At 49.4% G+C, this 72,089-nt stretch overlaps 7 non-coding genes across 7 annotated transcripts; all 7 read right to left on the bottom strand.

Annotated features, from left to right (window-relative positions):
- Positions 1 to 12,881: 12,881 nt before the first annotated feature.
- Trnaa-ggc (transfer RNA alanine (anticodon GGC)) lies at positions 12,882 to 12,954 on the bottom strand. The gene has a single exon. It is a non-coding gene; the product is annotated as a tRNA-Ala (tRNA).
- Positions 12,955 to 17,606: 4,652 nt separating this feature from the next.
- Positions 17,607 to 17,679, bottom strand: Trnaa-ggc (transfer RNA alanine (anticodon GGC)). Its single transcript has one exon. It is a non-coding gene; the product is annotated as a tRNA-Ala (tRNA).
- A 4,640-nt stretch (positions 17,680 to 22,319) lies between these two features.
- Positions 22,320 to 22,392, bottom strand: Trnaa-ggc (transfer RNA alanine (anticodon GGC)). Its single transcript has one exon. It is a non-coding gene; the product is annotated as a tRNA-Ala (tRNA).
- Positions 22,393 to 31,767: 9,375 nt separating this feature from the next.
- On the bottom strand, positions 31,768 to 31,840 carry Trnaa-ggc (transfer RNA alanine (anticodon GGC)). The gene has a single exon. It is a non-coding gene; the product is annotated as a tRNA-Ala (tRNA).
- Positions 31,841 to 34,918: 3,078 nt separating this feature from the next.
- Trnaa-ggc (transfer RNA alanine (anticodon GGC)) lies at positions 34,919 to 34,991 on the bottom strand. The gene has a single exon. It is a non-coding gene; the product is annotated as a tRNA-Ala (tRNA).
- A 4,177-nt stretch (positions 34,992 to 39,168) lies between these two features.
- On the bottom strand, positions 39,169 to 39,241 carry Trnat-agu (transfer RNA threonine (anticodon AGU)). Its single transcript has one exon. It is a non-coding gene; the product is annotated as a tRNA-Thr (tRNA).
- A 3,116-nt stretch (positions 39,242 to 42,357) lies between these two features.
- Positions 42,358 to 42,430, bottom strand: Trnat-agu (transfer RNA threonine (anticodon AGU)). Its single transcript has one exon. It is a non-coding gene; the product is annotated as a tRNA-Thr (tRNA).
- Positions 42,431 to 72,089: the final 29,659 nt, after the last annotated feature.

Here is a 72,089-nt window from a genome sequence, read left to right as displayed (position 1 = left end):
CGTCGAAAATAGAATTCGGACACCGCTCTGAGTAAGACCAACGTGTTGTCCACCCTCTAGACTTCAATGAGGTTAAGCCGCGATACCTAAGACAGATCTGCACTCGATGACACCTCGATAACAGCCGGTACCCCACACTTACATCTTGCTCTCCTTACGTCAGTATACATCATATCAGTCTGTGACGCTGGCTTTGCAACATCTTGCGTGCCTTTAGGTTCGCCGCGACCAACACTTACCATGCACTGACCACAAAAAATGGAGGCGCCGCGGCTTGAACCCTGGACCTTTCACATGCCAAGCGAACGCTCTACCAACTGAGCTACGCCCCATGCACGAGCAAACTGCGCTATTCCCCATTGTTTGCGACTCAGATGCGCACGGACACGATGGTTGGTTGGTTTGTAGCGGTGAAGGGAGCAGAGTACAAAGGCGCGAACCCGTTCATATACACAAAAGTTCCAAGTAGTTTCGATGCTCTGGTATTACAAATGCAAATTCCGTCTGTTTTAACGTCTTAAATTGAAAGAGCCGTCACAAATTGCTCCGTTTTCACTCATTGTAGACAATTATACAGCACCTGAGGTAACAAACACATCTCGAGAACCATTGTGCACTACATTATTTATGCCAACTCAGTGCCTCGCTCTTTACTACTGTGTACCAATCTTGTCGTCCAACTGCAAAACACTGGGCCACAACAAGTTTCCGTGTCTCCATTGCACTGCGCATACTACGAAACGCTCCCCAAACTTGGCACTCACCCTCGCAGCCGACTTTTCCGACTTTCCACGACGCTCACGCTAGTGACAGCATTATTTATAGTTCGACGTCGCGCCAAAGCGAATGAGTACATTTCGCCTACGGCTTAGGCCGCCCTCCTAGTGTGGCTGCTCGGTGTCTGCAGGCAGCGAGGGTCTGCAAGCTTCCTGTGTTCGCACCTATGTCACCTGTGCTTGCTTGTCAGAGACAGACTATCGCAAAACATACAACTCACTCCATGAATTGATTGCTACGGCATCTGTTATCAGCAGTCACAACTAGCAACACCAGTAGCAGCTGACTGCACGCAAAGAATAGGAATGTGCAGTGGGATTTACGTGAACTCGGCGCAAGGCAGATCTTTCCGACATAGGCTTGAGAATCTTACGGGAACACTTGTACTGTTTCTAAATTAAGTGTAGGCGTGGGAGGAGGGTGCTTCCTGCGCACAAATAACAGCACGCTTGTCAATTGTGGATGCTAATCATTCGCTTGTATCTTCCTAGACACATCTGCTGGTCGTGAATTATTCCATTTGCATATCAAGGTGCGCATGTAGGTGTGTTAAAAATTCTGGAGGCACTGGGTATTGATCCCAGTACCTCTCGCATACTAAGCGAGCGCTCTACCATCAGAGCTACGCCCGCCCCCCCGAAGACTAATGGTGCTACATACAGCCATATAGACGACACAGACCCTTGCACTCCCATTATTCAGCAGACAAACACTACTCTCTATGTATCCGTTAGGGTGTCTTTCAGGTTTCGTGCATTCTGTATCGAATCGTAGTTGGCCACAATGAAAGTGGCACGTATAACGTCGAAAATAGAATTCGGACACCGCTCTGAGTAAGACCAACGTGTTGTCCACCCTCTAGACTTCAATGAGGTTAAGCCGCGATACCTAAGACAGATCTGCACTCGATGACACCTCGATAACAGCCGGCCCCCACACTTACATCTTGCTCTCCTTACGTCAGTATACATCATATCAGTCTGTGACGCTGGCTTTGCAACATCTTGCGTGCCTTTAGGTTCGCCGCGACCAACACTTACCATGCACTGACCACAAAAAATGGAGGCGCCGCGGCTTGAACCCTGGACCTTTCACATGCCAAGCGAACGCTCTACCAACTGAGCTACGCCCCATGCACGAGCAAACTGCGCTATTCCCCATTGTTTGCGACTCAGATGCGCACGGACACGATGGTTGGTTGGTTTGTAGCGGTGAAGGGAGCAGAGTACAAAGGCGCGAACCCGTTCATATACACAAAAGTTCCAAGTAGTTTCGATGCTCTGGTATTACAAATGCAAATTCCGTCTGTTTTTAACGTCTTAAATTGAAAGAGCCGTCACAAATTGCTCCGTTTTCACTCATTGTAGACAATTATACAGCACCTGAGGTAACAAACACATCTCGAGAACCATTGTGCACTACATTATTTATGCCAACTCAGTGCCTCGCTCTTTACTACTGTGTACCAATCTTGTCGTCCAACTGCAAAACACTGGGCCACAACAAGTTTCCGCGTCTCCATTGCACTGCGCATACTACGAAACGCTCCCCAAACTTGGCACTCACCCTCGCAGCCGACTTTTCCGACTTTCCACGACGCTCACGCTAGTGACAGCATTATTTATAGTTCGACGTCGCGCCAAAGCGAATGAGTACATTTCGCCTACGGCTTAGGCCGCCCTCCTAGTGTGGCTGCTCGGTGTCTGCAGGCAGCGAGGGTCTGCAAGCTTCCTGTGTTCGCACCTATGTCACCTGTGCTTGCTTGTCAGAGACAGACTATCGCAAAACATACAACTCACTCCATGAATTGATTGCTACGGCATCTGTTATCAGCAGTCACAACTAGCAACACCAGTAGCAGCTGACTGCACGCAAAGAATAGGAATGTGCAGTGGGATTTACATGAACTCGGCGCAAGGCAGATCTTTCCGACATAGGCTTGAGAATCTTACGGGAACACTTGTACTGTTTCTAAATTAAGTGTAGGCGTGGGAGGAGGGTGCTTCCTGCGCACAAATAACAGCACGCTTGTCAATTGTGGATGCTAATCATTCGCTTGTATCTTCCTAGACACATCTGCTGGTTGTGAATTATTCCATTTGCATATCAAGGTGCGCATGTAGGTGTGTTAAAAATTCTGGAGGCACTGGGTATTGATCCCAGTACCTCTCGCATACTAAGCGAGCGCTCTACCATCTGAGCTACGCCCGCCCCCCCGAAGACTAATGGTGCTACATACAGCCATATAGACGACACAGACCCTTGCACTCCCATTATTCAGCAGACAAACACTACTCTCTATGTATCCGTTAGGGTGTCTTTCAGGTTTCGTGCATTCTGTATCGAATCGTAGTTGGCCACAATGAAAGTGGCACGTATAACGTCGAAAATAGAATTCGGACACCGCTCTGAGTAAGACCAACGTGTTGTCCACCCTCTAGACTTCAATGAGGTTAAGCCGCGATACCTAAGACAGATCTGCACTCGATGACACCTCGATAACAGCCGGTCCCCACACTTACATCTTGCTCTCCTTACGTCAGTATACATCATATCAGTCTGTGACGCTGGCTTTGCAACATCTTGCGTGCCTTTAGCTTCGCCGCGACCAACACTTACCATGCACTGACCACAAAAAATGGAGGCGCCGCGGCTTGAACCCTGGACCTTTCACATGCCAAGCGAACGCTCTACCAACTGAGCTACGCCCCATGCACGAGCAAACTGCGCTATTCCCCATTGTTTGCGACTCAGATGCGCACGGACACGATGGTTGGTTGGTTTGTAGCGGTGAAGGGAGCAGAGTACAAAGGCGCGAACCCGTTCATATACACAAAAGTTCCAAGTAGTTTCGATGCTCTGGTATTACAAATGCAAATTCCGTCTGTTTTTAACGTCTTAAATTGAAAGAGCCGTCACAAATTGCTCCGTTTTCACTCATTGTAGACAATTATACAGCACCTGAGGTAACAAACACATCTCGAGAACCATTGTGCACTACATTATTTATGCCAACTCAGTGCCTCGCTCTTTACTACTGTGTACCAATCTTGTCGTCCAACTGCAAAACACTGGGCCACAACAAGTTTCCGCGTCTCCATTGCACTGCGCATACTACGAAACGCTCCCCAAACTTGGCACTCACCCTCGCAGCCGACTTTTCCGACTTTCCACGACGCTCACGCAACGCTCACGCTAGTGACAGCATTATTTATAGTTCGACGTCGCGCCAAAGCGAATGAGTACATTTCGCCTACGGCTTAGGCCGCCCTCCTAGTGTGGCTGCTCGGTGTCTGCAGGCAGCGAGTGTCTGCAAGCTTCCTGTGTTCGCACCTATGTCACCTGTGCTTGCTTGTCAGAGACAGACTATCGCAAAACATACAACTCACTCCATGAATTGATTGCTACGGCATCTGTTATCAGCAGTCACAACTAGCAACACCAGTAGCAGCTGACTGCACGCAAAGAATAGGAATGTGCAGTGGGATTTACATGAACTCGGCGCAAGGCAGATCTTTCCGACATAGGCTTGAGAATCTTACGGGAACACTTGTACTGTTTCTAAATTAAGTGTAGGCGTGGGAGGAGGGTGCTTCCTGCGCACAAATAACAGCACGCTTGTCAATTGTGGATGCTAATCATTCGCTTGTATCTTCCTAGACACATCTGCTGGTCGTGAATTATTCCATTTGCATATCAAGGTGCGCATGTAGGTGTGTTAAAAATTCTGGAGGCACTGGGTATTGATCCCAGTACCTCTCGCATACTAAGCGAGCGCTCTACCATCTGAGCTACGCCCGCCCCCCCGAAGACTAATGGTGCTACATACAGCCATATAGACGACACAGACCCTTGCACTCCCATTATTCAGCAGACAAACACTACTCTCTATGTATCCGTTAGGGTGTCTTTCAGGTTTCGTGCATTCTGTATCGAATCGTAGTTGGCCACAATGAAAGTGGCACGTATAACGTCGAAAATAGAATTCGGACACCGCTCTGAGTAAGACCAACGTGTTGTCCACCCTCTAGACTTCAATGAGGTTAAGCCGCGATACCTAAGACAGATCTGCACTCGATGACACCTCGATAACAGCCGGTCCCCACACTTACATCTTGCTCTCCTTACGTCAGTATACATCATATCAGTCTGTGACGCTGGCTTTGCAACATCTTGCGTGCCTTTAGCTTCGCCGCGACCAACACTTACCATGCACTGACCACAAAAAATGGAGGCGCCGCGGCTTGAACCCTGGACCTTTCACATGCCAAGCGAACGCTCTACCAACTGAGCTACGCCCCATGCACGAGCAAACTGCGCTATTCCCCATTGTTTGCGACTCAGATGCGCACGGACACGATGGTTGGTTGGTTTGTAGCGGTGAAGGGAGCAGAGTACAAAGCGCGGACCCGTTCATATACACAAAAGTTCCAAGTAGTTTCGATGCTCTGGTATTGCAAATGCAAATTCCGTCTGTTTTTAACGTCTTAAATTGAAAGAGCCGTCACAAATTGCTCCGTTTTCACTCATTGTAGACAATTATACAGCACCTGAGGTAACAAACACATCTCTACATTATTTATGCCAACTCAGTGCCTCGCTCTTTACTACTGTGTACCAATCTTGTCGTCCAACTGCAAAACACTGGGCCACAACAAGTTTCCGCGTCTCCATTGCACTGCGCATACTACGAAACGCTCCCCAAACTTGGCACTCACCCTCGCAGCCGACTTTTCCGACTTTCCACGACGCTCACGCTAGTGACAGCATTATTTATAGTTCGACGTCGCGCCAAAGCGAATGAGTACATTTCGCCTACGGCTTAGGCCGCCCTCCTAGTGTGGCTGCTCGGTGTCTGCAGGCAGCGAGGGTCTGCAAGCTTCCTGTGTTCGCACCTATGTCACCTGTGCTTGCTTGTCAGAGACAGACTATCGCAAAACATACAACTCACTCCATGAATTGATTGCTACGGCATCTGTTATCAGCAGTCACAACTAGCAACACCAGTAGCAGCTGACTGCACGCAAAGAATAGGAATGTGCAGTGGGATTTACATGAACTCGGCGCAAGGCAGATCTTTCCGACATAGGCTTGAGAATCTTACGGGAACACTTGTACTGTTTCTAAATTAAGTGTAGGCGTGGGAGGAGGGTGCTTCCTGCGCACAAATAACAGCACGCTTGTCAATTGTGGATGCTAATCATTCGCTTGTATCTTCCTAGACACATCTGCTGGTCGTGAATTATTCCATTTGCATATCAAGGTGCGCATGTAGGTGTGTTAAAAATTCTGGAGGCACTGGGTATTGATCCCAGTACCTCTCGCATACTAAGCGAGCGCTCTACCATCTGGGCTACGCCCGCCCCCCCGAAGACTAATGGTGCTACATACAGCCATATAGACGACACAGACCCTTGCACTCCCATTATTCAGCAGACAAACACTACTCTCTAAGTATCCGTTAGGGTGTCTTTCAGGTTTCGTGCATTCTGTATCGAATCGTAGTTGGCCACAATGAAAGTGGCACGTATAACGTCGAAAATAGAATTCGGACACCGCTCTGAGTAAGACCAACGTGTTGTCCACCCTCTAGACTTCAATGAGGTTAAGCCGCGATACCTAAGACAGATCTGCACTCGATGACACCTCGATAACAGCCGGTCCCCACACTTACATCTTGCTCTCCTTACGTCAGTATACATCATATCAGTCTGTGACGCTGGCTTTGCAACATCTTGCGTGCCTTTAGGTTCGCCGCGACCAACACTTACCATGCACTGACCACAAAAAATGGAGGCGCCGCGGCTTGAACCCTGGACCTTTCACATGACAAGCGAACGCTCTACCAACTGAGCTACGCCCCATGCACGAGCAAACTGCGCTATTCCCCATTCTTTGCGACTCAGATGCGCACGGACACGATGGTTGGTTGGTTTGTAGCGGTGAAGGGAGCAGAGTACAAAGCGCGGACCCGTTCATATACACAAAAGTTCCAAGTAGTTTCGATGCTCTGGTATTGCAAATGCAAATTCCGTCTGTTTTTAACGTCTTAAATTGAAAGAGCCGTCACAAATTGCTCCGTTTTCACTCATTGTAGACAATTATACAGCACCTGAGGTAACAAACACATCTCTACATTATTTATGCCAACTCAGTGCCTCGCTCTTTACTACTGTGTACCAATCTTGTCGTCCAACTGCAAAACACTGGGCCACAACAAGTTTCCGCGTCTCCATTGCACTGCGCATACTACGAAACGCTCCCCAAACTTGGCACTCACCCTCGCAGCCGACTTTTCCGACTTTCCACGACACTCACGCAACGCTCACGCTAGTGACAGCATTATTTATAGTTCGACGTCGCGCCAAAGCGAATGAGTACATTTCGCCTACGGCTTAGGCCGCCCTCCTAGTGTGGCTGCTCGGTGTCTGCAGGCAGCGAGGGTCTGCAAGCTTCCTGTGTTCGCACCTATGTCACCTGTGCTTGCTTGTCAGAGACAGACTATCGCAAAACATACAACTCACTCCATGAATTGATTGCTACGGCTTCTGTTATCAGCAGTCACAACTAGCAACACCAGTAGCAGCTGACTGCACGCAAAGAATAGGAATGTGCAGTGGGATTTACATGAACTCGGCGCAAGGCAGATCTTTCCGACATAGGCTTGAGAATCTTACGGGAACACGTACTGTTTCACTAGATCGCGTGTTGGAGGAGGGTGCTTCCTGCGCACAAATAACAGCACGCTTGTCAATTGTGGATGCTAATCATTCGCTTGTATCTTCCTAGACACATCTGCTGGTCGTGAATTATTCCATTTGCATATCAAGGTGCGCATGTAGGTGTGTTAAAAATTCTGGAGGGCACTGGGTATTGATCCCAGTACCTCTCGCATACTAAGCGAGCGCTCTACCATCTGAGCTACGCCCGCCCCCCCGAAGACTAATGGTGCTACATACAGCCATATAGACGACACAGACCCTTGCACTCCCCATTATTCAGCAGACAAACACTACTCTCTATGTATCCGTTAGGGTGTCTTTCAGGTTTCGTGCATTCTGTATCGAATCGTAGTTGGCCACAATGAAAGTGGCACGTATAACGTCGAAAATAGGAATTCGGGACACCGCTCTGAGTAAGACCAACGTGTTGTCCACCCTCTAGACTTCAATGAGGTTAAGCCGCGATACCTAAGACAGATCTGCACTCGATGACACCTCGATAACAGCCGGTCCCCACACTTACATCTTGCTCTCCTTACGTCAGTATACATCATATCAGTCTGTGACGCTGGCTTTGCAACATCTTGCGTGCCTTTAGCTTCGCCGCGACCAACACTTACCATGCACTGACCACAAAAAATGGAGGCGCCGCGGCTTGAACCCTGGACCTTTCACATGCCAAGCGAACGCTCTACCAACTGAGCTACGCCCCATGCACGAGCAAACTGCGCTATTCCCCATTGTTTGCGACTCAGATGCGCACGGACACGATGGTTGGTTGGTTTGTAGCGGTGAAGGGAGCAGAGTACAAAGGCGCGAACCCGTTCATATACACAAAAGTTCCAAGTAGTTTCGATGCTCTGGTATTACAAATGCAAATTCCGTCTGTTTTTAACGTCTTAAATTGAAAGAGCCGTCACAAATTGCTCCGTTTTCACTCATTGTAGACAATTATACAGCACCTGAGGTAACAAACACATCTCGAGAACCATTGTGCACTACATTATTTATGCCAACTCAGTGCCTCGCTCTTTACTACTGTGTACCAATCTTGTCGTCCAACTGCAAAACACTGGGCCACAACAAGTTTCCGCGTCTCCATTGCACTGCGCATACTACGAAACGCTCCCCAAACTTGGCACTCACCCTCGCAGCCGACTTTTCCGACTTTCCACGACGCTCACGCAACGCTCACGCTAGTGACAGCATTATTTATAGTTCGACGTCGCGCCAAAGCGAATGAGTACATTTCGCCTACGGCTTAGGCCGCCCTCCTAGTGTGGCTGCTCGGTGTCTGCAGGCAGCGAGGGTCTGCAAGCTTCCTGTGTTCGCACCTATGTCACCTGTGCTTGCTTGTCAGAGACAGACTATCGCAAAACATACAACTCACTCCATGAATTGATTGCTACGGCATCTGTTATCAGCAGTCACAACTAGCAACACCAGTAGCAGCTGACTGCACGCAAAGAATAGGAATGTGCAGTGGGATTTACGTGAACTCGGCGCAAGGCAGATCTTTCCGACATAGGCTTGAGAATCTTACGGGAACACTTGTACTGTTTCTAAATTAAGTGTAGGCGTGGGAGGAGGGTGCTTCCTGCGCACAAATAACAGCACGCTTGTCAATTGTGGATGCTAATCATTCGCTTGTATCTTCCTAGACACATCTGCTGGTCGTGAATTATTTCATTTGCATATCAAGGTGCGCATGTAGGTGTGTTAAAAATTCTGGAGGCACTGGGTATTGATCCCAGTACCTCTCGCATACTAAGCGTGCGCTCTACCATCTGAGCTACGCCCGCCCCCCCGAAGACTAATGGTGCTACATACAGCCATATAGACGACACAGACCCCTGCACTCCCATTATTCAGCAGACAAACACTACTCTCTATGTATCCGTTAGGGTGTCTTTCAGGTTTCGTGCATTCTGTATCGAATCGTAGTTGGCCACAATGAAAGTGGCACGTATAACGTCGAAAATAGAATTCGGACACCGCTCTGAGTAAGACCAACGTGTTGTCCACCCTCTAGACTTCAATGAGGTTAAGCCGCGATACCTAAGACAGATCTGCACTCGATGACACCTCGATAACAGCCGGTCCCCACACTTACATCTTGCTCTCCTTACGTCAGTATACATCATATCAGTCTGTGACGCTGGCTTTGCAACATCTTGCGTGCCTTTAGGTTCGCCGCGACCAACACTTACCATGCACTGACCACAAAAAATGGAGGCGCCGCGGCTTGAACCCTGGACCTTTCACATGCCAAGCGAACGCTCTACCAACTGAGCTACGCCCCATGCACGAGCAAACTGCGCTATTCCCCATTGTTTGCGACTCAGATGCGCACGGACACGATGGTTGGTTGGTTTGTAGCGGTGAAGGGAGCAGAGTACAAAGCGCGGACCCGTTCATATACACAAAAGTTCCAAGTAGTTTCGATGCTCTGGTATTGCAAATGCAAATTCCGTCTGTTTTTAACGTCTTAAATTGAAAGAGCCGTCACAAATTGCTCCGTTTTCACTCATTGTAGACAATTATACAGCACCTGAGGTAACAAACACATCTCTACATTATTTATGCCAACTCAGTGCCTCGCTCTTTACTACTGTGTACCAATCTTGTCGTCCAACTGCAAAACACTGGGCCACAACAAGTTTCCGCGTCTCCATTGCACTGCGCATACTACGAAACGCTCCCCAAACTTGGCACTCACCCTCGCAGCCGACTTTTCCGACTTTCCACGACGCTCACGCAACGCTCACGCTAGTGACAGCATTATTTATAGTTCGACGTCGCGCCAAAGCGAATGAGTACATTTCGCCTACGGCTTAGGCCGCCCTCCTAGTGTGGTTGCTCGGGGTCTGCAGGCAGCGAGGGTCTGCAAGCTTCCTGTGTTCGCACCTATGTCACCTGTGCTTGCTTGTCAGAGACAGACTATCGCAAAACATACAACTCACTCCATGAATTGATTGCTACGGCATCTGTTATCAGCAGTCACAACTAGCAACACCAGTAGCAGCTGACTGCACGCAAAGAATAGGAATGTGCAGTGGGATTTACATGAACTCGGCGCAAGGCAGATCTTTCCGACATAGGCTTGAGAATCTTACGGGAACACTTGTACTGTTTCTAAATTAAGTGTAGGCGTGGGAGGAGGGTGCTTCCTGCGCACAAATAACAGCACGCTTGTCAATTGTGGATGCTAATCATTCGCTTGTATCTTCCTAGACACATCTGCTGGTCGTGAATTATTCCATTTGCATATCAAGGTGCGCATGTAGGTGTGTTAAAAATTCTGGAGGCACTGGGTATTGATCCCAGTACCTCTTGCATACTAAGCGAGCGCTCTACCATCTGAGCTACGCCCGCCCCCCCGAAGACTAATGGTGCTACATACAGCCATATAGACGACACAGACCCTTGCACTCCCATTATTCAGCAGACAAACACTACTCTCTATGTATCCGTTAGGGTGTCTTTCAGGTTTCGTGCATTCTGTATCGAATCGTAGTTGGCCACAATGAAAGTGGCACGTATAACGTCGAAAATAGAATTCGGACACCGCTCTGAGTAAGACCAACGTGTTGTCCACCCTCTAGACTTCAATGAGGTTAAGCCGCGATACCTAAGACAGATCTGCACTCGATGACACCTCGATAACAGCCGGTCCCCACACTTACATCTTGCTCCCCTTACGTCAGTATACATCATATCAGTCTGTGACGCTGGCTTTGCAACATCTTGCGTGCCTTTAGCTTCGCCGCGACCAACACTTACCATGCCCTGACCACAAAAAATGGAGGCGCCGCGGCTTGAACCCTGGACCTTTCACATGCCAAGCGAACGCTCTACCAACTGAGCTAAGCCCCATGCACGAGCAAACTGCGCTATTCCCCATTGTTTGCGACTCAGATGCGCACGGACACGATGGTTGGTTGGTTTGTAGCGGTGAAGGGAGCAGAGTACAAAGGCGCGAACCCGTTCATATACACAAAAGTTCCAAGTAGTTTCGATGCTCTGGTATTACAAATGCAAATTCCGTCTGTTTTTAACGTCTTAAATTGAAAGAGCCGTCACAAATTGCTCCGTTTTCACTCATTGTAGACAATTATACAGCACCTGAGGTAACAAACACATCTCGAGAACCATTGTGCACTACATTATTTATGCCAACTCAGTGCCTCGCTCTTTACTACTGTGTACCAATCTTGTCGTCCAACTGCAAAACACTGGGCCACAACAAGTTTCCGCGTCTCCATTGCACTGCGCATACTACGAAACGCTCCCCAAACTTGGCACTCACCCTCGCAGCCGACTTTTCCGACTTTCCGCAACGCTCACGCTAGTGACAGCATTATTTATAGTTCGACGTCGCGCCAAAGCGAATGAGTACATTTCGCCTACGGCTTAGGCCGCCCTCCTAGTGTGGCTGCTCGGTGTCTGCAGGCAGCGAGGGTCTGCAAGCTTCCTGTGTTCGCACCTATGTCACCTGTGCTTGCTTGTCAGAGACAGACTATCGCAAAACATACAACTCACTCCATGAATTGATTGCTACGGCATCTGTTATCAGCAGTCACAACTAGCAACACCAGTAGCAGCTGACTGCACGCAAAGAATAGGAATGTGCAGTGGGATTTACGTGAACTCGGCGCAAGGCAGATCTTTCCGACATAGGCTTGAGAATCTTACGGGAACACTTGTACTGTTTCTAAATTAAGTGTAGGCGTGGGAGGAGGGTGCTTCCTGCGCACAAATAACAGCACGCTTGTCAATTGTGGATGCTAATCATTCGCTTGTATCTTCCTAGACACATCTGCTGGTCGTGAATTATTCCATTTGCATATCAAGGTGCGCATGTAGGTGTGTTAAAAATTCTGGAGGCACTGGGTATTGATCCCAGTACCTCTCGCATACTAAGCGAGCGCTCTACCATCTGAGCTACGCCCGCCCCCCCGAAGACTAATGGTGCTACATACAGCCATATAGACGACACAGACCCTTGCACTCCCATTATTCAGCAGACAAACACTACTCTCTATGTATCCGTTAGGGTGTCTTTCAGGTTTCGTGCATTCTGTATCGAATCGTAGTTGGCCACAATGAAAGTGGCACGTATAACGTCGAAAATAGAATTCGGACACCGCTCTGAGTAAGACCAACGTGTTGTCCACCCTCTAGACTTCAATGAGGTTAAGCCGCGATACCTAAGACAGATCTGCACTCGATGACACCTCGATAACAGCCGGTCCCCACACTTACATCTTGCTCTCCTTACGTCAGTATACATCATATCAGTCTGTGACGCTGGCTTTGCAACATCTTGCGTGCCTTTAGGTTCGCCGCGACCAACACTTACCATGCACTGACCACAAAAAATTGAGGCGCCGCGGCTTGAACCCTGGACCTTTCACATGCCAAGCGAACGCTCTACCAACTGAGCTACGCCCCATGCACGAGCAAACTGCGCTATTCCCCATTCTTTGCGACTCAGATGCGCACGGACACGATGGTTGGTTGGTTTGTAGCGGTGAAGGGAGCAGAGTACAAAGCGCGGACCCGTTCATATACACAAAAGTTCCAAGTAGTTTCGATGCTCTGGTATTGCAAATGCAAATTCCGTCTGTTTTTAACGTCTTAAATTGAAAGAGCCGTCACAAATTGCTCCGTTTTCACTCATTGTAGACAATTATACAGCACCTGAGGTAACAAACACATCTCTACATTATTTATGCCAACTCAGTGCCTCGCTCTTTACTACTGTGTACCAATCTTGTCGTCCAACTGCAAAACACTGGGCCACAACAAGTTTCCGCGTCTCCATTGCACTGCGCATACTACGAAACGCTCCCCAAACTTGGCACTCACCCTCGCAGCCGACTTTTCCGACTTTCCACGACGCTCACGCAACGCTCACGCTAGTGACAGCATTATTTATAGTTCGACGTCGCGCCAAAGCGAATGAGTACATTTCGCCTACGGCTTAGGCCGCCCTCCTAGTGTGGCTGCTCGGTGTCTGCAGGCAGCGAGTGTCTGCAAGCTTCCTGTGTTCGCACCTATGTCACCTGTGCTTGCTTGTCAGAGACAGACTATCGCAAAACATACAACTCACTCCATGAATTGATTGCTACGGCATCTGTTATCAGCAGTCACAACTAGCAACACCAGTAGCAGCTGACTGCACGCAAAGAATAGGAATGTGCAGTGGGATTTACATGAACTCGGCGCAAGGCAGATCTTTCCGACATAGGCTTGAGAATCTTACGGGAACACTTGTACTGTTTCTAAATTAAGTGTAGGCGTGGGAGGAGGGTGCTTCCTGCGCACAAATAACAGCACGCTTGTCAATTGTGGATGCTAATCATTCGCTTGTATCTTCCTAGACACATCTGCTGGTCGTGAATTATTCCATTTGCATATCAAGGTGCGCATGTAGGTGTGTTAAAAATTCTGGAGGCACTGGGTATTGATCCCAGTACCTCTCGCATACTAAGCGAGCGCTCTACCATCTGAGCTACGCCCGCCCCCCCGAAGACTAATGGTGCTACATACAGCCATATAGACGACACAGACCCTTGCACTCCCATTATTCAGCAGACAAACACTACTCTCTATGTATCCGTTAGGGTGTCTTTCAGGTTTCGTGCATTCTGTATCGAATCGTAGTTGGCCACAATGAAAGTGGCACGTATAACGTCGAAAATAGAATTCGGACACCGCTCTGAGTAAGACCAACGTGTTGTCCACCCTCTAGACTTCAATGAGGTTAAGCCGCGATACCTAAGACAGATCTGCACTCGATGACACCTCGATAACAGCCGGTCCCCACACTTACATCTTGCTCTCCTTACGTCAGTATACATCATATCAGTCTGTGACGCTGGCTTTGCAACATCTTGCGTGCCTTTAGCTTCGCCGCGACCAACACTTACCATGCACTGACCACAAAAAATGGAGGCGCCGCGGCTTGAACCCTGGACCTTTCACATGCCAAGCGAACGCTCTACCAACTGAGCTACGCCCCATGCACGAGCAAACTGCGCTATTCCCCATTGTTTGCGACTCAGATGCGCACGGACACGATGGTTGGTTGGTTTGTAGCGGTGAAGGGAGCAGAGTACAAAGCGCGGACCCGTTCATATACACAAAAGTTCCAAGTAGTTTCGATGCTCTGGTATTGCAAATGCAAATTCCGTCTGTTTTTAACGTCTTAAATTGAAAGAGCCGTCACAAATTGCTCCGTTTTCACTCATTGTAGACAATTATACAGCACCTGAGGTAACAAACACATCTCTACATTATTTATGCCAACTCAGTGCCTCGCTCTTTACTACTGTGTACCAATCTTGTCGTCCAACTGCAAAACACTGGGCCACAACAAGTTTCCGCGTCTCCATTGCACTGCGCATACTACGAAACGCTCCCCAAACTTGGCACTCACCCTCGCAGCCGACTTTTCCGACTTTCCACGACGCTCACGCAACGCTCACGCTAGTGACAGCATTATTTATAGTTCGACGTCGCGCCAAAGCGAATGAGTACATTTCGCCTACGGCTTAGGCCGCCCTCCTAGTGTGGTTGCTCGGGGTCTGCAGGCAGCGAGGGTCTGCAAGCTTCCTGTGTTCGCACCTATGTCACCTGTGCTTGCTTGTCAGAGACAGACTATCGCAAAACATACAACTCACTCCATGAATTGATTGCTACGGCATCTGTTATCAGCAGTCACAACTAGCAACACCAGTAGCAGCTGACTGCACGCAAAGAATAGGAATGTGCAGTGGGATTTACATGAACTCGGCGCAAGGCAGATCTTTCCGACATAGGCTTGAGAATCTTACGGGAACACTTGTACTGTTTCTAAATTAAGTGTAGGCGTGGGAGGAGGGTGCTTCCTGCGCACAAATAACAGCACGCTTGTCAATTGTGGATGCTAATCATTCGCTTGTATCTTCCTAGACACATCTGCTGGTCGTGAATTATTCCATTTGCATATCAAGGTGCGCATGTAGGTGTGTTAAAAATTCTGGAGGCACTGGGTATTGATCCCAGTACCTCTTGCATACTAAGCGAGCGCTCTACCATCTGAGCTACGCCCGCCCCCCCGAAGACTAATGGTGCTACATACAGCCATATAGACGACACAGACCCTTGCACTCCCATTATTCAGCAGACAAACACTACTCTCTATGTATCCGTTAGGGTGTCTTTCAGGTTTCGTGCATTCTGTATCGAATCGTAGTTGGCCACAATGAAAGTGGCACGTATAACGTCGAAAATAGAATTCGGACACCGCTCTGAGTAAGACCAACGTGTTGTCCACCCTCTAGACTTCAATGAGGTTAAGCCGCGATACCTAAGACAGATCTGCACTCGATGACACCTCGATAACAGCCGGTCCCCACACTTACATCTTGCTCCCCTTACGTCAGTATACATCATATCAGTCTGTGACGCTGGCTTTGCAACATCTTGCGTGCCTTTAGCTTCGCCGCGACCAACACTTACCATGCCCTGACCACAAAAAATGGAGGCGCCGCGGCTTGAACCCTGGACCTTTCACATGCCAAGCGAACGCTCTACCAACTGAGCTAAGCCCCATGCACGAGCAAACTGCGCTATTCCCCATTGTTTGCGACTCAGATGCGCACGGACACGATGGTTGGTTGGTTTGTAGCGGTGAAGGGAGCAGAGTACAAAGGCGCGAACCCGTTCATATACACAAAAGTTCCAAGTAGTTTCGATGCTCTGGTATTACAAATGCAAATTCCGTCTGTTTTTAACGTCTTAAATTGAAAGAGCCGTCACAAATTGCTCCGTTTTCACTCATTGTAGACAATTATACAGCACCTGAGGTAACAAACACATCTCGAGAACCATTGTGCACTACATTATTTATGCCAACTCAGTGCCTCGCTCTTTACTACTGTGTACCAATCTTGTCGTCCAACTGCAAAACACTGGGCCACAACAAGTTTCCGCGTCTCCATTGCACTGCGCATACTACGAAACGCTCCCCAAACTTGGCACTCACCCTCGCAGCCGACTTTTCCGACTTTCCGCAACGCTCACGCTAGTGACAGCATTATTTATAGTTCGACGTCGCGCCAAAGCGAATGAGTACATTTCGCCTACGGCTTAGGCCGCCCTCCTAGTGTGGCTGCTCGGTGTCTGCAGGCAGCGAGGGTCTGCAAGCTTCCTGTGTTCGCACCTATGTCACCTGTGCTTGCTTGTCAGAGACAGACTATCGCAAAACATACAACTCACTCCATGAATTGATTGCTACGGCATCTGTTATCAGCAGTCACAACTAGCAACACCAGTAGCAGCTGACTGCACGCAAAGAATAGGAATGTGCAGTGGGATTTACGTGAACTCGGCGCAAGGCAGATCTTTCCGACATAGGCTTGAGAATCTTACGGGAACACTTGTACTGTTTCTAAATTAAGTGTAGGCGTGGGAGGAGGGTGCTTCCTGCGCACAAATAACAGCACGCTTGTCAATTGTGGATGCTAATCATTCGCTTGTATCTTCCTAGACACATCTGCTGGTCGTGAATTATTCCATTTGCATATCAAGGTGCGCATGTAGGTGTGTTAAAAATTCTGGAGGCACTGGGTATTGATCCCAGTACCTCTCGCATACTAAGCGAGCGCTCTACCATCTGAGCTACGCCCGCCCCCCCGAAGACTAATGGTGCTACATACAGCCATATAGACGACACAGACCCTTGCACTCCCATTATTCAGCAGACAAACACTACTCTCTATGTATCCGTTAGGGTGTCTTTCAGGTTTCGTGCATTCTGTATCGAATCGTAGTTGGCCACAATGAAAGTGGCACGTATAACGTCGAAAATAGAATTCGGACACCGCTCTGAGTAAGACCAACGTGTTGTCCACCCTCTAGACTTCAATGAGGTTAAGCCGCGATACCTAAGACAGATCTGCACTCGATGACACCTCGATAACAGCCGGTCCCCACACTTACATCTTGCTCTCCTTACGTCAGTATACATCATATCAGTCTGTGACGCTGGCTTTGCAACATCTTGCGTGCCTTTAGGTTCGCCGCGACCAACACTTACCATGCACTGACCACAAAAAATTGAGGCGCCGCGGCTTGAACCCTGGACCTTTCACATGCCAAGCGAACGCTCTACCAACTGAGCTACGCCCCATGCACGAGCAAACTGCGCTATTCCCCATTCTTTGCGACTCAGATGCGCACGGACACGATGGTTGGTTGGTTTGTAGCGGTGAAGGGAGCAGAGTACAAAGCGCGGACCCGTTCATATACACAAAAGTTCCAAGTAGTTTCGATGCTCTGGTATTGCAAATGCAAATTCCGTCTGTTTTTAACGTCTTAAATTGAAAGAGCCGTCACAAATTGCTCCGTTTTCACTCATTGTAGACAATTATACAGCACCTGAGGTAACAAACACATCTCTACATTATTTATGCCAACTCAGTGCCTCGCTCTTTACTACTGTGTACCAATCTTGTCGTCCAACTGCAAAACACTGGGCCACAACAAGTTTCCGCGTCTCCATTGCACTGCGCATACTACGAAACGCTCCCCAAACTTGGCACTCACCCTCGCAGCCGACTTTTCCGACTTTCCACGACGCTCACGCAACGCTCACGCTAGTGACAGCATTATTTATAGTTCGACGTCGCGCCAAAGCGAATGAGTACATTTCGCCTACGGCTTAGGCCGCCCTCCTAGTGTGGCTGCTCGGTGTCTGCAGGCAGCGAGTGTCTGCAAGCTTCCTGTGTTCGCACCTATGTCACCTGTGCTTGCTTGTCAGAGACAGACTATCGCAAAACATACAACTCACTCCATGAATTGATTGCTACGGCATCTGTTATCAGCAGTCACAACTAGCAACACCAGTAGCAGCTGACTGCACGCAAAGAATAGGAATGTGCAGTGGGATTTACATGAACTCGGCGCAAGGCAGATCTTTCCGACATAGGCTTGAGAATCTTACGGGAACACTTGTACTGTTTCTAAATTAAGTGTAGGCGTGGGAGGAGGGTGCTTCCTGCGCACAAATAACAGCACGCTTGTCAATTGTGGATGCTAATCATTCGCTTGTATCTTCCTAGACACATCTGCTGGTCGTGAATTATTCCATTTGCATATCAAGGTGCGCATGTAGGTGTGTTAAAAATTCTGGAGGCACTGGGTATTGATCCCAGTACCTCTCGCATACTAAGCGAGCGCTCTACCATCTGAGCTACGCCCGCCCCCCCGAAGACTAATGGTGCTACATACAGCCATATAGACGACACAGACCCTTGCACTCCCATTATTCAGCAGACAAACACTACTCTCTATGTATCCGTTAGGGTGTCTTTCAGGTTTCGTGCATTCTGTATCGAATCGTAGTTGGCCACAATGAAAGTGGCACGTATAACGTCGAAAATAGAATTCGGACACCGCTCTGAGTAAGACCAACGTGTTGTCCACCCTCTAGACTTCAATGAGGTTAAGCCGCGATACCTAAGACAGATCTGCACTCGATGACACCTCGATAACAGCCGGTCCCCACACTTACATCTTGCTCTCCTTACGTCAGTATACATCATATCAGTCTGTGACGCTGGCTTTGCAACATCTTGCGTGCCTTTAGCTTCGCCGCGACCAACACTTACCATGCACTGACCACAAAAAATGGAGGCGCCGCGGCTTGAACCCTGGACCTTTCACATGCCAAGCGAACGCTCTACCAACTGAGCTACGCCCCATGCACGAGCAAACTGCGCTATTCCCCATTGTTTGCGACTCAGATGCGCACGGACACGATGGTTGGTTGGTTTGTAGCGGTGAAGGGAGCAGAGTACAAAGCGCGGACCCGTTCATATACACAAAAGTTCCAAGTAGTTTCGATGCTCTGGTATTGCAAATGCAAATTCCGTCTGTTTTTAACGTCTTAAATTGAAAGAGCCGTCACAAATTGCTCCGTTTTCACTCATTGTAGACAATTATACAGCACCTGAGGTAACAAACACATCTCTACATTATTTATGCCAACTCAGTGCCTCGCTCTTTACTACTGTGTACCAATCTTGTCGTCCAACTGCAAAACACTGGGCCACAACAAGTTTCCGCGTCTCCATTGCACTGCGCATACTACGAAACGCTCCCCAAACTTGGCACTCACCCTCGCAGCCGACTTTTCCGACTTTCCACGACGCTCACGCTAGTGACAGCATTATTTATAGTTCGACGTCGCGCCAAAGCGAATGAGTACATTTCGCCTACGGCTTAGGCCGCCCTCCTAGTGTGGCTGCTCGGTGTCTGCAGGCAGCGAGGGTCTGCAAGCTTCCTGTGTTCGCACCTATGTCACCTGTGCTTGCTTGTCAGAGACAGACTATCGCAAAACATACAACTCACTCCATGAATTGATTGCTACGGCATCTGTTATCAGCAGTCACAACTAGCAACACCAGTAGCAGCTGACTGCACGCAAAGAATAGGAATGTGCAGTGGGATTTACATGAACTCGGCGCAAGGCAGATCTTTCCGACATAGGCTTGAGAATCTTACGGGAACACTTGTACTGTTTCTAAATTAAGTGTAGGCGTGGGAGGAGGGTGCTTCCTGCGCACAAATAACAGCACGCTTGTCAATTGTGGATGCTAATCATTCGCTTGTATCTTCCTAGACACATCTGCTGGTCGTGAATTATTCCATTTGCATATCAAGGTGCGCATGTAGGTGTGTTAAAAATTCTGGAGGCACTGGGTATTGATCCCAGTACCTCTCGCATACTAAGCGAGCGCTCTACCATCTGGGCTACGCCCGCCCCCCCGAAGACTAATGGTGCTACATACAGCCATATAGACGACACAGACCCTTGCACTCCCATTATTCAGCAGACAAACACTACTCTCTAAGTATCCGTTAGGGTGTCTTTCAGGTTTCGTGCATTCTGTATCGAATCGTAGTTGGCCACAATGAAAGTGGCACGTATAACGTCGAAAATAGAATTCGGACACCGCTCTGAGTAAGACCAACGTGTTGTCCACCCTCTAGACTTCAATGAGGTTAAGCCGCGATACCTAAGACAGATCTGCACTCGATGACACCTCGATAACAGCCGGTCCCCACACTTACATCTTGCTCTCCTTACGTCAGTATACATCATATCAGTCTGTGACGCTGGCTTTGCAACATCTTGCGTGCCTTTAGGTTCGCCGCGACCAACACTTACCATGCACTGACCACAAAAAATGGAGGCGCCGCGGCTTGAACCCTGGACCTTTCACATGACAAGCGAACGCTCTACCAACTGAGCTACGCCCCATGCACGAGCAAACTGCGCTATTCCCCATTCTTTGCGACTCAGATGCGCACGGACACGATGGTTGGTTGGTTTGTAGCGGTGAAGGGAGCAGAGTACAAAGCGCGGACCCGTTCATATACACAAAAGTTCCAAGTAGTTTCGATGCTCTGGTATTGCAAATGCAAATTCCGTCTGTTTTTAACGTCTTAAATTGAAAGAGCCGTCACAAATTGCTCCGTTTTCACTCATTGTAGACAATTATACAGCACCTGAGGTAACAAACACATCTCGAGAACCATTGTGCACTACATTATTTATGCCAACTCAGTGCCTCGCTCTTTACTACTGTGTACCAATCTTGTCGTCCAACTGCAAAACACTGGGCCACAACAAGTTTCCGCGTCTCCATTGCACTGCGCATACTACGAAACGCTCCCCAAACTTGGCACTCACCCTCGCAGCCGACTTTTCCGACTTTCCGCAACGCTCACGCTAGTGACAGCATTATTTATAGTTCGACGTCGCGCCAAAGCGAATGAGTACATTTCGCCTACGGCTTAGGCCGCCCTCCTAGTGTGGCTGCTCGGTGTCTGCAGGCAGCGAGGGTCTGCAAGCTTCCTGTGTTCGCACCTATGTCACCTGTGCTTGCTTGTCAGAGACAGACTATCGCAAAACATACAACTCACTCCATGAATTGATTGCTACGGCATCTGTTATCAGCAGTCACAACTAGCAACACCAGTAGCAGCTGACTGCACGCAAAGAATAGGAATGTGCAGTGGGATTTACGTGAACTCGGCGCAAGGCAGATCTTTCCGACATAGGCTTGAGAATCTTACGGGAACACTTGTACTGTTTCTAAATTAAGTGTAGGCGTGGGAGGAGGGTGCTTCCTGCGCACAAATAACAGCACGCTTGTCAATTGTGGATGCTAATCATTCGCTTGTATCTTCCTAGACACATCTGCTGGTCGTGAATTATTCCATTTGCATATCAAGGTGCGCATGTAGGTGTGTTAAAAATTCTGGAGGCACTGGGTATTGATCCCAGTACCTCTCGCATACTAAGCGAGCGCTCTACCATCTGAGCTACGCCCGCCCCCCCGAAGACTAATGGTGCTACATACAGCCATATAGACGACACAGACCCTTGCACTCCCATTATTCAGCAGACAAACACTACTCTCTATGTATCCGTTAGGGTGTCTTTCAGGTTTCGTGCATTCTGTATCGAATCGTAGTTGGCCACAATGAAAGTGGCACGTATAACGTCGAAAATAGAATTCGGACACCGCTCTGAGTAAGACCAACGTGTTGTCCACCCTCTAGACTTCAATGAGGTTAAGCCGCGATACCTAAGACAGATCTGCACTCGATGACACCTCGATAACAGCCGGTCCCCACACTTACATCTTGCTCTCCTTACGTCAGTATACATCATATCAGTCTGTGACGCTGGCTTTGCAACATCTTGCGTGCCTTTAGGTTCGCCGCGACCAACACTTACCATGCACTGACCACAAAAAATTGAGGCGCCGCGGCTTGAACCCTGGACCTTTCACATGCCAAGCGAACGCTCTACCAACTGAGCTACGCCCCATGCACGAGCAAACTGCGCTATTCCCCATTCTTTGCGACTCAGATGCGCACGGACACGATGGTTGGTTGGTTTGTAGCGGTGAAGGGAGCAGAGTACAAAGCGCGGACCCGTTCATATACACAAAAGTTCCAAGTAGTTTCGATGCTCTGGTATTGCAAATGCAAATTCCGTCTGTTTTTAACGTCTTAAATTGAAAGAGCCGTCACAAATTGCTCCGTTTTCACTCATTGTAGACAATTATACAGCACCTGAGGTAACAAACACATCTCTACATTATTTATGCCAACTCAGTGCCTCGCTCTTTACTACTGTGTACCAATCTTGTCGTCCAACTGCAAAACACTGGGCCACAACAAGTTTCCGCGTCTCCATTGCACTGCGCATACTACGAAACGCTCCCCAAACTTGGCACTCACCCTCGCAGCCGACTTTTCCGACTTTCCACGACGCTCACGCAACGCTCACGCTAGTGACAGCATTATTTATAGTTCGACGTCGCGCCAAAGCGAATGAGTACATTTCGCCTACGGCTTAGGCCGCCCTCCTAGTGTGGCTGCTCGGTGTCTGCAGGCAGCGAGTGTCTGCAAGCTTCCTGTGTTCGCACCTATGTCACCTGTGCTTGCTTGTCAGAGACAGACTATCGCAAAACATACAACTCACTCCATGAATTGATTGCTACGGCATCTGTTATCAGCAGTCACAACTAGCAACACCAGTAGCAGCTGACTGCACGCAAAGAATAGGAATGTGCAGTGGGATTTACATGAACTCGGCGCAAGGCAGATCTTTCCGACATAGGCTTGAGAATCTTACGGGAACACTTGTACTGTTTCTAAATTAAGTGTAGGCGTGGGAGGAGGGTGCTTCCTGCGCACAAATAACAGCACGCTTGTCAATTGTGGATGCTAATCATTCGCTTGTATCTTCCTAGACACATCTGCTGGTCGTGAATTATTCCATTTGCATATCAAGGTGCGCATGTAGGTGTGTTAAAAATTCTGGAGGCACTGGGTATTGATCCCAGTACCTCTCGCATACTAAGCGAGCGCTCTACCATCTGAGCTACGCCCGCCCCCCCGAAGACTAATGGTGCTACATACAGCCATATAGACGACACAGACCCTTGCACTCCCATTATTCAGCAGACAAACACTACTCTCTATGTATCCGTTAGGGTGTCTTTCAGGTTTCGTGCATTCTGTATCGAATCGTAGTTGGCCACAATGAAAGTGGCACGTATAACGTCGAAAATAGAATTCGGACACCGCTCTGAGTAAGACCAACGTGTTGTCCACCCTCTAGACTTCAATGAGGTTAAGCCGCGATACCTAAGACAGATCTGCACTCGATGACACCTCGATAACAGCCGGTCCCCACACTTACATCTTGCTCTCCTTACGTCAGTATACATCATATCAGTCTGTGACGCTGGCTTTGCAACATCTTGCGTGCCTTTAGCTTCGCCGCGACCAACACTTACCATGCACTGACCACAAAAAATGGAGGCGCCGCGGCTTGAACCCTGGACCTTTCACATGCCAAGCGAACGCTCTACCAACTGAGCTACGCCCCATGCACGAGCAAACTGCGCTATTCCCCATTGTTTGCGACTCAGATGCGCACGGACACGATGGTTGGTTGGTTTGTAGCGGTGAAGGGAGCAGAGTACAAAGCGCGGACCCGTTCATATACACAAAAGTTCCAAGTAGTTTCGATGCTCTGGTATTGCAAATGCAAATTCCGTCTGTTTTTAACGTCTTAAATTGAAAGAGCCGTCACAAATTGCTCCGTTTTCACTCATTGTAGACAATTATACAGCACCTGAGGTAACAAACACATCTCTACATTATTTATGCCAACTCAGTGCCTCGCTCTTTACTACTGTGTACCAATCTTGTCGTCCAACTGCAAAACACTGGGCCACAACAAGTTTCCGCGTCTCCATTGCACTGCGCATACTACGAAACGCTCCCCAAACTTGGCACTCACCCTCGCAGCCGACTTTTCCGACTTTCCACGACGCTCACGCTAGTGACAGCATTATTTATAGTTCGACGTCGCGCCAAAGCGAATGAGTACATTTCGCCTACGGCTTAGGCCGCCCTCCTAGTGTGGCTGCTCGGTGTCTGCAGGCAGCGAGGGTCTGCAAGCTTCCTGTGTTCGCACCTATGTCACCTGTGCTTGCTTGTCAGAGACAGACTATCGCAAAACATACAACTCACTCCATGAATTGATTGCTACGGCATCTGTTATCAGCAGTCACAACTAGCAACACCAGTAGCAGCTGACTGCACGCAAAGAATAGGAATGTGCAGTGGGATTTACATGAACTCGGCGCAAGGCAGATCTTTCCGACATAGGCTTGAGAATCTTACGGGAACACTTGTACTGTTTCTAAATTAAGTGTAGGCGTGGGAGGAGGGTGCTTCCTGCGCACAAATAACAGCACGCTTGTCAATTGTGGATGCTAATCATTCGCTTGTATCTTCCTAGACACATCTGCTGGTCGTGAATTATTCCATTTGCATATCAAGGTGCGCATGTAGGTGTGTTAAAAATTCTGGAGGCACTGGGTATTGATCCCAGTACCTCTCGCATACTAAGCGAGCGCTCTACCATCTGGGCTACGCCCGCCCCCCCGAAGACTAATGGTGCTACATACAGCCATATAGACGACACAGACCCTTGCACTCCCATTATTCAGCAGACAAACACTACTCTCTAAGTATCCGTTAGGGTGTCTTTCAGGTTTCGTGCATTCTGTATCGAATCGTAGTTGGCCACAATGAAAGTGGCACGTATAACGTCGAAAATAGAATTCGGACACCGCTCTGAGTAAGACCAACGTGTTGTCCACCCTCTAGACTTCAATGAGGTTAAGCCGCGATACCTAAGACAGATCTGCACTCGATGACACCTCGATAACAGCCGGTCCCCACACTTACATCTTGCTCTCCTTACGTCAGTATACATCATATCAGTCTGTGACGCTGGCTTTGCAACATCTTGCGTGCCTTTAGGTTCGCCGCGACCAACACTTACCATGCACTGACCACAAAAAATGGAGGCGCCGCGGCTTGAACCCTGGACCTTTCACATGACAAGCGAACGCTCTACCAACTGAGCTACGCCCCATGCACGAGCAAACTGCGCTATTCCCCATTCTTTGCGACTCAGATGCGCACGGACACGATGGTTGGTTGGTTTGTAGCGGTGAAGGGAGCAGAGTACAAAGCGCGGACCCGTTCATATACACAAAAGTTCCAAGTAGTTTCGATGCTCTGGTATTGCAAATGCAAATTCCGTCTGTTTTTAACGTCTTAAATTGAAAGAGCCGTCACAAATTGCTCCGTTTTCACTCATTGTAGACAATTATACAGCACCTGAGGTAACAAACACATCTCTACATTATTTATGCCAACTCAGTGCCTCGCTCTTTACTACTGTGTACCAATCTTGTCGTCCAACTGCAAAACACTGGGCCACAACAAGTTTCCGCGTCTCCATTGCACTGCGCATACTACGAAACGCTCCCCAAACTTGGCACTCACCCTCGCAGCCGACTTTTCCGACTTTCCACGACACTCACGCAACGCTCACGCTAGTGACAGCATTATTTATAGTTCGACGTCGCGCCAAAGCGAATGAGTACATTTCGCCTACGGCTTAGGCCGCCCTCCTAGTGTGGCTGCTCGGTGTCTGCAGGCAGCGAGGGTCTGCAAGCTTCCTGTGTTCGCACCTATGTCACCTGTGCTTGCTTGTCAGAGACAGACTATCGCAAAACATACAACTCACTCCATGAATTGATTGCTACGGCTTCTGTTATCAGCAGTCACAACTAGCAACACCAGTAGCAGCTGACTGCACGCAAAGAATAGGAATGTGCAGTGGGATTTACATGAACTCGGCGCAAGGCAGATCTTTCCGACATAGGCTTGAGAATCTTACGGGAACACGTACTGTTTCTAAATTAAGTGTAGGCGTGGGAGGAGGGTGCTTCCTGCGCACAAATAACAGCACGCTTGTCAATTGTGGATGCTAATCATTCGCTTGTATCTTCCTAGACACATCTGCTGGTCGTGAATTATTCCATTTGCATATCAAGGTGCGCATGTAGGTGTGTTAAAAATTCTGGAGGCACTGGGTATTGATCCCAGTACCTCTCGCATACTAAGCGAGCGCTCTACCATCTGAGCTACGCCCGCCCCCCCGAAGACTAATGGTGCTACATACAGCCATATAGACGACACAGACCCTTGCACTCCCATTATTCAGCAGACAAACACTACTCTCTATGTATCCGTTAGGGTGTCTTTCAGGTTTCGTGCATTCTGTATCGAATCGTAGTTGGCCACAATGAAAGTGGCACGTATAACGTCGAAAATAGAATTCGGACACCGCTCTGAGTAAGACCAACGTGTTGTCCACCCTCTAGACTTCAATGAGGTTAAGCCGCGATACCTAAGACAGATCTGCACTCGATGACACCTCGATAACAGCCGGTCCCCACACTTACATCTTGCTCTCCTTACGTCAGTATACATCATATCAGTCTGTGACGCTGGCTTTGCAACATCTTGCGTGCCTTTAGCTTCGCCGCGACCAACACTTACCATGCACTGACCACAAAAAATGGAGGCGCCGCGGCTTGAACCCTGGACCTTTCACATGCCAAGCGAACGCTCTACCAACTGAGCTACGCCCCATGCACGAGCAAACTGCGCTATTCCCCATTGTTTGCGACTCAGATGCGCACGGACACGATGGTTGGTTGGTTTGTAGCGGTGAAGGGAGCAGAGTACAAAGGCGCGAACCCGTTCATATACACAAAAGTTCCAAGTAGTTTCGATGCTCTGGTATTACAAATGCAAATTCCGTCTGTTTTTAACGTCTTAAATTGAAAGAGCCGTCACAAATTGCTCCGTTTTCACTCATTGTAGACAATTATACAGCACCTGAGGTAACAAACACATCTCGAGAACCATTGTGCACTACATTATTTATGCCAACTCAGTGCCTCGCTCTTTACTACTGTGTACCAATCTTGTCGTCCAACTGCAAAACACTGGGCCACAACAAGTTTCCGCGTCTCCATTGCACTGCGCATACTACGAAACGCTCCCCAAACTTGGCACTCACCCTCGCAGCCGACTTTTCCGACTTTCCACGACGCTCACGCAACGCTCACGCTAGTGACAGCATTATTTATAGTTCGACGTCGCGCCAAAGCGAATGAGTACATTTCGCCTACGGCTTAGGCCGCCCTCCTAGTGTGGCTGCTCGGTGTCTGCAGGCAGCGAGGGTCTGCAAGCTTCCTGTGTTCGCACCTATGTCACCTGTGCTTGCTTGTCAGAGACAGACTATCGCAAAACATACAACTCACTCCATGAATTGATTGCTACGGCATCTGTTATCAGCAGTCACAACTAGCAACACCAGTAGCAGCTGACTGCACGCAAAGAATAGGAATGTGCAGTGGGATTTACGTGAACTCGGCGCAAGGCAGATCTTTCCGACATAGGCTTGAGAATCTTACGGGAACACTTGTACTGTTTCTAAATTAAGTGTAGGCGTGGGAGGAGGGTGCTTCCTGCGCACAAATAACAGCACGCTTGTCAATTGTGGATGCTAATCATTCGCTTGTATCTTCCTAGACACATCTGCTGGTCGTGAATTATTTCATTTGCATATCAAGGTGCGCATGTAGGTGTGTTAAAAATTCTGGAGGCACTGGGTATTGATCCCAGTACCTCTCGCATACTAAGCGTGCGCTCTACCATCTGAGCTACGCCCGCCCCCCCGAAGACTAATGGTGCTACATACAGCCATATAGACGACACAGACCCTTGCACTCCCATTATTCAGCAGACAAACACTACTCTCTATGTATCCGTTAGGGTGTCTTTCAGGTTTCGTGCATTCTGTATCGAATCGTAGTTGGCCACAATGAAAGTGGCACGTATAACGTCGAAAATAGAATTCGGACACCGCTCTGAGTAAGACCAACGTGTTGTCCACCCTCTAGACTTCAATGAGGTTAAGCCGCGATACCTAAGACAGATCTGCACTCGATGACACCTCGATAACAGCCGGTCCCCACACTTACATCTTGCTCTCCTTACGTCAGTATACATCATATCAGTCTGTGACGCTGGCTTTGCAACATCTTGCGTGCCTTTAGGTTCGCCGCGACCAACACTTACCATGCACTGACCACAAAAAATGGAGGCGCCGCGGCTTGAACCCTGGACCTTTCACATGCCAAGCGAACGCTCTACCAACTGAGCTACGCCCCATGCACGAGCAAACTGCGCTATTCCCCATTGTTTGCGACTCAGATGCGCACGGACACGATGGTTGGTTGGTTTGTAGCGGTGAAGGGAGCAGAGTACAAAGCGCGGACCCGTTCATATACACAAAAGTTCCAAGTAGTTTCGATGCTCTGGTATTGCAAATGCAAATTCCGTCTGTTTTTAACGTCTTAAATTGAAAGAGCCGTCACAAATTGCTCCGTTTTCACTCATTGTAGACAATTATACAGCACCTGAGGTAACAAACACATCTCTACATTATTTATGCCAACTCAGTGCCTCGCTCTTTACTACTGTGTACCAATCTTGTCGTCCAACTGCAAAACACTGGGCCACAACAAGTTTCCGCGTCTCCATTGCACTGCGCATACTACGAAACGCTCCCCAAACTTGGCACTCACCCTCGCAGCCGACTTTTCCGACTTTCCACGACGCTCACGCAACGCTCACGCTAGTGACAGCATTATTTATAGTTCGACGTCGCGCCAAAGCGAATGAGTACATTTCGCCTACGGCTTAGGCCGCCCTCCTAGTGTGGTTGCTCGGGGTCTGCAGGCAGCGAGGGTCTGCAAGCTTCCTGTGTTCGCACCTATGTCACCTGTGCTTGCTTGTCAGAGACAGACTATCGCAAAACATACAACTCACTCCATGAATTGATTGCTACGGCATCTGTTATCAGCAGTCACAACTAGCAACACCAGTAGCAGCTGACTGCACGCAAAGAATAGGAATGTGCAGTGGGATTTACATGAACTCGGCGCAAGGCAGATCTTTCCGACATAGGCTTGAGAATCTTACGGGAACACTTGTACTGTTTCTAAATTAAGTGTAGGCGTGGGAGGAGGGTGCTTCCTGCGCACAAATAACAGCACGCTTGTCAATTGTGGATGCTAATCATTCGCTTGTATCTTCCTAGACACATCTGCTGGTCGTGAATTATTCCATTTGCATATCAAGGTGCGCATGTAGGTGTGTTAAAAATTCTGGAGGCACTGGGTATTGATCCCAGTACCTCTTGCATACTAAGCGAGCGCTCTACCATCTGAGCTACGCCCGCCCCCCCGAAGACTAATGGTGCTACATACAGCCATATAGACGACACAGACCCTTGCACTCCCATTATTCAGCAGACAAACACTACTCTCTATGTATCCGTTAGGGTGTCTTTCAGGTTTCGTGCATTCTGTATCGAATCGTAGTTGGCCACAATGAAAGTGGCACGTATAACGTCGAAAATAGAATTCGGACACCGCTCTGAGTAAGACCAACGTGTTGTCCACCCTCTAGACTTCAATGAGGTTAAGCCGCGATACCTAAGACAGATCTGCACTCGATGACACCTCGATAACAGCCGGTCCCCACACTTACATCTTGCTCCCCTTACGTCAGTATACATCATATCAGTCTGTGACGCTGGCTTTGCAACATCTTGCGTGCCTTTAGCTTCGCCGCGACCAACACTTACCATGCCCTGACCACAAAAAATGGAGGCGCCGCGGCTTGAACCCTGGACCTTTCACATGCCAAGCGAACGCTCTACCAACTGAGCTAAGCCCCATGCACGAGCAAACTGCGCTATTCCCCATTGTTTGCGACTCAGATGCGCACGGACACGATGGTTGGTTGGTTTGTAGCGGTGAAGGGAGCAGAGTACAAAGGCGCGAACCCGTTCATATACACAAAAGTTCCAAGTAGTTTCGATGCTCTGGTATTACAAATGCAAATTCCGTCTGTTTTTAACGTCTTAAATTGAAAGAGCCGTCACAAATTGCTCCGTTTTCACTCATTGTAGACAATTATACAGCACCTGAGGTAACAAACACATCTCGAGAACCATTGTGCACTACATTATTTATGCCAACTCAGTGCCTCGCTCTTTACTACTGTGTACCAATCTTGTCGTCCAACTGCAAAACACTGGGCCACAACAAGTTTCCGCGTCTCCATTGCACTGCGCATACTACGAAACGCTCCCCAAACTTGGCACTCACCCTCGCAGCCGACTTTTCCGACTTTCCGCAACGCTCACGCTAGTGACAGCATTATTTATAGTTCGACGTCGCGCCAAAGCGAATGAGTACATTTCGCCTACGGCTTAGGCCGCCCTCCTAGTGTGGCTGCTCGGTGTCTGCAGGCAGCGAGGGTCTGCAAGCTTCCTGTGTTCGCACCTATGTCACCTGTGCTTGCTTGTCAGAGACAGACTATCGCAAAACATACAACTCACTCCATGAATTGATTGCTACGGCATCTGTTATCAGCAGTCACAACTAGCAACACCAGTAGCAGCTGACTGCACGCAAAGAATAGGAATGTGCAGTGGGATTTACGTGAACTCGGCGCAAGGCAGATCTTTCCGACATAGGCTTGAGAATCTTACGGGAACACTTGTACTGTTTCTAAATTAAGTGTAGGCGTGGGAGGAGGGTGCTTCCTGCGCACAAATAACAGCACGCTTGTCAATTGTGGATGCTAATCATTCGCTTGTATCTTCCTAGACACATCTGCTGGTCGTGAATTATTCCATTTGCATATCAAGGTGCGCATGTAGGTGTGTTAAAAATTCTGGAGGCACTGGGTATTGATCCCAGTACCTCTCGCATACTAAGCGAGCGCTCTACCATCTGAGCTACGCCCGCCCCCCCGAAGACTAATGGTGCTACATACAGCCATATAGACGACACAGACCCTTGCACTCCCATTATTCAGCAGACAAACACTACTCTCTATGTATCCGTTAGGGTGTCTTTCAGGTTTCGTGCATTCTGTATCGAATCGTAGTTGGCCACAATGAAAGTGGCACGTATAACGTCGAAAATAGAATTCGGACACCGCTCTGAGTAAGACCAACGTGTTGTCCACCCTCTAGACTTCAATGAGGTTAAGCCGCGATACCTAAGACAGATCTGCACTCGATGACACCTCGATAACAGCCGGTCCCCACACTTACATCTTGCTCTCCTTACGTCAGTATACATCATATCAGTCTGTGACGCTGGCTTTGCAACATCTTGCGTGCCTTTAGGTTCGCCGCGACCAACACTTACCATGCACTGACCACAAAAAATTGAGGCGCCGCGGCTTGAACCCTGGACCTTTCACATGCCAAGCGAACGCTCTACCAACTGAGCTACGCCCCATGCACGAGCAAACTGCGCTATTCCCCATTCTTTGCGACTCAGATGCGCACGGACACGATGGTTGGTTGGTTTGTAGCGGTGAAGGGAGCAGAGTACAAAGCGCGGACCCGTTCATATACACAAAAGTTCCAAGTAGTTTCGATGCTCTGGTATTGCAAATGCAAATTCCGTCTGTTTTTAACGTCTTAAATTGAAAGAGCCGTCACAAATTGCTCCGTTTTCACTCATTGTAGACAATTATACAGCACCTGAGGTAACAAACACATCTCTACATTATTTATGCCAACTCAGTGCCTCGCTCTTTACTACTGTGTACCAATCTTGTCGTCCAACTGCAAAACACTGGGCCACAACAAGTTTCCGCGTCTCCATTGCACTGCGCATACTACGAAACGCTCCCCAAACTTGGCACTCACCCTCGCAGCCGACTTTTCCGACTTTCCACGACGCTCACGCAACGCTCACGCTAGTGACAGCATTATTTATAGTTCGACGTCGCGCCAAAGCGAATGAGTACATTTCGCCTACGGCTTAGGCCGCCCTCCTAGTGTGTCTGCTCGGTGTCTGCAGGCAGCGAGGGTCTGCAAGCTTCCTGTGTTCGCACCTATGTCACCTGTGCTTGCTTGTCAGAGACAGACTATCGCAAAACATACAACTCACTCCATGAATTGATTGCTACGGCATCTGTTATCAGCAGTCACAACTAGCAACACCAGTAGCAGCTGACTGCACGCAAAGAATAGGAATGTGCAGTGGGATTTACATGAACTCGGCGCAAGGCAGATCTTTCCGACATAGGCTTGAGAATCTTACGGGAACACTTGTACTGTTTCTAAATTAAGTGTAGGCGTGGGAGGAGGGTGCTTCCTGCGCACAAATAACAGCACGCTTGTCAATTGTGGATGCTAATCATTCGCTTGTATCTTCCTAGACACATCTGCTGGTCGTGAATTATTCCATTTGCATATCAAGGTGCGCATGTAGGTGTGTTAAAAATTCTGGAGGCACTGGGTATTGATCCCAGTACCTCTCGCATACTAAGCGAGCGCTCTACCATCTGAGCTACGCCCGCCCCCCCGAAGACTAATGGTGCTACATACAGCCATATAGACGACACAGACCCTTGCACTCCCATTATTCAGCAGACAAACACTACTCTCTATGTATCCGTTAGGGTGTCTTTCAGGTTTCGTGCATTCTGTATCGAATCGTAGTTGGCCACAATGAAAGTGGCACGTATAACGTCGAAAATAGAATTCGGACACCGCTCTGAGTAAGACCAACGTGTTGTCGACCCTCTAGACTTCAATGAGGTTAAGCCGCGATACCTAAGACAGATCTGCACTCGATGACACCTCGATAACAGCCGGTCCCCACACTTACATCTTGCTCTCCTTACGTCAGTATACATCATATCAGTCTGTGACGCTGGCTTTGCAACATCTTGCGTGCCTTTAGGTTCGCCGCGACCAACACTTACCATGCACTGACCACAAAAAATGGAGGCGCCGCGGCTTGAACCCTGGACCTTTCACATGCCAAGCGAACGCTCTACCAACTGAGCTACGCCCCATGCACGAGCAAACTGCGCTATTCCCCATTGTTTGCGACTCAGATGCGCACGGACACGATGGTTGGTTGGTTTGTAGCGGTGAAGGGAGCAGAGTACAAAGCGCGGACCCGTTCATATACACAAAAGTTCCAAGTAGTTTCGATGCTCTGGTATTGCAAATGCAAATTCCGTCTGTTTTTAACGTCTTAAATTGAAAGAGCCGTCACAAATTGCTCCGTTTTCACTCATTGTAGACAATTATACAGCACCTGAGGTAACAAACACATCTCGAGAACCATTGTGCACTACATTATTTATGCCAACTCAGTGCCTCGCTCTTTACTACTGTGTACCAATCTTGTCGTCCAACTGCAAAACACTGGGCCACAACAAGTTTCCGCGTCTCCATTGCACTGCGCATACTACGAAACGCTCCCCAAACTTGGCACTCACCCTCGCAGCCGACTTTTCCGACTTTCCGCAACGCTCACGCTAGTGACAGCATTATTTATAGTTCGACGTCGCGCCAAAGCGAATGAGTACATTTCGCCTACGGCTTAGGCCGCCCTCCTAGTGTGGCTGCTCGGTGTCTGCAGGCAGCGAGGGTCTGCAAGCTTCCTGTGTTCGCACCTATGTCACCTGTGCTTGCTTGTCAGAGACAGACTATCGCAAAACATACAACTCACTCCATGAATTGATTGCTACGGCATCTGTTATCAGCAGTCACAACTAGCAACACCAGTAGCAGCTGACTGCACGCAAAGAATAGGAATGTGCAGTGGGATTTACGTGAACTCGGCGCAAGGCAGATCTTTCCGACATAGGCTTGAGAATCTTACGGGAACACTTGTACTGTTTCTAAATTAAGTGTAGGCGTGGGAGGAGGGTGCTTCCTGCGCACAAATAACAGCACGCTTGTCAATTGTGGATGCTAATCATTCGCTTGTATCTTCCTAGACACATCTGCTGGTCGTGAATTATTCCATTTGCATATCAAGGTGCGCATGTAGGTGTGTTAAAAATTCTGGAGGCACTGGGTATTGATCCCAGTACCTCTCGCATACTAAGCGAGCGCTCTACCATCTGAGCTACGCCCGCCCCCCCGAAGACTAATGGTGCTACATACAGCCATATAGACGACACAGACCCTTGCACTCCCATTATTCAGCAGACAAACACTACTCTCTATGTATCCGTTAGGGTGTCTTTCAGGTTTCGTGCATTCTGTATCGAATCGTAGTTGGCCACAATGAAAGTGGCACGTATAACGTCGAAAATAGAATTCGGACACCGCTCTGAGTAAGACCAACGTGTTGTCCACCCTCTAGACTTCAATGAGGTTAAGCCGCGATACCTAAGACAGATCTGCACTCGATGACACCTCGATAACAGCCGGTCCCCACACTTACATCTTGCTCTCCTTACGTCAGTATACATCATATCAGTCTGTGACGCTGGCTTTGCAACATCTTGCGTGCCTTTAGGTTCGCCGCGACCAACACTTACCATGCACTGACCACAAAAAATTGAGGCGCCGCGGCTTGAACCCTGGACCTTTCACATGCCAAGCGAACGCTCTACCAACTGAGCTACGCCCCATGCACGAGCAAACTGCGCTATTCCCCATTCTTTGCGACTCAGATGCGCACGGACACGATGGTTGGTTGGTTTGTAGCGGTGAAGGGAGCAGAGTACAAAGCGCGGACCCGTTCATATACACAAAAGTTCCAAGTAGTTTCGATGCTCTGGTATTGCAAATGCAAATTCCGTCTGTTTTTAACGTCTTAAATTGAAAGAGCCGTCACAAATTGCTCCGTTTTCACTCATTGTAGACAATTATACAGCACCTGAGGTAACAAACACATCTCTACATTATTTATGCCAACTCAGTGCCTCGCTCTTTACTACTGTGTACCAATCTTGTCGTCCAACTGCAAAACACTGGGCCACAACAAGTTTCCGCGTCTCCATTGCACTGCGCATACTACGAAACGCTCCCCAAACTTGGCACTCACCCTCGCAGCCGACTTTTCCGACTTTCCACGACGCTCACGCAACGCTCACGCTAGTGACAGCATTATTTATAGTTCGACGTCGCGCCAAAGCGAATGAGTACATTTCGCCTACGGCTTAGGCCGCCCTCCTAGTGTGTCTGCTCGGTGTCTGCAGGCAGCGAGGGTCTGCAAGCTTCCTGTGTTCGCACCTATGTCACCTGTGCTTGCTTGTCAGAGACAGACTATCGCAAAACATACAACTCACTCCATGAATTGATTGCTACGGCATCTGTTATCAGCAGTCACAACTAGCAACACCAGTAGCAGCTGACTGCACGCAAAGAATAGGAATGTGCAGTGGGATTTACATGAACTCGGCGCAAGGCAGATCTTTCCGACATAGGCTTGAGAATCTTACGGGAACACTTGTACTGTTTCTAAATTAAGTGTAGGCGTGGGAGGAGGGTGCTTCCTGCGCACAAATAACAGCACGCTTGTCAATTGTGGATGCTAATCATTCGCTTGTATCTTCCTAGACACATCTGCTGGTCGTGAATTATTCCATTTGCATATCAAGGTGCGCATGTAGGTGTGTTAAAAATTCTGGAGGCACTGGGTATTGATCCCAGTACCTCTCGCATACTAAGCGAGCGCTCTACCATCTGAGCTACGCCCGCCCCCCCGAAGACTAATGGTGCTACATACAGCCATATAGACGACACAGACCCTTGCACTCCCATTATTCAGCAGACAAACACTACTCTCTATGTATCCGTTAGGGTGTCTTTCAGGTTTCGTGCATTCTGTATCGAATCGTAGTTGGCCACAATGAAAGTGGCACGTATAACGTCGAAAATAGAATTCGGACACCGCTCTGAGTAAGACCAACGTGTTGTCGACCCTCTAGACTTCAATGAGGTTAAGCCGCGATACCTAAGACAGATCTGCACTCGATGACACCTCGATAACAGCCGGTCCCCACACTTACATCTTGCTCTCCTTACGTCAGTATACATCATATCAGTCTGTGACGCTGGCTTTGCAACATCTTGCGTGCCTTTAGGTTCGCCGCGACCAACACTTACCATGCACTGACCACAAAAAATGGAGGCGCCGCGGCTTGAACCCTGGACCTTTCACATGCCAAGCGAACGCTCTACCAACTGAGCTACGCCCCATGCACGAGCAAACTGCGCTATTCCCCATTGTTTGCGACTCAGATGCGCACGGACACGATGGTTGGTTGGTTTGTAGCGGTGAAGGGAGCAGAGTACAAAGCGCGGACCCGTTCATATACACAAAAGTTCCAAGTAGTTTCGATGCTCTGGTATTGCAAATGCAAATTCCGTCTGTTTTTAACGTCTTAAATTGAAAGAGCCGTCACAAATTGCTCCGTTTTCACTCATTGTAGACAATTATACAGCACCTGAGGTAACAAACACATCTCGAGAACCATTGTGCACTACATTATTTATGCCAACTCAGTGCCTCGCTCTTTACTACTGTGTACCAATCTTGTCGTCCAACTGCAAAACACTGGGCCACAACAAGTTTCCGCGTCTCCATTGCACTGCGCATACTACGAAACGCTCCCCAAACTTGGCACTCACCCTCGCAGCCGACTTTTCCGACTTTCCACGACGCTCACGCAACGCTCACGCTAGTGACAGCATTATTTATAGTTCGACGTCGCGCCAAAGCGAATGAGTACATTTCGCCTACGGCTTAGGCCGCCCTCCTAGTGTGGCTGCTCGGTGTCTGCAGGCAGCGAGGGTCTGCAAGCTTCCTGTGTTCGCACCTATGTCACCTGTGCTTGCTTGTCAGAGACAGACTATCGCAAAACATACAACTCACTCCATGAATTGATTGCTACGGCATCTGTTATCAGCAGTCACAACTAGCAACACCAGTAGCAGCTGACTGCACGCAAAGAATAGGAATGTGCAGTGGGATTTACGTGAACTCGGCGCAAGGCAGATCTTTCCGACATACGCTTGAGAATCTTACGGGAACACTTGTACTGTTTCTAAATTAAGTGTAGGCGTGGGAGGAGGGTGCTTCCTGCGCACAAATAACAGCACGCTTGTCAATTGTGGATGCTAATCATTCGCTTGTATCTTCCTAGACACATCTGCTGGTCGTGAATTATTCCATTTGCATATCAAGGTGCGCATGTAGGTGTGTTAAAAATTCTGGAGGCACTGGGTATTGATCCCAGTACCTCTCGCATACTAAGCGAGCGCTCTACCATCTGAGCTACGCCCGCCCCCCCGAAGACTAATGGTGCTACATACAGCCATATAGACGACACAGACCCTTGCACTCCCATTATTCAGCAGACAAACACTACTCTCTATGTATCCGTTAGGGTGTCTTTCAGGTTTCGTGCATTCTGTATCGAATCGTAGTTGGCCACAATGAAAGTGGCACGTATAACGTCGAAAATAGAATTCGGACACCGCTCTGAGTAAGACCAACGTGTTGTCCACCCTCTAGACTTCAATGAGGTTAAGCCGCGATACCTAAGACAGATCTGCACTCGATGACACCTCGATAACAGCCGGTCCCCACACTTACATCTTGCTCTCCTTACGTCAGTATACATCATATCAGTCTGTGACGCTGGCTTTGCAACATCTTGCGTGCCTTTAGCTTCGCCGCGACCAACACTTACCATGCACTGACCACAAAAAATGGAGGCGCCGCGGCTTGAACCCTGGACCTTTCACATGCCAAGCGAACGCTCTACCAACTGAGCTACGCCCCATGCACGAGCAAACTGTGCTATTCCCCATTGTTTGCGACTCAGATGCGCACGGACACGATGGTTGGTTGGTTTGTAGCGGTGAAGGGAGCAGAGTACAAAGCGCGGACCCGTTCATATACACAAAAGTTCCAAGTAGTTTCGATGCTCTGGTATTGCAAATGCAAATTCCGTCTGTTTTTAACGTCTTAAATTGAAAGAGCCGTCACAAATTGCTCCGTTTTCACTCATTGTAGACAATTATACAGCACCTGAGGTAACAAACACATCTCGAGAACCATTGTGCACTACATTATTTATGCCAACTCAGTGCCTCGCTCTTTACTACTGTGTACCAATCTTGTCGTCCAACTGCAAAACACTGGGCCACAACAAGTTTCCGCGTCTCCATTGCACTGCGCATACTACGAAACGCTCCCCAAACTTGGCACTCACCCTCGCAGCCGACTTTTCCGACTTTCCACGACGCTCACGCAACGCTCACGCTAGTGACAGCATTATTTATAGTTCGACGTCGCGCCAAAGCGAATGAGTACATTTCGCCTACGGCTTAGGCCGCCCTCCTAGTGTGGCTGCTCGGTGTCTGCAGGCAGCGAGGGTCTGCAAGCTTCCTGTGTTCGCACCTATGTCACCTGTGCTTGCTTGTCAGAGACAGACTATCGCAAAACATACAACTCACTCCATGAATTGATTGCTACGGCATCTGTTATCAGCAGTCACAACTAGCAACACCAGTAGCAGCTGACTGCACGCAAAGAATAGGAATGTGCAGTGGGATTTACGTGAACTCGGCGCAAGGCAGATCTTTCCGACATAGGCTTGAGAATCTTACGGGAACACTTGTACTGTTTCTAAATTAAGTGTTGGCGTGGGAGGAGGGTGCTTCCTGCGCACAAATAACAGCATGCTTGTCAATTGTGGATGCTAATCATTCGCTTGTATCTTCCTAGACACATCTGCTGGTCGTGAATTATTCCATTTGCATATCAAGGTGCGCATGTAGGTGTGTTAAAAATTCTGGAGGCACTGGGTATTGATCCCAGTACCTCTCGCATACTAAGCGAGCGCTCTACCATCTGAGCTACGCCCCCCCCCCCCCCCCCCCCCCGAAGACTAATGGTGCTACATACAGCCATATAGACGACACAGACCCTTGCACTCCCATTATTCAGCAGACAAACACTACTCTCTATGTATCCGTTAGGGTGTCTTTCAGGTTTCGTGCATTCTGTATCGAATCGTAGTTGGCCACAATGAAAGTGGCACGTATAACGTCGAAAATAGAATTCGGACACCGCTCTGAGTAAGACCAACGTGTTGTCCACCCTCTAGACTTCAATGAGGTTAAGCCGCGATACCTAAGACAGATCTGCACTCGATGACACCTCGATAACAGCCGGTCCCCACACTTACATCTTGCTCTCCTTACGTCAGTATACATCATATCAGTCTGTGACGCTGGCTTTGCAACATCTTGCGTGCCTTTAGCTTCGCCGCGACCAACACTTACCATGCACTGACCACAAAAAATGGAGGCGCCGCGGCTTGAGCCCTGGACCTTTCACATGCCAAGCGAACGCTCTACCAACTGAGCTACGCCCCATGCACGAGCAAACTGTGCTATTCCCCATTGTTTGCGACTCAGATGCGCACGGACACGATGGTTGGTTGGTTTGTAGCGGTGAAGGGAGCAGAGTACAAAGCGCGGACCCGTTCATATACACAAAAGTTCCAAGTAGTTTCGATGCTCTGGTATTGCAAATGCAAATTCCGTCTGTTTTTAACGTCTTAAATTGAAAGAGCCGTCACAAATTGCTCCGTTTTCACTCATTGTAGACAATTATACAGCACCTGAGGTAACAAACACATCTCGAGAACCATTGTGCACTACATTATTTATGCCAACTCAGTGCCTCGCTCTTTACTACTGTGTACCAATCTTGTCGTCCAACTGCAAAACACTGGGCCACAACAAGTTTCCGCGTCTCCATTGCACTGCGCATACTACGAAACGCTCCCCAAACTTGGCACTCACCCTCGCAGCCGACTTTTCCGACTTTCCACGACGCTCACGCAACGCTCACGCTAGTGACAGCATTATTTATAGTTCGACGTCGCGCCAAAGCGAATGAGTACATTTCGCCTACGGCTTAGGCCGCCCTCCTAGTGTGGCTGCTCGGTGTCTGCAGGCAGCGAGGGTCTGCAAGCTTCCTGTGTTCGCACCTATGTCACCTGTGCTTGCTTGTCAGAGACAGACTATCGCAAAACATACAACTCACTCCATGAATTGATTGCTACGGCATCTGTTATCAGCAGTCACAACTAGCAACACCAGTAGCAGCTGACTGCACGCAAAGAATAGGAATGTGCAGTGGGATTTACGTGAACTCGGCGCAAGGCAGATCTTTCCGACATAGGCTTGAGAATCTTACGGGAACACTTGTACTGTTTCTAAATTAAGTGTAGGCGTGGGAGGAGGGTGCTTCCTGCGCACAAATAACAGCACGCTTGTCAATTGTGGATGCTAATCATTCGCTTGTATCTTCCTAGACACATCTGCTGGTCGTGAATTATTCCATTTGCATATCAAGGTGCGCATGTAGGTGTGTTAAAAATTCTGGAGGCACTGGGTATTGATCCCAGTACCTCTCGCATACTAAGCGAGCGCTCTACCATCTGAGCTACGCCCGCCCCCCCGAAGACTAATGGTGCTACATACAGCCATATAGACGACACAGACCCTTGCACTCCCATTATTCAGCAGACAAACACTACTCTCTATGTATCCGTTAGGGTGTCTTTCAGGTTTCGTGCATTCTGTATCGAATCGTAGTTGGCCACAATGAAAGTGGCACGTATAACGTCGAAAATAGAATTCGGACACCGCTCTGAGTAAGATCAACGTGTTGTCCACCCTCTAGACTTCAATGAGGTTAAGCCGCGATACCTAAGACAGATCTGCACTCGATGACACCTCGATAACAGCCGGTCCCCACACTTACATCTTGCTCTCCTTACGTCAGTATACATCATATCAGTCTGTGACGCTGGCTTTGCAACATCTTGCGTGCCTTTAGCTTCGCCGCGACCAACACTTACCATGCACTGACCACAAAAAATGGAGGCGCCGCGGCTTGAACCCTGGACCTTTCACATGCCAAGCGAACGCTCTACCAACTGAGCTACGCCCCATGCACGAGCAAACTGTGCTATTCCCCATTGTTTGCGACTCAGATGCGCACGGACACGATGGTTGGTTGGTTTGTAGCGGTGAAGGGAGCAGAGTACAAAGCGCGGACCCGTTCATATACACAAAAGTTCCAAGTAGTTTCGATGCTCTGGTATTGCAAATGCAAATTCCGTCTGTTTTTAACGTCTTAAATTGAAAGAGCCGTCACAAATTGCTCCGTTTTCACTCATTGTAGACAATTATACAGCACCTGAGGTAACAAACACATCTCGAGAACCATTGTGCACTACATTATTTATGCCAACTCAGTGCCTCGCTCTTTACTACTGTGTACCAATCTTGTCGTCCAACTGCAAAACACTGGGCCACAACAAGTTTCCGCGTCTCCATTGCACTGCGCATACTACGAAACGCTCCCCAAACTTGGCACTCACCCTCGCAGCCGACTTTTCCGACTTTCCACGACGCTCACGCAACGCTCACGCTAGTGACAGCATTATTTATAGTTCGACGTCGCGCCAAAGCGAATGAGTACATTTCGCCTACGGCTTAGGCCGCCCTCCTAGTGTGGCTGCTCGGTGTCTGCAGGCAGCGAGGGTCTGCAAGCTTCCTGTGTTCGCACCTATGTCACCTGTGCTTGCTTGTCAGAGACAGACTATCGCAAAACATACAACTCACTCCATGAATTGATTGCTACGGCATCTGTTATCAGCAGTCACAACTAGCAACACCAGTAGCAGCTGACTGCACGCAAAGAATAGGAATGTGCAGTGGGATTTACGTGAACTCGGCGCAAGGCAGATCTTTCCGACATAGGCTTGAGAATCTTACGGGAACACTTGTACTGTTTCTAAATTAAGTGTTGGCGTGGGAGGAGGGTGCTTCCTGCGCACAAATAACAGCACGCTTGTCAATTGTGGATGCTAATCATTCGCTTGTATCTTCCTAGACACATCTGCTGGTCGTGAATTATTCCATTTGCATATCAAGGTGCGCATGTAGGTGTGTTAAAAATTCTGGAGGCACTGGGTATTGATCCCAGTACCTCTCGCATACTAAGCGAGCGCTCTACCATCTGAGCTACGCCCCCCCCCCCCCCCCCCCCGAAGACTAATGGTGCTACATACAGCCATATAGACGACACAGACCCTTGCACTCCCATTATTCAGCAGACAAACACTACTCTCTATGTATCCGTTAGGGTGTCTTTCAGGTTTCGTGCATTCTGTATCGAATCGTAGTTGGCCACAATGAAAGTGGCACGTATAACGTCGAAAATAGAATTCGGACACCGCTCTGAGTAAGACCAACGTGTTGTCCACCCTCTAGACTTCAATGAGGTTAAGCCGCGATACCTAAGACAGATCTGCACTCGATGACACCTCGATAACAGCCGGTCCCCACACTTACATCTTGCTCTCCTTACGTCAGTATACATCATATCAGTCTGTGACGCTGGCTTTGCAACATCTTGCGTGCCTTTAGCTTCGCCGCGACCAACACTTACCATGCACTGACCACAAAAAATGGAGGCGCCGCGGCTTGAACCCTGGACCTTTCACATGCCAAGCGAACGCTCTACCAACTGAGCTACGCCCCATGCACGAGCAAACTGTGCTATTCCCCATTGTTTGCGACTCAGATGCGCACGGACACGATGGTTGGTTGGTTTGTAGCGGTGAAGGGAGCAGAGTACAAAGCGCGGACCCGTTCATATACACAAAAGTTCCAAGTAGTTTCGATGCTCTGGTATTGCAAATGCAAATTCCGTCTGTTTTTAACGTCTTAAATTGAAAGAGCCGTCACAAATTGCTCCGTTTTCACTCATTGTAGACAATTATACAGCACCTGAGGTAACAAACACATCTCGAGAACCATTGTGCACTACATTATTTATGCCAACTCAGTGCCTCGCTCTTTACTACTGTGTACCAATCTTGTCGTCCAACTGCAAAACACTGGGCCACAACAAGTTTCCGCGTCTCCATTGCACTGCGCATACTACGAAACGCTCCCCAAACTTGGCACTCACCCTCGCAGCCGACTTTTCCGACTTTCCACGACGCTCACGCAACGCTCACGCTAGTGACAGCATTATTTATAGTTCGACGTCGCGCCAAAGCGAATGAGTACATTTCGCCTACGGCTTAGGCCGCCCTCCTAGTGTGGCTGCTCGGTGTCTGCAGGCAGCGAGGGTCTGCAAGCTTCCTGTGTTCGCACCTATGTCACCTGTGCTTGCTTGTCAGAGACAGACTATCGCAAAACATACAACTCACTCCATGAATTGATTGCTACGGCATCTGTTATCAGCAGTCACAACTAGCAACACCAGTAGCAGCTGACTGCACGCAAAGAATAGGAATGTGCAGTGGGATTTACGTGAACTCGGCGCAAGGCAGATCTTTCCGACATAGGCTTGAGAATCTTACGGGAACACTTGTACTGTTTCTAAATTAAGTGTAGGCGTGGGAGGAGGGTGCTTCCTGCGCACAAATAACAGCACGCTTGTCAATTGTGGATGCTAATCATTCGCTTGTATCTTCCTAGACACATCTGCTGGTCGTGAATTATTCCATTTGCATATCAAGGTGCGCATGTAGGTGTGTTAAAAATTCTGGAGGCACTGGGTATTGATCCCAGTACCTCTCGCATACTAAGCGAGCGCTCTACCATCTGAGCTACGCCCGCCCCCCCGAAGACTAATGGTGCTACATACAGCCATATAGACGACACAGACCCTTGCACTCCCATTATTCAGCAGACAAACACTACTCTCTATGTATCCGTTAGGGTGTCTTTCAGGTTTCGTGCATTCTGTATCGAATCGTAGTTGGCCACAATGAAAGTGGCACGTATAACGTCGAAAATAGAATTCGGACACCGCTCTGAGTAAGACCAACGTGTTGTCCACCCTCTAGACTTCAATGAGGTTAAGCCGCGATACCTAAGACAGATCTGCACTCGATGACACCTCGATAACAGCCGGTCCCCACACTTACATCTTGCTCTCCTTACGTCAGTATACATCATATCAGTCTGTGACGCTGGCTTTGCAACATCTTGCGTGCCTTTAGGTTCGCCGCGACCAACACTTACCATGCACTGACCACAAAAAATGGAGGCGCCGCGGCTTGAACCCTGGACCTTTCACATGCCAAGCGAACGCTCTACCAACTGAGCTACGCCCCATGCACGAGCAAACTGCGCTATTCCCCATTGTTTGCGACTCAGATGCGCACGGACACGATGGTTGGTTGGTTTGTAGCGGTGAAGGGAGCAGAGTACAAAGCGCGGACCCGTTCATATACACAAAAGTTCCAAGTAGTTTCGATGCTCTGGTATTGCAAATGCAAATTCCGTCTGTTTTTAACGTCTTAAATTGAAAGAGCCGTCACAAATTGCTCCGTTTTCACTCATTGTAGACAATTATACAGCACCTGAGGTAACAAACACATCTCGAGAACCATTGTGCACTACATTATTTATGCCAACTCAGTGCCTCGCTCTTTACTACTGTGTACCAATCTTGTCGTCCAACTGCAAAACACTGGGCCACAACAAGTTTCCACGTCTCCATTGCACTGCGCATACTACGAAACGCTCCCCAAACTTGGCACTCACCCTCGCAGCCGACTTTTCCGACTTTCCACGACGCTCACGCAACGCTCACGCTAGTGACAGCATTATTTATAGTTCGACGTCGCGCCAAAGCGAATGAGTACATTTCGCCTACGGCTTAGGCCGCCCTCCTAGTGTGGCTGCTCGGTGTCTGCAGGCAGCGAGGGTCTGCAAGCTTCCTGTGTTCGCACCTATGTCACCTGTGCTTGCTTGTCAGAGACAGACTATCGCAAAACATACAACTCACTCCATGAATTGATTGCTACGGCATCTGTTATCAGCAGTCACAACTAGCAACACCAGTAGCAGCTGACTGCACGCAAAGAATAGGAATGTGCAGTGGGATTTACGTGAACTCGGCGCAAGGCAGATCTTTCCGACATAGGCTTGAGAATCTTACGGGAACACTTGTACTGTTTCTAAATTAAGTGTTGGCGTGGGAGGAGGGTGCTTCCTGCGCACAAATAACAGCACGCTTGTCAATTGTGGATGCTAATCATTCGCTTGTATCTTCCTAGACACATCTGCTGGTCGTGAATTATTCCATTTGCATATCAAGGTGCGCATGTAGGTGTGTTAAAAATTCTGGAGGCACTGGGTATTGATCCCAGTACCTCTCGCATACTAAGCGAGCGCTCTACCATCTGAGCTACGCCCGCCCCCCCGAAGACTAATGGTGCTACATACAGCCATATAGACGACACAGACCCTTGCACTCCCATTATTCAGCAGACACACACTACTCTCTATGTATCCGTTAGGGTGTCTTTCAGGTTTCGTGCATTCTGTATCGAATCGTAGTTGGCCACAATGAAAGTGGCACGTATAACGTCGAAAATAGAATTCGGACACCGCTCTGAGTAAGACCAACGTGTTGTCCACCCTCTAGACTTCAATGAGGTTAAGCCGCGATACCTAAGACAGATCTGCACTCGATGACACCTCGATAACAGCCGGTCCCCACACTTACATCTTGCTCTCCTTACGTCAGTATACATCATATCAGTCTGTGACGCTGGCTTTGCAACATCTTGCGTGCCTTTAGCTTCGCCGCGACCAACACTTACCATGCACTGACCACAAAAAATGGAGGCGCCGCGGCTTGAACCCTGGACCTTTCACATGCCAAGCGAACGCTCTACCAACTGAGCTACGCCCCATGCACGAGCAAACTGTGCTATTCCCCATTGTTTGCGACTCAGATGCGCACGGACACGATGGTTGGTTGGTTTGTAGCGGTGAAGGGAGCAGAGTACAAAGCGCGGACCCGTTCATATACACAAAAGTTCCAAGTAGTTTCGATGCTCTGGTATTGCAAATGCAAATTCCGTCTGTTTTTAACGTCTTAAATTGAAAGAGCCGTCACAAATTGCTCCGTTTTCACTCATTGTAGACAATTATACAGCACCTGAGGTAACAAACACATCTCGAGAACCATTGTGCACTACATTATTTATGCCAACTCAGTGCCTCGCTCTTTACTACTGTGTACCAATCTTGTCGTCCAACTGCAAAACACTGGGCCACAACAAGTTTCCACGTCTCCATTGCACTGCGCATACTAAGAAACGCTCCCCAAACTTGGCACTCACCCTCGCAGCCGACTTTTCCGACTTTCCACGACGCTCACGCTAGTGACAGCATTATTTATAGTTCGACGTCGCGCCAAAGCGAATGAGTACATTTCGCCTACGGCTTAGGCCGCCCTCCTAGTGTGGCTGCTCGGTGTCTGCAGGCAGCGAGGGTCTGCAAGCTTCCTGTGTTCGCACCTATGTCACCTGTGCTTGCTTGTCAGAGACAGACTATCGCAAAACATACAACTCACTCCATGAATTGATTGCTACGGCATCTGTTATCAGCAGTCACAACTAGCAACACCAGTAGCAGCTGACTGCACGCAAAGAATAGGAATGTGCAGTGGGATTTACGTGAACTCGGCGCAAGGCAGATCTTTCCGACATAGGCTTGAGAATCTTACGGGAACACTTGTACTGTTTCTAAATTAAGTGTAGGCGTGGGAGGAGGGTGCTTCCTGCGCACAAATAACAGCACGCTTGTCAATTGTGGATGCTAATCATTCGCTTGTATCTTCCTAGACACATCTGCTGGTCGTGAATTATTCCATTTGCATATCAAGGTGCGCATGTAGGTGTGTTAAAAATTCTGGAGGCACTGGGTATTGATCAAAGTACCTCTCGCATACTAAGCGAGCGCTCTACCATCTGAGCTACGCCCGCCCCCCCGAAGACTAATGGTGCTACATACAGCCATATAGACGACACAGACCCTTGCACTCCCATTATTCAGCAGACAAACACTACTCTCTATGTATCCGTTAGGGTGTCTTTCAGGTTTCGTGCATTCTGTATCGAATCGTAGTTGGCCACAATGAAAGTGGCACGTATAACGTCGAAAATAGAATTCGGACACCGCTCTGAGTAAGACCAACGTGTTGTCCACCCTCTAGACTTCAATGAGGTTAAGCCGCGATACCTAAGACACATCTGCACTCGATGACACCTCGATAACAGCCGGTCCCCACACTTACATCTTGCTCTCCTTACGTCAGTATACATCATATCAGTCTGTGACGCTGGCTTTGCAACATCTTGCGTGCCTTTAGGTTCGCCGCGACCAACACTTACCATGCACTGACCACAAAAAATGGAGGCGCCGCGGCTTGAACCCTGGACCTTTCACATGCCAAGCGAACGCTCTACCAACTGAGCTACGCCCCATGCACGAGCAAACTGCGCTATTCCCCATTCTTTGCGACTCAGATGCGCACGGACACGATGGTTGGTTGGTTTGTACCGGTGAAGGGAGCAGAGTACAAAGCGCGGACCCATTCATATACACAAAAGTTCCAAGTAGTTTCGATGCTCTGGTATTGCAAATGCAAATTCCGTCTGTTTTTAACGTCTTAAATTGAAAGAGCCGTCACAAATTGCTCCGTTTTCACTCATTGTAGACAATTATACAGCACCTGAGGTAACAAACACATCTCTACATTATTTATGCCAACTCAGTGCCTCGCTCTTTACTACTGTGTACCAATCTTGTCGTCCAACTGCAAAACACTGGGCCACAACAAGTTTCCGCGTCTCCATTGCACTGCGCATACTACGAAACGCTCCCCAAACTTGGCACTCACCCTCGCAGCCGACTTTTCCGACTTTCCACGACGCTCACGCAACGCTCACGCTAGTGACAGCATTATTTATAGTTCGACGTCGCGCCAAAGCGAATGAGTACATTTCGCCTACGGCTTAGGCCGCCCTCCTAGTGTGGCTGCTCGGTGTCTGCAGGCAGCGAGGGTCTGCAAGCTTCCTGTGTTCGCACCTATGTCACCTGTGCTTGCTTGTCAGAGACAGACTATCGCAAAACATACAACTCACTCCATGAATTGATTGCTACGGCATCTGTTATCAGCAGTCACAACTAGCAACACCAGTAGCAGCTGACTGCACGCAAAGAATAGGAATGTGCAGTGGGATTTACATGAACTCGGCGCAAGGCAGATCTTTCCGACATAGGCTTGAGAATCTTACGGGAACACTTGTACTGTTTCTAAATTAAGTGTAGGCGTGGGAGGAGGGTGCTTCCTGCGCACAAATAACAGCACGCTTGTCAATTGTGGATGCTAATCATTCGCTTGTATCTTCCTAGACACATCTGCTGGTCGTGAATTATTCCATTTGCATATCAAGGTGCGCATGTAGGTGTGTTAAAAATCCTGGAGGCACTGGGTATTGATCCCAGTACCTCTCGCATACTAAGCGAGCGCTCTACCATCTGAGCTACGCCCGCCCCCCCGAAGACTAATGGTGCTACATACAGCCATATAGACGACACAGACCCTTGCACTCCCATTATTCAGCAGACAAACACTACTCTCTATGTATCCGTTAGGGTGTCTTTCAGGTTTCGTGCATTCTGTATCGAATCGTAGTTGCCAAAATGAAAGTGGCACGTATAACGTCGAAAATAGAATTCGGACACCGCTCTGAGTAAGACCAACGTGTTGTCCACCCTCTAGACTTCAATGAGGTTAAGCCGCGATACCTAAGACAGATCTGCACTCGATGACACCTCGATAACAGCCGGTCCCCACACTTACATCTTGCTCTCCTTACGTCAGTATACATCATATCAGTCTGTGACGCTGGCTTTGCAACATCTTGCGTGCCTTTAGGTTCGCCGCGACCAACACTTACCATGCACTGACCACAAAAAATGGAGGCGCCGCGGCTTGAACCCTGGACCTTTCACATGCCAAGCGAACGCTCTACCAACTGAGCTACGCCCCATGCACGAGCAAACTGCGCTATTCCCCATTGTTTGCGACTCAGATGCGCACGGACACGATGGTTGGTTGGTTTGTAGCGGTGAAGGGAGCAGAGTACAAAGCGCGGACCCGTTCATATACACAAAAGTTCCAAGTAGTTTCGATGCTCTGGTATTGCAAATGCAAATTCCGTCTGTTTTTAACGTCTTAAATTGAAAGAGCCGTCACAAATTGCTCCGTTTTCACTCATTGTAGACAATTATACAGCACCTGAGGTAACAAACACATCTCTACATTATTTATGCCAACTCAGTGCCTCGCTCTTTACTACTGTGTACCAATCTTGTCGTCCAACTGCAAAACACTGGGCCACAACAAGTTTCCGCGTCTCCATTGCACTGCGCATACTACGAAACGCTCCCCAAACTTGGCACTCACCCTCGCAGCCGACTTTTCCGACTTTCCACGACGCTCACGCAACGCTCACGCTAGTGACAGCATTATTTATAGTTCGACGTCGCGCCAAAGCGAATGAGTACATTTCGCCTACGGCTTAGGCCGCCCTCCTAGTGTGGCTGCTCGGTGTCTGCAGGCAGCGAGGGTCTGCAAGCTTCCTGTGTTCGCACCTATGTCACCTGTGCTTGCTTGTCAGAGACAGACTATCGCAAAACATACAACTCACTCCATGAATTGATTGCTACGGCATCTGTTATCAGCAGTCACAACTAGCAACACCAGTAGCAGCTGACTGCACGCAAAGAATAGGAATGTGCAGTGGGATTTACATGAACTCGGCGCAAGGCAGATCTTTCCGACATAGGCTTGAGAATCTTACGGGAACACTTGTACTGTTTCTAAATTAAGTGTAGGCGTGGGAGGAGGGTGCTTCCTGCGCACAAATAACAGCACGCTTGTCAATTGTGGATGCTAATCATTCGCTTGTATCTTCCTAGACACATCTGCTGGTCGTGAATTATTCCATTTGCATATCAAGGTGCGCATGTAGGTGTGTTAAAAATTCTGGAGGCACTGGGTATTGATCCCAGTACCTCTCGCATACTAAGCGAGCGCTCTACCATCTGAGCTACGCCCGCCCCCCCGAAGACTAATGGTGCTACATACAGCCATATAGACGACACAGACCCTTGCACTCCCATTATTCAGCAGACAAACACTACTCTCTGTGTATCCGTTAGGGTGTCTTTCAGGTTTCGTGCATTCTGTATCGAATCGTAGTTGGCCACAATGAAAGTGGCACGTATAACGTCGAAAATAGAATTCGGACACTGCTCTGAGTAAGACCAACGTGTTGTCCACCCTCTAGACTTCAATGAGGTTAAGCCGCGATACCTAAGACAGATCTGCACTCGATGACACCTCGATAACAGCCGGTCCCCACACTTACATCTTGCTCTCCTTACGTCAGTATACATCATATCAGTCTGTGACGCTGGCTTTGCAACATCTTGCGTGCCTTTAGGTTCGCCGCGACCAACACTTACCATGCACTGACCACAAAAAATGGAGGCGCCGCGGCTTGAACCCTGGACCTTTCACATGCCAAGCGAACGCTCTACCAACTGAGCTACGCCCCATGCACGAGCAAACTGCGCTGTTCCCCATTCTTTGCGACTCAGATGCGCACGGACACGATGGTTGGTTGGTTTGTAGCGGTGAAGGGAGCAGAGTACAAAGCGCGGACCCGTTCATATACACAAAAGTTCCAAGTAGTTTCGATGCTCTGGTATTGCAAATGCGAATTCCGTCTGTTTTTAACGTCTTAAATTGAAAGAGCCGTCACAAATTGCTCCGTTTTCACTCATTGTAGACAATTATACAGCACCTGAGGTAACAAACACATCTCGAGAACCATTGTGCACTACATTATTTATGCCAACTCAGTGCCTCGCTCTTTACTACTGTGTACCAATCTTGTCGTCCAACTGCAAAACACTGGGCCACAACAAGTTTCCGCGTCTCCATTGCATTGCGCATACTACGAAACGCTCCCCAAACTTGGCACTCACCCTCGCAGCCGACTTTTCCGACTTTCCACGACGCTCACGCTAGTGACAGTATTATTTATAGTTCGACGTCGCGCCAAAGCGAATGAGTACATTTCGCCTACGGCTTAGGCCGCCCTCCTAGTGTGGCTGCTCGGTGTCTGCAGGCAGCGAGGGTCTGCAAGCTTCCTGTGTTCGCACCTATGTCACCTGTGCTTGCTTGTCAGAGACAGACTATCGCAAAACATACAACTCACTCCATGAATTGATTGCTACGGCATCTGTTATCAGCAGTCACAACTAGCAACACCAGTAGCAGCTGACTGCACGCAAAGAATAGGAATGTGCAGTGGGATTTACGTGAACTCGGCGCAAGGCAGATCTTTCCGACATAGGCTTGAGAATCTTACGGGAACACTTGTACTGTTTCTAAATTAAGTGTAGGCGTGGGAGGAGGGTGCTTCCTGCGCACAAATAACAGCACGCTTGTCAATTGTGGATGCTAATCATTCGCTTGTATCTTCCTAGACACATCTGCTGGTCGTGAATTATTCCATTTGCATATCAAGGTGCGCATGTAGGTGTGTTAAAAATTCTGGAGGCACTGGGTATTGATCCCAGTACCTCTCGCATACTAAGCGAGCGCTCTACCATCTGAGCTACGCCCGCCCCCCCGAAGACTAATGGTGCTACATACAGCCATATAGACGACACAGACCCTTGCACTCCCATTATTCAGCAGACAAACACTACTCTCTATGTATCCGTTAGGGTGTCTTTCAGGTTTCGTGCATTCTGTATCGAATCGTAGTTGGCCACAATGAAAGTGGCACGTATAACGTCGAAAATAGAATTCGGACACCGCTCTGAGTAAGACCAACGTGTTGTCCACCCTCTAGACTTCAATGAGGTTAAGCCGCGATACCTAAGACAGATCTGCACTCGATGACACCTCGATAACAGCCGGTCCCCACACTTACATCTTGCTCTCCTTACGTCAGTGTACATCATATCAGTCTGTGACGCTGGCTTTGCAACATCTTGCGTGCCTTTAGGTTCGCCGCGACCAACACTTACCATGCACTGACCACAAAAAATGGAGGCGCCGCGGCTTGAACCCTGGACCTTTCACATGCCAAGCGAACGCTCTACCAACTGAGCTACGCCCCATGCACGAGCAAACTGCGCTATTCCCCATTCTTTGCGACTCAGATGCGCACGGACACGATGGTTGGTTGGTTTGTAGCGGTGAAGGGAGCAGAGTACAAAGCGCGGACCCATTCATATACACAAAAGTTCCAAGTAGTTTCGATGCTCTGGTATTGCAAATGCAAATTCCGTCTGTTTTTAACGTCTTAAATTGAAAGAGCCGTCACAAATTGCTCCGTTTTCACTCATTGTAGACAATTATACAGCACCTGAGGTAACAAACACATCTCTACATTATTTATGCCAACTCAGTGCCTCGCTCTTTACTACTGTGTACCAATCTTGTCGTCCAACTGCAAAACACTGGGCCACAACAAGTTTCCGCGTCTCCATTTCACTGCGCATACTACGAAACGCTCCCCAAACTTGGCACTCACCCTCGCAGCCGACTTTTCCGACTTTCCACGACGCTCACGCAACGCTCACGCTAGTGACAGCATTATTTATAGTTCGACGTCGCGCCAAAGCGAATGAGTACATTTCGCCTACGGCTTAGGCCGCCCTCCTAGTGTGGCTGCTCGGTGTCTGCAGGCAGCGAGGGTCTGCAAGCTTCCTGTGTTCGCACCTATGTCACCTGTGCTTGCTTGTCAGAGACAGACTATCGCAAAACATACAACTCACTCCATGAATTGATTGCTACGGCATCTGTTATCAGCAGTCACAACTAGCAACACCAGTAGCAGCTGACTGCACGCAAAGAATAGGAATGTGCAGTGGGATTTACATGAACTCGGCGCAAGGCAGATCTTTCCGACATAGGCTTGAGAATCTTACGGGAACACTTGTACTGTTTCTAAATTAAGTGTAGGCGTGGGAGGAGGGTGCTTCCTGCGCACAAATAACAGCACGCTTGTCAATTGTGGATGCTAATCATTCGCTTGTATCTTCCTAGACACATCTGCTGGTCGTGAATTATTCCATTTGCATATCAAGGTGCGCATGTAGGTGTGTTAAAAATTCTGGAGGCACTGGGTATTGATCCCAGTACCTCTCGCATACTAAGCGAGCGCTCTACCATCTGAGCTACGCCCGCCCCCCCGAAGACTAATGGTGCTACATACAGCCATATAGACGACACAGACCCTTGCACTCCCATTATTCAGCAGACAAACACTACTCTCTATGTATCCGTTAGGGTGTCTTTCAGGTTTCGTGCATTCTGTATCGAATCGTAGTTGCCAAAATGAAAGTGGCACGTATAACGTCGAAAATAGAATTCGGACACCGCTCTGAGTAAGACCAACGTGTTGTCCACCCTCTAGACTTCAATGAGGTTAAGCCGCGATACCTAAGACAGATCTGCACTCGATGACACCTCGATAACAGCCGGTCCCCACACTTACATCTTGCTCTCCTTACGTCAGTATACATCATATCAGTCTGTGACGCTGGCTTTGCAACATCTTGCGTGCCTTTAGGTTCGCCGCGACCAACACTTACCATGCACTGACCACAAAAAATGGAGGCGCCGCGGCTTGAACCCTGGACCTTTCACATGCCAAGCGAACGCTCTACCAACTGAGCTACGCCCCATGCACGAGCAAACTGCGCTATTCCCCATTCTTTGCGACTCAGATGCGCACGGACACGATGGTTGGTTGGTTTGTAGCGGTGAAGGGAGCAGAGTACAAAGCGCGGACCCGTTCATATACACAAAAGTTCCAAGTAGTTTCGATGCTCTGGTATTGCAAATGCAAATTCCGTCTGTTTTTAACGTCTTAAATTGAAAGAGCCGTCACAAATTGCTCCGTTTTCACTCATTGTAGACAATTATACAGCACCTGAGGTAACAAACACATCTCTACATTATTTATGCCAACTCAGTGCCTCGCTCTTTACTACTGTGTACCAATCTTGTCGTCCAACTGCAAAACACTGGGCCACAACAAGTTTCCGCGTCTCCATTGCACTGCGCATACTACGAAACGCTCCCCAAACTTGGCACTCACCCTCGCAGCCGACTTTTCCGACTTTCCACGACGCTCACGCAACGCTCACGCTAGTGACAGCATTATTTATAGTTCGACGTCGCGCCAAAGCGAATGAGTACATTTCGCCTACGGCTTAGGCCGCCCTCCTAGTGTGGCTGCTCGGTGTCTGCAGGCAGCGAGGGTCTGCAAGCTTCCTGTGTTCGCACCTATGTCACCTGTGCTTGCTTGTCAGAGACAGACTATCGCAAAACATACAACTCACTCCATGAATTGATTGCTACGGAATCTGTTATCAGCAGTCACAACTAGCAACACCAGTAGCAGCTGACTGCACGCAAAGAATAGGAATGTGCAGTGGGATTTACATGAACTCGGCGCAAGGCAGATCTTTCCGACATAGGCTTGAGAATCTTACGGGAACACTTGTACTGTTTCTAAATTAAGTGTAGGCGTGGGAGGAGGGTGCTTCCTGCGCACAAATAACAGCACGCTTGTCAATTGTGGATGCTAATCATTCGCTTGTATCTTCCTAGACACATCTGCTGGTCGTGAATTATTCCATTTGCATATCAAGGTGCGCATGTAGGTGTGTTAAAAATTCTGGAGGCACTGGGTATTGATCCCAGTACCTCTCGCATACTAAGCGAGCGCTCTACCATCTGAGCTACGCCCGCCCCCCCGAAGACTAATGGTGCTACATACAGCCATATAGACGACACAGACCCTTGCACTCCCATTATTCAGCAGACAAACACTACTCTCTATGTATCCGTTAGGGTGTCTTTCAGGTTTCGTGCATTCTGTATCGAATCGTAGTTGGCCACAATGAAAGTGGCACGTATAACGTCGAAAATAGAATTCGGACACCGCTCTGAGTAAGACCAACGTGTTGTCCACCCTCTAGACTTCAATGAGGTTAAGCCGCGATACCTAAGACAGATCTGCACTCGATGACACCTCGATAACAGCCGGTCCCCACACTTACATCTTGCTCTCCTTACGTCAGTATACATCATATCAGTCTGTGACGCTGGCTTTGCAACATCTTGCGTGCCTTTAGGTTCGCCGCGACCAACACTTACCATGCACTGACCACAAAAAATGGAGGCGCCGCGGCTTGAACCCTGGTCCTTTCACATGCCAAGCGAACGCTCTACCAACTGAGCTACGCCCCATGCACGAGCAAACTGCGCTGTTCCCCATTCTTTGCGACTCAGATGCGCACGGACACGATGGTTGGTTGGTTTGTAGCGGTGAAGGGAGCAGAGTACAAAGCGCGGACCCGTTCATATACACAAAAGTTCCAAGTAGTTTCGATGCTCTGGTATTGCAAATGCAAATTCCGTCTGTTTTTAACGTCTTAAATTGAAAGAGCCGTCAGAAATTGCTCCGTTTTCACTCATTGTAGACAATTATACAGCACCTGAGGTAACAAACACATCTCTACATTATTTATGCCAACTCAGTGCCTCGCTCTTTACTACTGTGTACCAATCTTGTCGTCCAACTGCAAAACACTGGGCCACAACAAGTTTCCGCGTCTCCATTGCACTGCGCATACTACGAAACGCTCCCCAAACTTGGCACTCACCCTCGCAGCCGACTTTTCCGACTTTCCACGACGCTCACGCTAGTGACAGCATTATTTATAGTTCGACGTCGCGCCAAAGCGAATGAGTACATTTCGCCTACGGCTTAGGCCGCCCTCCTAGTGTGGCTGCTCGGTGTCTGCAGGCAGCGAGGGTCTGCAAGCTTCCTGTGTTCGCACCTATGTCACCTGTGCTTGCTTGTCAGAGACAGACTATCGCAAAACATACAACTCACTCCATGAATTGATTGCTACGGCATCTGTTATCAGCAGTCACAACTAGCAACACCAGTAGCAGCTGACTGCACGCAAAGAATAGGAATGTGCAGTGGGATTTACATGAACTCGGCGCAAGGCAGATCTTTCCGACATAGGCTTGAGAATCTTACGGGAACACTTGTACTGTTTCTAAATTAAGTGTAGGCGTGGGAGGAGGGTGCTTCCTGCGCACAAATAACAGCACGCTTGTCAATTGTGGATGCTAATCATTCGCTTGTATCTTCCTAGACACATCTGCTGGTCGTGAATTATTCCATTTGCATATCAAGGTGCGCATGTAGGTGTGTTAAAAATTCTGGAGGCACTGGGTATTGATCCCAGTACCTCTCGCATACTAAGCGAGCGCTCTACCATCTGAGCTACGCCCGCCCCCCCGAAGACTAATGGTGCTACATACAGCCATATAGACGACACAGACCCTTGCACTCCCATTATTCAGCAGACAAACACTACTCTCTATGTATCCGTTAGGGTGTCTTTCAGGTTTCGTGCATTCTGTATCGAATCGTAGTTGCCAAAATGAAAGTGGCACGTATAACGTCGAAAATAGAATTCGGACACCGCTCTGAGTAAGACCAACGTGTTGTCCACCCTCTAGACTTCAATGAGGTTAAGCCGCGATACCTAAGACAGATCTGCACTCGATGACACCTCGATAACAGCCGGTCCCCACACTTACATCTTGCTCTCCTTACGTCAGTATACATCATATCAGTCTGTGACGCTGGCTTTGCAACATCTTGCGTGCCTTTAGGTTCGCCGCGACCAACACTTACCATGCACTGACCACAAAAAATGGAGGCGCCGCGGCTTGAACCCTGGACCTTTCACATGCCAAGCGAACGCTCTACCAACTGAGCTACGCCCCATGCACGAGCAAACTGCGCTATTCCCCATTCTTTGCGACTCAGATGCGCACGGACACGATGGTTGGTTGGTTTGTAGCGGTGAAGGGAGCAGAGTACAAAGCGCGGACCCGTTCATATACACAAAAGTTCCAAGTAGTTTCGATGCTCTGGTATTGCAAATGCAAATTCCGTCTGTTTTTAACGTCTTAAATTGAAAGAGCCGTCACAAATTGCTCCGTTTTCACTCATTGTAGACAATTATACAGCACCTGAGGTAACAAACACATCTCTACATTATTTATGCCAACTCAGTGCCTCGCTCTTTACTACTGTGTACCAATCTTGTCGTCCAACTGCAAAACACTGGGCCACAACAAGTTTCCGCGTCTCCATTGCACTGCGCATACTACGAAACGCTCCCCAAACTTGGCACTCACCCTCGCAGCCGACTTTTCCGACTTTCCACGACGCTCACGCAACGCTCACGCTAGTGACAGCATTATTTATAGTTCGACGTCGCGCCAAAGCGAATGAGTACATTTCGCCTACGGCTTAGGCCGCCCTCCTAGTGTGGCTGCTCGGTGTCTGCAGGCAGCGAGGGTCTGCAAGCTTCCTGTGTTCGCACCTATGTCACCTGTGCTTGCTTGTCAGAGACAGACTATCGCAAAACATACAACTCACTCCATGAATTGATTGCTACGGAATCTGTTATCAGCAGTCACAACTAGCAACACCAGTAGCAGCTGACTGCACGCAAAGAATAGGAATGTGCAGTGGGATTTACATGAACTCGGCGCAAGGCAGATCTTTCCGACATAGGCTTGAGAATCTTACGGGAACACTTGTACTGTTTCTAAATTAAGTGTAGGCGTGGGAGGAGGGTGCTTCCTGCGCACAAATAACAGCACGCTTGTCAATTGTGGATGCTAATCATTCGCTTGTATCTTCCTAGACACATCTGCTGGTCGTGAATTATTCCATTTGCATATCAAGGTGCGCATGTAGGTGTGTTAAAAATTCTGGAGGCACTGGGTATTGATCCCAGTACCTCTCGCATACTAAGCGAGCGCTCTACCATCTGAGCTACGCCCGCCCCCCCGAAGACTAATGGTGCTACATACAGCCATATAGACGACACAGACCCTTGCACTCCCATTATTCAGCAGACAAACACTACTCTCTATGTATCCGTTAGGGTGTCTTTCAGGTTTCGTGCATTCTGTATCGAATCGTAGTTGGCCACAATGAAAGTGGCACGTATAACGTCGAAAATAGAATTCGGACACCGCTCTGAGTAAGACCAACGTGTTGTCCACCCTCTAGACTTCAATGAGGTTAAGCCGCGATACCTAAGACAGATCTGCACTCGATGACACCTCGATAACAGCCGGTCCCCACACTTACATCTTGCTCTCCTTACGTCAGTATACATCATATCAGTCTGTGACGCTGGCTTTGCAACATCTTGCGTGCCTTTAGGTTCGCCGCGACCAACACTTACCATGCACTGACCACAAAAAATGGAGGCGCCGCGGCTTGAACCCTGGTCCTTTCACATGCCAAGCGAACGCTCTACCAACTGAGCTACGCCCCATGCACGAGCAAACTGCGCTGTTCCCCATTCTTTGCGACTCAGATGCGCACGGACACGATGGTTGGTTGGTTTGTAGCGGTGAAGGGAGCAGAGTACAAAGCGCGGACCCGTTCATATACACAAAAGTTCCAAGTAGTTTCGATGCTCTGGTATTGCAAATGCAAATTCCGTCTGTTTTTAACGTCTTAAATTGAAAGAGCCGTCAGAAATTGCTCCGTTTTCACTCATTGTAGACAATTATACAGCACCTGAGGTAACAAACACATCTCTACATTATTTATGCCAACTCAGTGCCTCGCTCTTTACTACTGTGTACCAATCTTGTCGTCCAACTGCAAAACACTGGGCCACAACAAGTTTCCGCGTCTCCATTGCACTGCGCATACTACGAAACGCTCCCCAAACTTGGCACTCACCCTCGCAGCCGACTTTTCCGACTTTCCACGACGCTCACGCAACGCTCACGCTAGTGACAGCATTATTTATAGTTCGACGTCGCGCCAAAGCGAATGAGTACATTTCGCCTACGGCTTAGGCCGCCCTCCTAGTGTGGCTGCTCGGTGTCTGCAGGCAGCGAGGGTCTGCAAGCTTCCTGTGTTCGCACCTATGTCACCTGTGCTTGCTTGTCAGAGACAGACTATCGCAAAACATACAACTCACTCCATGAATTGATTGCTACGGCATCTGTTATCAGCAGTCACAACTAGCAACACCAGTAGCAGCTGACTGCACGCAAAGAATAGGAATGTGCAGTGGGATTTACATGAACTCGGCGCAAGGCAGATCTTTCCGACATAGGCTTGAGAATCTTACGGGAACACTTGTACTGTTTCTAAATTAAGTGTAGGCGTGGGAAGAGGGTGCTTCCTGCGCACAAATAACAGCACGCTTGTCAATTGTGGATGCTAATCATTCGCTTGTATCTTCCTAGACACATCTGCTGGTCGTGAATTATTCCATTTGCATATCAAGGTGCGCATGTAGGTGTGTTAAAAATTCTGGAGGCACTGGGTATTGATCCCAGTACCTCTCGCATACTAAGCGAGCGCTCTACCATCTGAGCTACGCCCGCCCCCCCGAAGACTAATGGTGCTACATACAGCCATATAGACGACACAGACCCTTGCACTCCCATTATTCAGCAGACAAACACTACTCTCTATGTATCCGTTAGGGTGTCTTTCAGGTTTCGTGCATTCTGTATCGAATCGTAGTTGGCCACAATGAAAGTGGCACGTATAACGTCGAAAATAGAATTCGGACACCGCTCTGAGTAAGACCAACGTGTGGTCCACCCTCTAGACTTCAATGAGGTTAAGCCGCGATACCTAAGACAGATCTGCACTCGATGACACCTCGATAACAGCCGGTCCCCACACTTACATCTTGCTCTCCTTACGTCAGTATACATCATATCAGTCTGTGACGCTGGCTTTGCAACATCTTGCGTGCCTTTAGGTTCGCCGCGACCAACACTTACCATGCACTGACCACAAAAAATGGAGGCGCCGCGGCTTGAACCCTGGACCTTTCACATGCCAAGCGAACGCTCTACCAACTGAGCTACGCCCCATGCACAAGCAAACTGCGCTATTCCCCATTGTTTGCGACTCAGATGCGCACGGACACGATGGTTGGTTGGTTTGTAGCGGTGAAGGGAGCAGAGTACAAAGCGCGGACCCGTTCATATACACAAAAGTTCCAAGTAGTTTCGATGCTCTGGTATTGCAAATGCAAATTCCGTCTGTTTTTAACGTCTTAAATTGAAAGAGCCGTCACAAATTGCTCCGTTTTCACTCATTGTAGACAATTATACAGCACCTGAGGTAACAAACACATCTCTACATTATTTCTGCCAACTCAGTGCCTCGCTCTTTACTACTGTGTACCAATCTTGTCGTCCAACTGCAAAACACTGGGCCACAACAAGTTTCCGCGTCTCCATTGCACTGCGCATACTACGAAACGCTCCCCAAACTTGGCACTCACCCTCGCAGCCGACTTTTCCGACTTTCCACGACGCTCACGCAACGCTCACGCTAGTGACAGCATTATTTATAGTTCGACGTCGCGCCAAAGCGAATGAGTACATTTCGCCTACGGCTTAGGCCGCCCTCCTAGTGTGGCTGCTCGGTGTCTGCAGGCAGCGAGGGTCTGCAAGCTTCCTGTGTTCGCACCTATGTCACCTGTGCTTGCTTGTCAGAGACAGACTATCGCAAAACATACAACTCACTCCATGAATTGATTGCTACGGCATCTGTTATCAGCAGTCACAACTAGCAACACCAGTAGCAGCTGACTGCACGCAAAGAATAGGAATGTGCAGTGGGATTTACATGAACTCGGCGCAAGGCAGATCTTTCCGACATAGGCTTGAGCATCTTACGGGAACACTTGTACTGTTTCTAAATTAAGTGTAGGCGTGGGAGGAGGGTGCTTCCTGCGCACAAATAACAGCACGCTTGTCAATTGTGGATGCTAATCATTCGCTTGTATCTTCCTAGACACATCTGCTGGTCGTGAATTATTCCATTTGCATATCAAGGTGCGCATGTAGGTGTGTTAAAAATTCTGGAGGCACTGGGTATTGATCCCAGTACCTCTCGCATACTAAGCGAGCGCTCTACCATCTGAGCTACGCCCGCTCCCCCGAAGACTAATGGTGCTACATACAGCCATATAGACGACACAGACCCTTGCACTCCCATTATTCAGCAGACAAACACTACTCTCTATGTATCCGTTAGGGTGTCTTTCAGGTTTCGTGCATTCTGTATCGAATCGTAGTTGGCCACAATGAAAGTGGCACGTATAACGTCGAAAATAGAATTCGGACACCGCTCTGAGTAAGACCAACGTGTTGTCCACCCTCTAGACTTCAATGAGGTTAAGCCGCGATACCTAAGACAGATCTGCACTCGATGACACCTCGATAACAGCCGGTCCCCACACTTACATCTTGCTCTCCTTACGTCAGTATACATCATATCAGTCTGTGACGCTGGCTTTGCAACATCTTGCGTGCCTTTAGGTTCGCCGCGACCAACACTTACCATGCACTGACCACAAAAAATGGAGGCGCCGCGGCTTGAACCCTGGACCTTTCACATGCCAAGCGAACGCTCTACCAACTGAGCTACGCCCCATGCACGAGCAAACTGCGCTATTCCCCATTCTTTGCGACTCAGATGCGCACGGACACGATGGTTGGTTGGTTTGTAGCGGTGAAGGGAGCAGAGTACAAAGCGCGGACCCGTTCATATACACAAAAGTTCCAAGTAGTTTCGATGCTCTGGTATTGCAAATGCAAATTCCGTCTGTTTTTAACGTCTTAAATTGAAAGAGCCGTCACAAATTGCTCCGTTTTCACTCATTGTAGACAATTATACAGTACCTGAGGTAACAAACACATCTCTACATTATTTATGCCAACTCAGTGCCTCGCTCTTTACTACTGTGTACCAATCTTGTCGTCCAACTGCAAAACACTGGGCCACAACAAGTTTCCGCGTCTCCATTGCACTGCACATACTACGAAACGCTCCCCAAACTTGGCACTCACCCTCGCAGCCGACTTTTCCGACTTTCCACGACGCTCACGCAACGCTCACGCTAGTGACAGCATTATTTATAGTTCGACGTCGCGCCAAAGCGAATGAGTACATTTCGCCTACGGCTTAGGCCGCCCTCCTAGTGTGGCTGCTCGGTGTCTGCAGGCAGCGAGGGTCTGCAAGCTTCCTGTGTTCGCACCTATGTCACCTGTGCTTGCTTGTCAGAGACAGACTATCGCAAAACATACAACTCACTCCATGAATTGATTGCTACGGCATCTGTTATCAGCAGTCACAACTAGCAACACCAGTAGCAGCTGACTGCACGCAAAGAATAGGAATGTGCAGTGGGATTTACATGAACTCGGCGCAAGGCAGATCTTTCCGACATAGGCTTGAGAATCTTACGGGAACACTTGTACTGTTTCTAAATTAAGTGTAGGCGTGGGAGGAGGGTGCTTCCTGCGCACAAATAACAGCACGCTTGTCAATTGTGGATGCTAATCATTCGCTTGTATCTTCCTAGACACATCTGCTGGTCGTGAATTATTCCATTTGCATATCAAGGTGCGCATGTAGGTGTGTTAAAAATTCTGGAGGCACTGGGTATTGATCCCAGTACCTCTCGCATACTAAGCGAGCGCTCTACCATCTGAGCTACGCCCGCCCCCCCGAAGACTAATGGTGCTACATACAGCCATATAGACGACACAGACCCTTGCACTCCCATTATTCAGCAGACAAACACTACTCACTATGTATCCGTTAGGGTGTCTTTCAGGTTTCGTGCATTCTGTATCGAATCGTAGTTGGCCACAATGAAAGTGGCACGTATAACGTCGAAAATAGAATTCGGACACCGCTCTGAGTAAGACCAACGTGTTGTCCACCCTCTAGACTTCAATGAGGTTAAGCCGCGATACCTAAGACAGATCTGCACTCGATGACACCTCGATAACAGCCGGTCCCCACACTTACATCTTGCTCTCCTTACGTCAGTATACATCATATCAGTCTGTGACGCTGGCTTTGCAACATCTTGCGTGCCTTTAGGTTCGCCGCGACCAACACTTACCATGCACTGACCACAAAAAATGGAGGCGCCGCGGCTTGAACCCTGGACCTTTCACATGCCAAGCGAACGCTCTACCAACTGAGCTACGCCCCATGCACAAGCAAACTGCGCTATTCCCCATTGTTTGCGACTCAGATGCGCACGGACACGATGGTTGGTTGGTTTGTAGCGGTGAAGGGAGCAGAGTACAAAGCGCGGACCCGTTCATATACACAAAAGTTCCAAGTAGTTTCGATGCTCTGGTATTGCAAATGCAAATTCCGTCTGTTTTTAACGTCTTAAATTGAAAGAGCCGTCACAAATTGCTCCGTTTTCACTCATTGTAGACAATTATACAGTACCTGAGGTAACAAACACATCTCTACATTATTTATGCCAACTCAGTGCCTCGCTCTTTACTACTGTGTACCAATCTTGTCGTCCAACTGCAAAACACTGGGCCACAACAAGTTTCCGCGTCTCCATTGCACTGCGCATACTACGAAACGCTCCCCAAACTTGGCACTCACCCTCGCAGCCGACTTTTCCGACTTTCCACGACGCTCACGCAACGCTCACGCTAGTGACAGCATTATTTATAGTTCGACGTCGCGCCAAAGCGAATGAGTACATTTCGCCTACGGCTTAGGCCGCCCTCCTAGTGTGGCTGCTCGGTGTCTGCAGGCAGCGAGGGTCTGCAAGCTTCCTGTGTTCGCACCTATGTCACCTGTGCTTGCTTGTCAGAGACAGACTATCGCAAAACATACAACTCACTCCATGAATTGATTGCTACGGCATCTGTTATCAGCAGTCACAACTAGCAACACCAGTAGCAGCTGACTGCACGCAAAGAATAGGAATGTGCAGTGGGATTTACATGAACTCGGCGCAAGGCAGATCTTTCCGACATAGGCTTGAGAATCTTACGGGAACACTTGTACTGTTTCTAAATTAAGTGTAGGCGTGGGAGGAGGGTGCTTCCTGCGCACAAATAACAGCACGCTTGTCAATTGTGGATGCTAATCATTCGCTTGTATCTTCCTAGACACATCTGCTGGTCGTGAATTATTCCATTTGCATATCAAGGTGCGCATGTAGGTGTGTTAAAAATTCTGGAGGCACTGGGTATTGATCCCAGTACCTCTCGCATACTAAGCGAGCGCTCTACCATCTGAGCTACGCCCGCCCCCCCGAAGACTAATGGTGCTACATACAGCCATATAGACGACACAGACCCTTGCACTCCCATTATTCAGCAGACAAACACTACTCACTATGTATCCGTTAGGGTGTCTTTCAGGTTTCGTGCATTCTGTATCGAATCGTAGTTGGCCACAATGAAAGTGGCACGTATAACGTCGAAAATAGAATTCGGACACCGCTCTGAGTAAGACCAACGTGTTGTCCACCCTCTAGACTTCAATGAGGTTAAGCCGCGATACCTAAGACAGATCTGCACTCGATGACACCTCGATAACAGCCGGTCCCCACACTTACATCTTGCTCTCCTTACGTCAGTATACATCATATCAGTCTGTGACGCTGGCTTTGCAACATCTTGCGTGCCTTTAGGTTCGCCGCGACCAACACTTACCATGCACTGACCACAAAAAATGGAGGCGCCGCGGCTTGAACCCTGGACCTTTCACATGCCAAGCGAACGCTCTACCAACTGAGCTACGCCCCATGCACAAGCAAACTGCGCTATTCCCCATTGTTTGCGACTCAGATGCGCACGGACACGATGGTTGGTTGGTTTGTAGCGGTGAAGGGAGCAGAGTACAAAGCGCGGACCCGTTCATATACACAAAAGTTCCAAGTAGTTTCGATGCTCTGGTATTGCAAATGCAAATTCCGTCTGTTTTTAACGTCTTAAATTGAAAGAGCCGTCACAAATTGCTCCGTTTTCACTCATTGTAGACAATTATACAGTACCTGAGGTAACAAACACATCTCTACATTATTTATGCCAACTCAGTGCCTCGCTCTTTACTACTGTGTACCAATCTTGTCGTCCAACTGCAAAACACTGGGCCACAACAAGTTTCCGCGTCTCCATTGCACTGCGCATACTACGAAACGCTCCCCAAACTTGGCACTCACCCTCGCAGCCGACTTTTCCGACTTTCCACGACGCTCACGCAACGCTCACGCTAGTGACAGCATTATTTATAGTTCGACGTCGCGCCAAAGCGAATGAGTACATTTCGCCTACGGCTTAGGCCGCCCTCCTAGTGTGGCTGCTCGGTGTCTGCAGGCAGCGAGGGTCTGCAAGCTTCCTGTGTTCGCACCTATGTCACCTGTGCTTGCTTGTCAGAGACAGACTATCGCAAAACATACAACTCACTCCATGAATTGATTGCTACGGCATCTGTTATCAGCAGTCACAACTAGCAACACCAGTAGCAGCTGACTGCACGCAAAGAATAGGAATGTGCAGTGGGATTTACATGAACTCGGCGCAAGGCAGATCTTTCCGACATAGGCTTGAGAATCTTACGGGAACACTTGTACTGTTTCTAAATTAAGTGTAGGCGTGGGAGGAGGGTGCTTCCTGCGCACAAATAACAGCACGCTTGTCAATTGTGGATGCTAATCATTCGCTTGTATCTTCCTAGACACATCTGCTGGTCGTGAATTATTCCATTTGCATATCAAGGTGCGCATGTAGGTGTGTTAAAAATTCTGGAGGCACTGGGTATTGATCCCAGTACCTCTCGCATACTAAGCGAGCGCTCTACCATCTGAGCTACGCCCGCCCTCCCGAAGACTAATGGTGCTACATACAGCCATATAGACGACACAGACCCTTGCACTCCCATTATTCAGCAGACAAACACTACTCACTATGTATCCGTTAGGGTGTCTTTCAGGTTTCGTGCATTCTGTATCGAATCGTAGTTGGCCACAATGAAAGTGGCACGTATAACGTCGAAAATAGAATTCGGACACCGCTCTGAGTAAGACCAACGTGTTGTCCACCCTCTAGACTTCAATGAGGTTAAGCCGCGATACCTAAGACAGATCTGCACTCGATGACACCTCGATAACAGCCGGTCCCCACACTTACATCTTGCTCTCCTTACGTCAGTATACATCATATCAGTCTGTGACGCTGGCTTTGCAACATCTTGCGTGCCTTTAGGTTCGCCGCGACCAACACTTACCATGCACTGACCACAAAAAATGGAGGCGCCGCGGCTTGAACCCTGGACCTTTCACATGCCAAGCGAACGCTCTACCAACTGAGCTACGCCCCATGCACAAGCAAACTGCGCTATTCCCCATTGTTTGCGACTCAGATGCGCACGGACACGATGGTTGGTTGGTTTGTAGCGGTGAAGGGAGCAGAGTACAAAGCGCGGACCCGTTCATATACACAAAAGTTCCAAGTAGTTTCGATGCTCTGGTATTGCAAATGCAAATTCCGTCTGTTTTTAACGTCTTAAATTGAAGGAGCCGTCACAAATTGCTCCGTTTTCACTCATTGTAGACAATTATACAGCACCTGAGGTAACAAACACATCTCTACATTATTTATGCCAACTCAGTGCCTCGCTCTTTACTACTGTGTACCAATCTTGTCGTCCAACTGCAAAACACTGGGCCACAACAAGTTTCCGCGTCTCCATTGCACTGCGCATACTACGAAACGCTCCCCAAACTTGGCACTCACCCTCGCAGCCGACTTTTCCGACTTTCCACGACGCTCACGCAACGCTCACGCTTTTTTTTTTTTTCCTTTATTGTGATTTTAATACCTGCGACAAACAGGTAGGCCGGCAGCGGACCAAGTATGCCGCTCTTCGGCCTCAGAGTATACACAGAACAGAGATGAGTGAGATATAAAAACAATCAAGACGGCGGGGTACAAACAGTAGACAAAACAGAGTTAAAACGGAGTCGGTCACGTGCGTAGCACAATGGATAAAAGCGGAGAAACACGGTGCACAAACGCAGATGGCAGATGGCCACACGTGAACCAGCGGAGCACAAACGACGAAACACAAACACACTGCAGGAGAGTCGAGGCACAAACACATGCGATGGTCTTCGGCGTAGGACGATGAAAGTAACTGATGGAAGACAGCAGAGTCGTGGCCTGCCAAGGGGAAAAGGTGTGGGGAAGAGGAGAGAGAGGGGGAGGGGAAGATGCCAGTGGAGGAGAGGGATGGAGGAGAAGGGGGAGGGTAGGGGGAGTGGAAGCCCAAGGAGAAAGGGGAGGGGAGGGAGGGAGAGAAGGGAGAGAGGGTGCCCACAGGAAAAGGAGAGGAGAGGGAAGGTAAGGCTCAAAGTTGGTAGGAGGGGTAGATGGAGGGGAGGAGGGCATCATCAGGGAGGGGGAGTTGACGGAAGCCACCGAGGGAGAGGGTGTGGAGGGTGTAAAGATGGAGAGCAGGTGGGATATAGGAATGCAGGCGCGGCAGCGGGTTGGGGTGGGAGAGGATGGGAGAGACAAGAGGGTGTGGAGGATCAAGCTTGCGGGAGGTGTAGAGGATCCGTAACCGTTCGAGGAAAAGGAGGAGGTGCGGGAAGGGAATCAGGTCATAGAGGATCCGCGTGGGGGAAGGGAGACGGATGCGATAGGCGAGGCGGAGCGCATGGCGTTCTAGGATCTGAATGGACTTGTAGAAGGTAGGAGGGGCAGAGATCCAGGCGGGATGAGCATAGCAAAGGATAGGACGGATGAGGGACTTGTAGGTGTAGAGGATGGTGGAAGGGTCCAGACCCCATGTACGGCCAGAAAGGAGCTTAAGGAGGCGGAGGCGGGAGCGTGCCTTGGCTTGGATCGTCCGGAGATGTGGGTTCCAGGAGAGGCGACGGTCGAGGGTGACACCAAGGTACTTGAGAGTAGGTGTGAGGGTGATGGGACGGCCATAAATAGTAAGATAGAAATCAAGGAGACGGAAGGAACGAGTGGTTTTGCCTACAATGATCGCCTGGGTCTTGGAAGGATTGACCTTGAGCAACCACTGGTTACACCAAGTGGTGAACTGGTCAAGATAGGATTGGAGAAGGTGCTGGGAGCGTTGCAGGGTGGGAGCGAGGGCAAGGAAGGCAGTGTCATCGGCGTACTGGAGAAGGTGTAGGGGAGGTGCAGGTGGAGGCATGTCTGCCGTGTAAAGGAGGTAGAGAAGAGGGGAAAGGACGGAACCTTGGGGCACACCGGCGGAGGGGTAGAAGGTGTAGGAATCAGTGTTGTGGATGGTGACATAGGAAGGACGGTGGGAAAGGAAGGAAGCGACCAGACGGACATAGTTGAGAGGAAGAGCAAAGGTTTGGAGCTTGAAAAGGAGACCGGAATGCCACACACGGTCATATGCGCGTTCGAGGTCGAGGGAAAGGAAGATGGCGGAACGACGGGAATTGAGTTGTTCGGAGAGGAGGTGAGTGAGGTGAAGGAGGAGGTCATCGGCTGAGAAGGACGGCCGAAAGCCACATTGGGTAGGGGGGAGGAGGCGGTGTTGGTGAAGGTGCTTGTGTAGGCGGCGGGTAAGAATGGATTCCAGGACCTTGCTGAAGACCGAGGTAAGGCTGATGGGACGGTAGGAGGAGACAGCGGAAGGCGGTTTGTCGGGCTTGAGGAACATCAGGATCCGGGAGGTTTTCCACAGGTCGGGGTAGTAGCCGGTGGACAGGACCACATTGTAGAGCCTGGCCAATGTGGAGAGGAAGGAGGCAGGAGCTTCACGGAGGTGACGGTAAGTAACACGATCGTGACCGGGAGCAGTGTTGCGTTTAGGGCGAAGTGTAGCAATGATATCTTGAGTGGTGATTGGGGTATTTAGTTCTGCGTGTGTGATGTTGTCCAAGTACTGGAAGCCAGGAGCAAGCGGGGGGACAGAGGTATCAGTTCGATCACGGACATCAGGAAAGAGGGAATAATCGAACTGGGGATCGTCAGGGATGGTAAGGATATCGGAGAGGTAGGAGGCGAAATGGTTGGCCTTACTAAGGGCATCAGGGAAGGGGTGGTCATCATGAAGGAGAGGGTAGTAGGGAGAGGGTTTAGATCCGGTAAGGCGGCGGAAGGCTGACCAGTACTTGGACGAGTTGATAGGTAAGGTGGCATTAAGACGGGTGCATGTCTGTCGCCAGTCCCGGCGTTTCTTTGCCGTGAGTAAGTTCCTGATGTGTCGCTGTAGTTGCCGGTGGCGTCGTAGTGTGTCCTGGTCACGTGTGTGAAGGAAGGCACGGTAGAGCCGGCGGGATTCACGCAGGAGAAGGACGGCCTGTGGGGGTAAGGTGGGGCGGTGCGGATGGATGGCAATGGTAGGGACGTGGGCCTCCACGGCCTCAGACAAGGTCTGCTGGAGAAAGGAGGCAGCACGGGTAACGTCGTCAGGTTGGTGGTAGGTGAGGGGGTGGCTATCGACCTGGAGAGCAAGGGAGTCCCGGTAGGCATTCCAGTTGGCACGGGAGTAGTCATGGACATATTTCGGGGGAGGGTCATGGCGCGGGTCGGGACGGGGGCGACGACCGTCTGATACAGTGAGGAGGACAGGGAGATGGTCACTGCCAATGGGATCAAGGACGTCCACCGCTATGCGGCCAAGCAGGGTGGGGGAGGCTAGGACGACATCGGGAGTGGTATTGGATTCAGGGCGGGTGTGTTGGGGAATTGGAAGGACGTCGCCTTGGAGGGTGGCAAGGAACCGATGCCACCGCCGTAACTGGGCGGCAGAACGACTATGGATGTTAAGGTCGGCGGCGATCACGTAGGAGGAGAAGGTACGGTCGATGTGGGAAAGGAAGTCGAAAGGAATAGGTGCAGCGGGGCGGACATAGATGGTGGCACAGGTAAGGGTAAGGCCGGGGAAGAAGAGACTAAGGATCAAGTGTTCTGTGGGGTCAGGAAGGAGGGGTTGGAGCCGGACAGGGATCTGGCGGTGGTGGCCAATGGCAACTCCGCCACGCGCTATCTGGAGTGGATTGTCAGACCGGTGAAGGAGGTAGGGCGAGGTGTGGACGGTGTGGTGGGGCTGAAGAAAGGTTTCGTTCAGAAGGAAGGCATCCACACGGTGGGTCGTAAGGGTATGCATAAGGAGGTGCTTGTTGGTGGGAAGGGAGCGGATGTTATTGAACAGGATACGGTGCTGTCGTGCCATAATGGGAATTTAAACGAGGGTGTCGAGACGGGAGAAGGTGAAATGGGCCTGGTTGTGGGAATAGGTGGCGTAGGTGTTGAGGTGGAACACGGAACGGGCAGCGAGGGAAATCTGGTGGAGGGTGTGGGGACGCTGAAAGGGATGGACGTTCTGGAGCACTATTGTGACGAACCTGATGATGTCCTCTGCGGTGGGGGGAGGACGGAGGGAATTGCCAGGAGGGGTGGGGTCATCCAAAGGGCGGAGAGGAACAGTGAGTTCAGGAGCGGATGGAGGAGGTCGAGCCTTGCATTTCTGGGAGTAGGTAGGGTGTTGGAGGTTGCAGGTATTGCAGGAGGGAGGAGACTGAAGGTTGGGGCACTGCCGGAGGAAGTGCGCTTGCTTACAATGCGGGCAGACTGGGGCCTCGCGGCACTCTGATGTTGGGTGTGCGTTATAACGCAGACACCTCTGGCAGCGAATGGATTGTGGTGGGGAGCGGGAGGGGTCAACCTTATACCGGCGGTGGAAGAGGAGGGCACCCTCCTTAAGGAGATGGTCGATGGAGGGAGCGTGTTCGGAGAAAACTCGCATAAGGCGAGTGGGGCCCGCAGAGTTGAAAATGCGGCGAACAGCTCGCACCTCCAGGTACGGGTGGGCCTTCAACTCCGCCAGCACCTCTTCCTCCGTGATCGTCGGGCTAAGCCGAGTGATCACGGCGGTGAGGGTCGGCGGGCGACGTGGGGGTTGGGGTTGACGGGGGGAGGAAGGGGAAGGAGCAGGGGCAAGGGAGGCATTAGGTCCAAATCGGGTGAGAGGAATTCGGGAGAGGATGTCGGAGTGTAGGGTAGGGCTTGGGGAGGTGATCAAGACAGAGTCCCTACGGGGGGTAAGAAGGGAGATGGGGGCTGCAGGGAAGTATTGGCGGAGGAGCAAGGTCAGGTTGCGGGCCTCCAGGAGAGAGGGATCAGGACGGGAGAGGAGATACTTGTAGGAGGGGGAGTTAGAAGAGGAAGTAGAGGGGGCTGGAGGGGAGACATCCATGGCATCTAGGGGTGGGGGAGGGGGAAGATGCTGGGACTTCTTGGGTGCGGAGGAGGCGGGGGTGCCACTGGGACGCTTAACAGCGGGGACAGGATGGGAGGAGGTGTGGGGCACAGGAGTGACGGGGAGATGACGGGAAGCGGCAGGTCCCGGTGTCGGTGCTGGTGCTGGTGCTGCTGTTGGTGCTGCTGTTGGTGCTGCTGCTGGTTGTGGCGCTGCTGCAGGTGGTGGTGCTGGCGCCGGCGATGGTGCGGCATGGGTCGTAGCCCGACGAGACACAACCCTGGCAGGGGCCGCATGAGTGGTGTGGGGGAGTGGGGGAAAGGGGTCGTGTGTGGAGGCTTGGGGAGAAGGAGCAGGGGATGGGGCGACAAAGGGAGCTGGGGTGGGAAGGGTGAGGAGGGGCGGGATATAGTAGGACGGGGGCGACTGAGCACACCAAGTAAGAGTAGTGGCAGCGAGGGAGGGCGTCGTATAGACGATGGCGGTGGTAGTGGCGGTGGTGGTGGGGGTGGTCATGATGGCAGTAAGGAAACCTGGAAACACAGAAAAGAAGAATGGGGACAGACAAGGGACAAAGTCAGGAACAGATTACGGATGACAGATGAGAGACGTCGAGGAGCGAAAGGATGAAGGCAAAGACGAAGACGAGAA

Source organism: Schistocerca gregaria, chromosome 10, assembly GCF_023897955.1.
Source record: "Schistocerca gregaria isolate iqSchGreg1 chromosome 10, iqSchGreg1.2, whole genome shotgun sequence".
NCBI lineage: Eukaryota > Metazoa > Arthropoda > Insecta > Orthoptera > Acrididae > Schistocerca > Schistocerca gregaria.
Note: the sequence above shows the minus strand (reverse complement) of the source record. Positions and strands in the feature narration are given on the sequence as shown.